The 60,267-nt window shown below is 41.0% G+C and overlaps 1 protein-coding gene across 4 annotated transcripts; it reads left to right on the top strand.

The window, feature by feature from the left end:
• Positions 1-233: 233 nt before the first annotated feature.
• Positions 234-59,300, top strand: LOC133505117 (neprilysin-like). 4 transcript variants are annotated; one of them, XR_009796152.1, is made up of 23 exons: positions 234-501; positions 18,338-18,514; positions 20,373-20,408; positions 24,523-24,684; positions 36,963-37,043; positions 39,081-39,176; positions 39,242-39,360; positions 39,483-39,551; positions 40,595-40,729; positions 42,528-42,629; positions 42,734-42,870; positions 42,953-43,046; positions 43,140-43,268; positions 44,712-44,810; positions 44,884-44,961; positions 45,102-45,205; positions 46,401-46,459; positions 49,145-49,264; positions 51,492-51,625; positions 51,926-51,991; positions 54,695-54,770; positions 54,925-55,020; positions 55,325-55,347. XR_009796152.1 is itself a non-coding variant. In XM_061828061.1 (23 exons), the coding sequence occupies exons 1-23, from the start codon at positions 312-314 to the stop codon at positions 55,628-55,630; spliced, it is 2,460 nt and encodes an 819-aa protein (XP_061684045.1). In that variant the 5' UTR covers positions 234-311; the 3' UTR covers positions 55,631-59,300. The 4 variants fall into 4 exon arrangements, 3 of the variants coding, with proteins under 3 accessions (XP_061684045.1, XP_061684046.1, XP_061684047.1); XM_061828061.1 differs by lacking the exon at positions 54,695-54,770 and adding an exon at positions 55,531-59,300 and having other exon boundaries at positions 55,325-55,401; XM_061828062.1 differs by lacking the exons at positions 234-501; positions 54,695-54,770 and adding exons at positions 4,800-5,137; positions 55,531-59,300 and having other exon boundaries at positions 55,325-55,401.
• The last annotated feature ends 967 nt before the right edge of the window (positions 59,301-60,267 follow it).

Raw genomic sequence — 60,267 nt, 5'->3', positions numbered from 1 at the left:
TTTCTTCTGAGAGCCTCAAGACCAACACAAGGCTCAATCTGAGAGTCTATCCGAGTGACAGAAGTGAGCTCATTAAAGTGTGTGTACGTGCCAACTTCAGAACCAGGCAGCCCGTCTGTTGCTGATAGCAGAACCTCTCCCCTGACGGTTTCCCAGTGAGAAGGGGCTGATAAAACAAACCACTGGAGTGAACCTGATCCAAGCAAACAAACTAACACCTCACCTCCAACACGCTCACATCACAAGGTTTCTCCTGTTGTGGAAAGGGAAGATAAGTTTTGTTTTGTGTTTTTTTTAAAGTCTAGACTAAAATGGTATTCTGGAGAGCACACACCAAGATTGAACTGTTAACAAAAGTGAAAAACTTTTCCAAGAACTATATTTGGGATTGGCCAACAGAATGGCAGAAGGCTGCTTCCTGCTGTACGGATGAAAGGAACATACCATGTTTGACTGCGGGGCGAGGATGCTTCCATTCTGAGTCACCAAATGCCAAAAAAGGTAAGATTGTCAAAATGTGACAAAAAATTACAACTCAGGTGTAAGAGAAACGCTTCCATTGTGACCCAGAAGTCAACCGTGAAACCAAATCATCGAGCGATGTCATTTAATTAATTTGTTATTATGTTAGTTAGCAGATGAACGACACGAGCTACTCGTAAAGGACTCTACTGGGGCAAGTGTACGTTGCCACTAAGCTACTCCTAACAGGAAAACAAACTATGATCAATAGAATAAAAAAAAGAACAATACCAAAAAGATTAATAAAAGATCATAAATTTCACGCTACAAAAGAAAGGAATGTTTCCCCTCAAATACTTTTGGCTGCCCAGGGCAAAACACAATTACAAGACGATAAAACCTGAGAGAACACGGCTCAAAATGTCAACTGTGAAGGGGAGCGAGGGATTTAATTTACGCCATGCCACAGGATAATGATGAAGACTTTGATCATAGCCTCTGCACGGCAGTCACATGTGAATACATTTCATGTGCTGACGCCCAACTACATTGAAAGCTGTCAGTTGTGGTTCACAGACTTTATCAAATGCTTTTCCCACACGGATTGGAATTCCTTCTGTGCGTGTGTGTGTGGAAGGGCGTGTATTTCCCATCACAGAAGCAAAGAAATAGAGACGGCAGTGACAGGGTGTCACAAGACGAGACTCGTGTAAGCATGCATTTTTTCTGAGGGATGATTGACAATGCAAAACCACCCATGTCTGGAATAATATACAATCAAACGTGTGACTACATGGATTGCCTGTCACAGTGTGACCTCACTTACTAATTTCCTCTTTTTTTTTTTTTTTTTTTTTTAAAAAGGCCTAGTCGGTAATGATTTTCAGTTAATTGCTCCCTTGTCCCCTGGATGACCTTGGTTAAAAAGACTGGTTGGGGGGCTTGGGGCGAAAACTTGTAAACGGAGCAAATGGAATGCAATATACTTTCCTTTTTTTTCTTAAATGGTACAGTCAATAAGTAATATAAAGTTCACGTCGTCATTCACGTCTCAAACTGTTCCCATCTTAAAACATAAATTGTGAAGGCATTATGGGTGGACGACTGGTTAGTGTATCTGCTTCATAGCTCTGAGGATCCGGGTTCAAATCCAGCCTCCCCTGTGTGCAGTTTACATGTTCGTGTGCTTGTGTGGGTTTTCTCAGGGTACTCCAGTTCCCTCCCACATCCCAAAAACATGCATGGTAGCTGAACTGACGACTCAAAATTACTTGTAGGTGTGAATGTGAGTGGAAATGGTTGTTTATTAATATGTGCTCAGTGACTGGCTGGTGACCAGTTCAGGGTGCCTCGCCCAAAAATAGCTCTCATAGGCTCCAGCATGCCCGCAACCCTAGTGAGGATAAGTGGCATGGAAAATGGATGGATTGCAGTAAAGAGGGTCCCAAAAGTCACGCTACAGTTCCATTTTTCTTCTTTGTTTCAGTTATCATTGGGACAGATGTGAGGCCATCAGAATTTGGCAGCTTATTATGATTTTATATTTTTGCAAGCCCATCATTCCCTTGCCAGCAGCTCACCAATTCACATTGAAGTGACATTGTAAAACTGCCACTAAACATGCCGTTTTTCTGTTAGCAACTGTATTTCAGCACCAGTTCAGTCCCATGGACCCCTTCCCATAAACTTTCCCCGGCTTTACGTCTACGCCCCATCTACAAGTTCTGGGTTTTCATCAGCGGTTATTGTGCCAAGCCTTATGCGGTTTGGTTTATCTACAAAAGATCCTGTTTTGAGAAGCTCGCCACGGTTAGCACTTTAGCTTTAAAACACTTTGCAGCAGTGTGATGGCATAAAGCTTCTCAAAGTCGAGTAAATTACAATAGGGAACAGAAAAAGGTTTTGCCAGCTGGTAATTTTGCAATATTATTCATATGTCAATTGGCGAGCTGTAGCCAAGGGAATAATATGCTTACAGAAAACTGCAAATCTATCAAATTTTAACGGCCACATGTCTGTTTGGATGATACCTGAGGTGAAAAATGAAAATAATGAAGTATATCATTACTTTTGAGACACTCTATTTAGACTTTTAGAACAAGGAGGAAAATGAAAGAAGTCTGTATTACATTTCTGTACAGTGAATATTATTTGTCTATACATTGACGCTATTGTGCTGAGCAGCCGGACCGGTCCTAATGTTGCAAAACGGTACCTGTACACACCTTTTTCTTTTGTCATCACTGGAAACCCTCACATGGTGACATCACAAAAACACAACACAGAAACACTGGAGACAAAGCTGAATTGCCAAGTGACAAGTGGTTATAGGTGCAGTCAACACAAGATGTCGACACACGTACGATAAAATGCTTGATCAACGGCAAAATAACAGCAGCAAAAAAGGTTTTCACAGCTATTATTCTGATGTGTCTGCAACCCCTGGAAAATCACAACACTCTTTTGACCATTTGTGAAATAATAATTAATAATGGCGATCATGCTGAAATTGCATATAATAATACAATGACATTATAAAGCTTTAGAATAATGAGATATGAGCTAAGGCAGTAATGAGCTTTTGTAGGTCGAAATATATATATATTTTTTTACCCTCATCTGTGTATCTAGGCAAACTTTATGAGTCTCAACCATCTCAACCATAAAAGTCATTTAAAAAGCATTAACAGATGCATTGAGACATGTTTAATTGTATTCAACTACTCTGGATTAAATCTCACTACTGTACTTCATTTGTTGCTATCAAAACAAGCAGATATGTATAGAAAATAACGAGCATTTAAAACTGCATACAAATCATTTAACAAAACTAAGTACAAGCTACTGTTCAACTAATACAGGACTATGCATATTATCAGGTCAGTAGCCTGTAAAATGCCTGCAAAGGCACAACAAGCATGGCACGGACCTGCAGTATACAGACGGCTGGCCAAGTGACTTGGCGCGAGTCAGTGTCAGACACAAGAATTACAATCCGCGCCCCACTGTGCTTTTTTATGCTCTCACGTTTGGACTTTCACTTGTGTGCCACCAACGATTTAAGGAGCAAACTGGCCACGAGTGCATCGCATCTCCCCCCTCCCCCCACCCCCACGCTTAAGCTCAGCTCAGGTGATAAAAGATAAAAAAAAAAGATGAAGGAAAAGAAAAATATTGTAGCAAGGTGCAGCCAAATGTACAAAGATGACAGATATTTTCAGTAAGAAAGGGGGACCAAAGTTTGTGCTCAGACAGGAGGTTACATTAAGCTTCTTGGACTTTGCCTCCTGAGCTCCTACTTACCTGCATTTTGTGTTGTTAAAAATAAAAAATAAAAGAATTAATGTTTTGGTATAGTAGTTGGAAGGATTTCCCATTTTGGTACAAAGTTAGAAGTAGTTGGTTTGATTGATTGCAGTGTGAATGTCACCTACGTGCTACATCTTGTTTGGATTCAGTGGCAGTGCAATGGTAACATGTTAGTGCCACATTTAATAAGGCAGGGGACTCGGGAGTCACCATGACGTTCTTGATCCTTGGAACATTTCTTAAAAATTGTCCCACAAAAGAGGTGACCCTGAACCCATCCGTGCATGTGAACAAGCGAGCCTTTCGGGGATGCTCCCTTCAAACCCAATCGTGACATGTAAGCTGTTCACCTGTGGAATGTTCCAAACAGGTGTTATTTGAGCCTTCCTTAACTTTACCACTCTTTTGTTGCCCCTGTCTGGGCTTTTGGGGAACATGTTACAGGCTTCAAATTCAAAATAAGTGAATATCTGCAAAACAACACACACACACACACACACACACACACACGCACACACACGTAATAAATCATAACACTGGATCAGTTTGAATTGGATTTTGAATATATGTAATTGAATTGAGATTGAAAATTATTGTCTAATCATTGTATTAGGTTTTTATTTACATTACACAACATTGAAACATGATTGGAATTGGGGTCCCAGGCTGAATTTGGGGTACAGTACCTCCCTGTTGGTTATCATCATTAGGGTCACGGGTGTTTTAATAATTCATTGCATAAATGAAGAGGATTGGTTTTGTAAGCGATAGCTGGTCACATTTTTATATTTCAGCGTATAGGACAATCAAAAATATGGATGGAGGCTAAAAATAATTGCCCCCCAAGAGACTGAGGTCTTGTCACAGTGACTGATGATTCTGTTTTTACTGCGCTTATAAAAGTTCCACATTTTGTCAATTCGTCTGAGCCTCGCCGTACTCGCCAGCCTTTGAGCGCTTCGTCGGCCTGGGGAGGGGGGGGGGGGGGCGCTTCAAAGTGGAGCAGGAGCCACGTGCACACCTCACACCTGACCGCTTGCATCGCATGCGCAGGAGTCCCGTGGATCATTTCCTCTCATTCGGAGATCCATCCGGTTCTCCCGTCCGGGCGCGTGACGTGAGCGTCAGGAGCAGGTAGCTTGGAGTTTGTGGGCGTGCGTGTCCATGCGTGTGCGCAGTAGCCGAGAAGGCAAGCGAGATCGAGAGGCGGGATTTTGCGCCCTCGTGGAGCTTTCCAGACGCAGACGAGCGAACCTGCACTTTACGCCTCCTCCTCCTCCTCCTCCTGAGCGGATTTGATGGATGTTTAAACGAGCGGATGGGATGCCAGTTTATAGCATCGTCGCAAAATTCCCCGACACGTCCGGTAAGTTGCGCCGCCGCCGATTCGAGTTAGCGTTTATTGTGCGTGAGCGCGTATGCACGCGTACGTGCGTGGGGTGTCAGCGTATACCCGAGCGGCTGTGTGACACGAGGCGGCGTGTGCACCAGTTGATTCATGCCCCCCTAAAAAATAAATCAAAAACAAATCAAATAAAGGCCACGGGAGTTGACGACGTGCAACAGGAGTGGGAGCATGTGTGCTGCAGCTGAGTCGGATTGAACCACCCCACTTTGCGTGTTCTTTTAATTTAATTATTTGAATAAGTCTCTCTGCCCACAAAGTTTTCACCTATGTCATTTCAGGCTTTGGGGAAAGGTCAAATTTAGTAAACTGATATTTTTCAAATGATATATTCTGTGATATTGGAAGTTAATTGAGATGCACATAAGCTTTTTCTAGAGGGAATTGCATGTACAATGGGGAATGGCAAAGTGGCATTTTTATTACAAAGAGTACTTAAATGTTTGTGTATAAATTTAGATGTTTTGCCACCGATCATCATTGGTTGATTAAAATGTAAAAAAGTTAAATTAAGTATTACTAAAATTAACAATTTTCCCTGTATGTTATTATTATTTTTTTTTAATATAAGAAACATTACCATTAAACCAGGTGTTCTCAGGTTGAGGGCTCAAATTTGGCCTTCCTGTATAGAATTTGCAATTTAAGTGCATTTTCTCTGGGTTCGCCAGCTTCATTCCCCAAAACATCCATCTAGCCGTCCATTTTCCAAGCTGCTTATCCTCGCAAGGGTCACAAGCGTGCTGGAGCCTATCCCAGCTATCACCAGACAGTAGGCGGAGTGCGGAGTGAACTGGTTGCCAGCCAATGGCAGGGCACATGGAGACAGACAACAGTCGCACTCACAATCACACTTAAGGGTGATTTAGAGTTCTCGATTAATGCATGTTTCTGTGATGTGGGAGGAAACCGGAGTTCACAAAGAAAACCCACGCAGGGACGGGGAGAACATGCAAACTCCACACAGGCGGGGTGGGGATTTGAACCCCGGTCCTCAGAACTGCGAGGCCAATGTTCTCACCAGGTGTTCCACTGTGCTGCCGCCCAAAAACATGCGCATATTAAATGAATAGAAAACTCTTAATTGTTCTGAGGTTTGAATGTGAGTGTGAAGGGTTGTTTAAAGGTGACCAGGACCGATCTTTCCCCAAAGTCAGCCGGGACCCTAGACCCGAATGAAGTCCTCTAGAAAATGGATGCATTTAAAATGAGATTACATTTTATTTGTATGACAAAATTTTAAGTATCGCTGGCATTGGGCCAAATTGTACATTTGGCCAATATAACATCCATCTATCCATCGATTTTCTTTGCCACTTATCCTCATGAAGGTCGCGGGGAGTGCTGGAGCCTATCCCAGCTGTCAACAGGCAGGATGCGGGTTACACCCTGAACTGGTTGCCAGCCAATCGCAGGGCACACCAAGACATACAGCCGCACTCACAATCAGACCTAGGGGCAATTTAGAGTGTCCAATTAATGTTACGTCTTTTTAGGATGTGAAAGGAAAATTGAGTCCCCGGAGAAAACCCACGCAGCCACAGGGAGAACATGCAAACTCCGCACAGGTGGGGCCAGGATCAAACCCGGGTCATCCGAACTGTGAGGCCAACGCTTTACCATCTGATCCACCGTGCCGCCCCAATTTAATATTTTTTCCGGAAATTGATACTATTGATCTGTCTCCAGGCGTTTCTGTTAATTTTACAATGTATTTACCCATCGCAAGTACTCTTTCGTATGATGTCATGTTAACGGCTCATCAAACATAGCAATGTTTTTGATTCCTGAAATGTGATGCGTTTCCTCCTAACGCCAAAGACATTTTACGTTTTTCTCATTGCCCTGACTTGTTTTACAACTCAAATTTGGCGCTTGAGCGCCAAAGTTTGTGCATACCTGCCGTACAAGTGCTGTGCACGCACACTTAAAGAGTTACATATTTTCCATCTTTACTGCTTAATGCCTTGTGGAGATGTCAAATTTAGTTAACAGTTCAATGTTTTAAACGAGATACTGGAAAGTGCGAGGAGACACTTAAAGTTCCGGCAGAGCTGCTGTTCCAGTAGAAAATACTTATCAAAAAGGGCAGTGGGCATACCCAAACTGAGGTCCATGCACACTCTTGGGGGTGTACCCGAGATTAAAAGTGTAATGGCAAAATTTAGGCAATTTATTTTTCCTGGAGTGTCTTTTTCCTCATAAAACTAACATTCCAGTGCCTTCATGGGGTGTGCAAGATTAAAAGCGTTAGAAGGTGCGAGGACATATTAAAGGTTTTTATAGGGTGGCAGAGCTGCTATTTTAGTGGAAAGCACTTGTAGATTGAGGCAGTGGGGATCCTCTCACGCCCACAGCATGGGTTCCCAGCGCACACATGCTTGGGGGTGCGCCAGTGCCTGGATGGGTGAGGGCGAGATTAAAAGTGCAATGACTGCTTCATATCATCATCATCATAATCATCGTAAATTGCAATAACGCAATTAGCAACCAAGTGAACGATTGATTAGGACATCCGCCTCACAATTCTGACGACCCGGGTTCAAATCCGGCCTCCGCTGCGTGAAGTTTGCATGTTCTGCGCAAATTGAATATTTACAAATGATAAGTCATCAGGTGGAACAGTGGTTTAGCTGGGAAAGTGTTGGCCTCATAGTTCTGAGGAACCGGGTTCGATCCCGGACCCGCATGTGTGGAGGTTGCATGTTCTCCCCGTGCCTGCGTGGGTTTCCTACGGGCACTCTGGTTTCCTCCTACATTCCAAAAAAATGCATGAATTGGATACTCTGAATTGACGGTAGGTGTGATTGTGAGTGCATGTGCAACCAGTTCAGGGTGTACCCGCCTCCTGCCCGTTGACAGCTGGGATAGGCTCCAGCACTCCCCACGACCCTTGTGAGGATAAGCGGCAAAGAAAATGGATGGATGTCATCAGGCAGCACAGTGTGTGACTGCCTCACAATTCTGAGGACCTGGGTTCAAATCCCAGCACACTGATTGTGAGTGCTACTGATGTCTGTCTCTATGCACCCTGAGATTGTCTGGCGACCAGTTGAGGGTGTACCCTGACTCCTGACATCAGCAGGGATAGGCTCCAACACTCCTGCGACCCATGTGAGGATAAGCAGCTCAGATAATGGATGGATGAGTCATGATAAATGCACACTCAATATATATATATAAAAAAAAATGCATATCTCACCCCATAGGCCTGGTCTGGCGAATTGGCAAATTTGTTCCTTGTGCTATCACAAAAATGAGAATCCTCTGGCATATATGCCCCGCCACAGATGCACTGTCTACAAAAACAGAGCTCCAGGTGTTTACTAACAGCAGTCCTTTTTTTCTCGGTTGACCAAAATAATTACCTCAGTTTTGTTGTGGTTTTATTGAAGGACATTTTGGTTCTTCCGGATATTTATTAATTTTAGACAGACCTAACATCTCAACTGAACCGTCGTCATCTGGCAGCGCTGCTAAATTTGTGTCATCTGCCCAACCATTACAGTCAACATTAAAGTTTTGAAGAATTTGACCGAATGGGGGCAACGAATGGGGTGGCTTGCTCATTTCCAGCCTCTCAAAATATCATCACTTTTCTTATGGTCCATTTTCTCATTTGTGTTTCATTAAAACACAATCTATATATGTATATATATATCCATCCATTTTCTTAGCCGCTTATCCTCACAAGGGTCGCGGGAGTGCTGGCACCTGTGAACGGGCAGGATTCAGGGTACACCCTGAACTGGTTCCCAGCCAATCGCAGGGCACATAAAGACAAACAGCCGCACTCACAATCACACATAGGGGGCAATTTACGGTGTCCAATTAATGCTGTGCATGTCTTGGGGATGTGGGAGGAACCTGGAGTTCCCAGAGAAAATCTACGCAGGCACGGGGAGAACATGCAAACTCCAGTACTTTGTACTAAATATACTCCTTAAGATATATTTTGTACATGGAGCCTCAAAACCTGATTCAAGGTTGCAGTGTGCTGGCAGATGTACAGTGTTCAGTCGCTTGGTGTCCAGCGAAGTCACCAACAGTCAGAATTTTGCCACGTTCCACTCCAATTACATTCGTTCAGTGTGCAACAGGCCTTAAGGGATGTGAGGATTGATAAAAAGTGTTATAGTGCTGCAGAGATGCTCTTGAAATGGGAATTTCTTGAAGGATTGGGGCAGTGGCCAACCCCAACACCAAACTGATGCATACACTATTGGGGGTGTGCCAGTGGACTGATACAAGTACACAAATATTTAAAAAAAAAATTAAAATTACAGTACATTCATAGGGGGGCACAGGTTAAAAGTGTTCAGTAGTTTGAACGGTTTTATAGAACTGCAAAGATGCTATTCAGGTACACTTTTGAGATCCCCTTGAGCATAGAAGCCCAAATTTCGGTATTCCGCTCTTGGGAGCGTGCCACCTCCCTGATGCTTGCAATTAAACATATAATGACAGCATTTATGCCCCCCCCCCTACTCTCATGTGATATTTTCCTCCACAAAATTCATGTAACAGTGCTGGCATGAGGGTGCCCAAGATTAAAAGCTTTATGGGGTGTGAAACTAAATTAAATGTTTTGGAGGGCCACAGAGTTGCTGATGCCGAACAAATTCAGATGGAGCATTCGGCAGGTGTCGTCTTGAGCATGGATTCCCACACTGTGATACTGCTTTAGATCTGATTCAGTCTGTAATAATTAATAGACTTTACATCGATTTCATCGGCCTGATCGGAGTCGGTGGACAAAAGGCATTTTTTTCCTGAATGTCTGATTGATTTTAATGTCATAATTCATAGAGCTGATCAATGACGTTATCGATTATGGCGTCAGGTAGCTATTAAAAAAAAAGAAGAGCTCAAACTACGCAGAAACGAGCGTAAAAATTGAAACAGAAGAGGTAAAAATAATATTGTGGCGCATAAAATTATTATTGTGGGCATCTAAAAAAAAAACAAGGGGGCCTAAAATTAAAATGCTCGTTCACCTCTCACTTTGTTATTTTTCTCCTTGCTCACAATTCTTCACCGAGCTGCACTTGCTTCCAGTTTTATTAGGGATGATGTCACAGATTAAGACTCGACTAGATGATCACCGACTGCTACCTACATGGGCGCTGGCTTTAACAGAGCATTTTAAGACAGACTTTGCGCTACGTGTATCCGTGTCATCTGGAAAAAATCTGAGGCTTTAATCTGTCAACGAGCAAATATTAATGCATTTGTACAATGAATGAGATGCAAGATTCTCCTCCTGGCATAAATAGGTGAACAAAGATACATTATTTATTTTTTGAACAGTTAAGCACACAAGTATATGGCGTAAACGAAGAGGTCGTTTACAGTGAAGAAAATGAGTATTTGAACACCCTGCTATATTGCAAGTTCTATAGATGATATATATAGAATATATGATTTTTTTAATGATTTATTTGTGCGATACAGCTGCAAATATGTATTTGAACACCTGAGAAAATGAATGTTAATATTTGGTACAGTAGCCTTGGTTTGCAATTATAGAGGTCAAATGTTTCCTGTAGTTGTTCACCAGGTTTGCACACACAGCAGGAGGGATTTTGGCCCACTCCTCCACACATACCTTCTGATCTTGATCAGACAGGTTTCTGGGCTGTTGCTGAGAAACACGGAGTTTCAGCTCCCGCCAAAGATTTTCTATTGGGTTTAGGTCTGGAGACTGGCTAGGCCATGGCAGAACGTTGATATGCTTCTTGCGGAGCCACTCCTTGGTTTTCCTGGCTGTGTGCTTCGGGTCATTGTCATGTTGAAAGACTCAGCCACGACTCATCTTCAATGCTCTGACTGAGGGAAAGAGGTTGATATTTTGCATGGGGCTCCACTCCGATTGAGATTAATCGTCATGTTTAGCTTTGTCCATTTTTTTTTTCATTTTTTTTTTCTTTAGGATAAGCACTTTGATGAAAATTTCAGACCTCTTCTTGATTTCTAAGTGGGAGAACTTGCAATATAGCAGGGTGTTCAAATACTTATTTTCTTCACTGTAAATACTCATTCCTTCAACTTCTGATTGGACCGATTATATATATATATATATTTTTTTTTTTTTAAAGTCCCTGATTCGTCCCAAAAATCCTGACCATGTAAAGCCTTATCCTGAATATGCATTTCCCCATTTTTCATTCATTTGTCATGTATACTTAACCTTTGTGAAAAAGTCAAATATAGAATGAAGTTATATTATTCAACTGAGATGTTCGATCAAGTGGTACAATAACATAAAAGTTTTATAGAGCTTCAGAGCAGCTATTGGAAATTGCTTGTAGAATTGAACAATGGGCATCATCAACACCTACAATATAGATTCCCAAACTTTTAGGTACTTTTATTTAAAGAGTATTGTCAGTCTGGTAAAATATTTGGATAGTTACTGTAGATTATTTTTCCCATGTGCGTTTCTCATTTTAAAAAGTATCATTTTATCCTTACATTAACCTAACATTGTCCTTGGCCTTTAGTGTGTACACATCACCAATCAGCTTGTTTCAGAGTAGATGCAGCGGTAAGTTGGAATCCGACTAATACGTCCTTTGAGATATGAGCCGTTGATAGGGCGATTTTTTTTTTTTTTGGCAGTTAGTGAAGAAACTCCCACTCCCAGTTGAAGCTCACTGTCAAAATAAACATAAAACAAAACATAAATTACAGATTTTTACAACAGCCACAGTGCAAAGTTTAGTTTCACAAACAAAAATACCCTAGACAGTCAGTCACGATCAAAAATGTAATTGCGTTGGAACCCTTGTTCACATATCACATTCGTGTTGGCAAAGGCTATTCGAAGTATGCCATTGCCACTTCCTGTCCTTGCATGCATGTTGAAGCATTTTCATTTATTTTGGCAGGTCAGGTTAAACGTGGATTGTTTTGACAAGGTCATCGTGTATGCGAAAGTATTAAAATGATAATAAATCACATTATTGCTTGTTGTTCCTGTATAAAACTTCTCGACGGCATGTCTTTTATTGAAATATGACCTCTGTGTGTAACCCATTACACAATCACATCCCTCATCTTTACGGCTAAGTGTCTTGCTCGCCTCAACCGTAAATGTGAGGAGCCATTTGTTGAAGAGCTCTCCTTGGGATTTGAACCTGTGGTTGTTCTTTTGGTCACAAGATGCACTCTTGGCCCCATTTCCACAACCTCGTCTGTTTCTGACCTCCCTGCTTTAATTTAACCTACATTGCACCATGGCGTTCTTGGAGTCGACCATATATAGTCGACTCTTCTAATGCGACAAACCTTCGAAAAATGTTCCCATTACCGTTCCTTGGAGGATGTGATTCATATTAGTCAGCAGGCGCTAAAAGCCACATGTGCCATAGAAGGTGTTATTTAAAGTTAAACTAGGCCACATTCCTGTGCTTATTAGAACTCCTCAATTAAGTGCATGACATGTTCACGGCTCGCAATGATTTAGCCTGTAAAATGTGTGCGTGCGTGTGTATGTTGGGAGGGGTGTATGGGTATTTTTTAGGTGTCGTAATGAATGATGGCTTTAATTATGAAGGGGTTGCCGAGGTCCCACGAGACAAGGGGAGTGATTATGTTTTGGGTATTTTGGGAGGCACGGCCACAGAAAGAGAAACAGAGGGAACGTGGAAACTTTGGGGCCTCCTTAGATAAAACCATCGGCGTGATAAAATATAAACTGTATTGCCGTAAACTTTGCTGACCGGTCCTCTGTGGACTCACTTTGTTTTGCTTTCCTCCTCATTGATTGGTTATCTTCACCCTCTGTGCCTCATTAACATGATTAATTTTACCTTATTGTGGTTCAGTCCAGGATTCGTATGGTTGTTTTCACACACCTCCCAATTGGTGAATATCCTAGTAAGTTACGTTTGCTAAAGGTTTTAACCAGGACAATTTACTGTACATAAGCCACATTAATTGGAGACTCTAAATTGCCCCTAGGCCTGATTGTGAGTGTGGCTGTTTGTCTTTATGTGCCCTGCGATTGAGCTGGCAACCAGTTCACGGTGTACTCCGCCTCCTGCCCGTTGACAGCTGGGACAGGCTCCAGCACTCCCCGCGTCCCTTGTGAAGATAAGCGGGAAAGAAAATGGATGGATGGATAAGTCATCAGGCGGCACGGTGGGTGACTGCCTCACAATTCTGAGGACGTGGGTTCAAATCAAATGGATGGATGGATGGGTGTACATAAGCCCAATTACATTTTAGCAAAGGTTTTTGTTCAAATTTATGCTCTTAAAGTGAACCGAATTCACCTTACAATTACAGTAGTATATATGTTATCTTGTTGAGGTCCGTGTAAAAAAACAAAGTGTTCCAAATGATGTGACTAATGTTTGACGCTTGCCCCGTACCACCCAATAATAGTTTCAAATGACACACTGGCCTGTACAAACTTGGAAGCCCCTGATTTGATTAGTTCAGTATTCCTACTTTAGTAGTCTGTAATATGTACAAGCCAGACAGGACTTGTGCGTTTACAGCATCATCACATGAGATGTCAGCAAATGATGTGAGACTTCTGCTGGGTGAGCATCTAAAGGATGATCGGTGTTATGTCCTACTGTTTTTTTTTTCTGATGCCACTGCATGAATGAATTTTCAATCACATATCTGAAATGATTTCACCGAGGAACTGTTAATATGTAGCCGCATGTATGTAAGTGACTACCAGTGAAGTGGACAAACAAACGGCACACTTTAAGTGTTACATTTATGCCTCACCACACACTGAGAAACATCACTGAGTGTGATCGAAGTGGATGATCGCGGAAATAAAAAAATTACAGTTGGTGACTCTCACCTGCTTACCAAGCAATTGAGCACCCCCATTGACTGATGTGCTGCAATGGCAAAAATACAACCATGTATTACTGTAATTTCTTGAAAACAATGCAGAAATTTTTCCCAAAATATTTTCAAAAAGTTAATATATTTAGGTATGCATGAAAAAGTAAATATTACAATCACATTGTATAGTCATATACAGGAAGATAGCATGGTAAAAAGGTATACATATACATTTCAATATGATATTCGATGTCATATCTTACACATTTATATATATTACGGTAATGTGCGCCCCCAACTTGAGCACTCAGAGCTCCTCCGGGGAGCTTGCATTTTACGATTGTTAGCATAGCATGCCTGTTGCTACTGCACCAAAGATCAGAAACAACTGCCCATGACTATGTTTGAACTTAAACTAAGACAACAAATGTCGACTACAATGGCTAGTTGTGCAGATGCTTTTCAAAGAAATGTGTCATCACTCGTGCCGATGATGCCGCAAACCCAGAAGTCGCGCCGCAGTCCGAAACAACAATAACTGGCCTCAATGGCTTCAGGTCTGTATAAAAACGTGAGCTCAAACTATGTAATACGAGCGTCATGGGGACATTACAAAAAACAAACAAAATAAAAAAACGGGAGCACGCACACAATTGAAATGCTTGCTTTTTTAAAAAAATGTGCCCATTATGCTCGTTTCAGTGTATTTTGAGCTCACGTTGTTTTTATACCCACCTGACGCCATTGTGAAAGATGCTACAGATTGGAACCGAACGGAGGGGGAGAGGTTGCCCTGCGCAACCCAAACTCTTGGGATTAAAAAAACATTTCAAGTCATCAATGATGAGTTACACAGCGATGCACCAAAGGTAGCTACTATGGATCTTTTTCAGAGTGGAGATGAGTCAGATGCTTCTTTTGAAGGCTTGGCCAAGGATGTGTAATGTAGTGGATAAACTGCACTATGCACAAACGTTTTATGGATAAATATTTAATGCAGTGCTTAATAAACAATGTTAAAGACTTTGTATTTTTAAGACTGAAATATGTGTCAACAGTATAAATAAAATGTTGTGCCATCATTGAGCATTGATTTTAGTTGGTTGACGGATTTGGTTCTGACAATTACAGGGACTAGGACAAGCGTGGCCTGTCCCGAGATTATATTACCGCTACATCAGCATATGCACATTATTGTTAATGTTGAAAAACAATACAAGTACAAACCTAACCAAATATGTAAGTAATGGCAAATTGTTGGTGCGCATTGTACATTGGTGGAAGGGTTTTCCTGATTTTTATAGGTCCATTTTGGGGGTGGGCATTTTACTTCAGGAGGCATTATACTCGAGAAATGACGGTAGGTTTTGGGCCGCCACATACAATATCCCGTACTGCATTGTTTTATTACTGAACCACAAAAACATGGGGTGATTGTCAAGGAAGAAGTGGATACCCTCAAAGAAAGTGTGGATATTTTTGTGAGGCTGCGGGTTTTAATCAGTCACTCCATTCAGTAACTGCTGTACACTGCATTTCAGTAACAGCTTTGGTTGCTAGCCACAGGTAAACATGAAAAAAAAAAAAAAAAAAAAAAATATATATATATATATATATATATATATATATACATACACACTCTTAACCGATAATTCATATTTGGATCAAAGCAAAAGTAGTGGCTGACAGTTTGTCCCTCGTCAAAACTAGTTGCTTGACCTCGCACATGGCTCAGTTGGGATCAGCCGTGTTGTTTGTTGTGCGTCAGGCATAAGCCGTCTACTTATGGTAAGGAGGTTTGCTTTATTTTGTTTGCTTTGATTCAGACTGAACCAAATTACTTCACAAACAACTCAGTATGGGGAAGAGTCTTTTCATGAAATTGCAACAATTCTACAAGTCTACAGCTCAGAGTTGATCAGATTGTTTTCGACTTTGGAGGTTCCGATGTGTGCAGTTCCTATGTAAAAATACATTGGTGAGTTTGGGTGATGGTGATGTTGTTGAATGAGCGACGTGTTCTGATTGGCCCCTAACACCCATACCGTGCATGCCTCAGCCCAGTGTGAAGCCGTCGCCTTTAAACATGATTTAGTGCCTGTCCGAGTCCCGCTTGGTCTGTACACCACCTCCATCGTTGTCTTTCTCTCTGCACATTCCCTCACTGTGTCTTCACTGTTCTGTTGGTATAAACTTAATTCCATCTGCATTTCATTTCTTGGCATGCAATGAATCAGGATGGAGAGGCGGGAACAATGCGCGCTGATGCTGACATGTACACGCACACACTGTTTCACTACAGCTGCGGGACGCCTTGCTGTCACCGTTATGTGTTTTGCCTCCAGACGAGAAAATAAAGTCAAAAAGATCCGACGTCCTCATCCTCTCCCTCCTCCTGCACAGCCAGGCAGATTGCACAGGATGTTTGAATTCATTTCCTTGTTTGTCTCTTATTGAACACGAGCGCTTTTGAAAAAGGACGACGAGCTTTGCATGAAAAGCCTCCACTCGGTTGTGTGTGGAATGATCAAAAAAGTGGCTTCAAACTGTTTGATGTCACTCCCAGTAGAAGTGTACTGTCAAAGTAAAAAATAAAACCGAATTGGATGTTTTGCATTTAAACCCATCCATCCCTTATCTACCGCTTTTGCGGGTCAGGTCGCGGGGGAAGTTGCTTCAGCAGGGATACCCGGACTTCCCTTTCCCCATGTAGCTTTACTTTAGGAAAGCCCGTTTTTCTTCAAGCAAAACACTATTGATGAGTTATTAATAATCCCACACGCTCCTGCACTAGGATTGGCTGCTGTGTCCTGGCAGAACATGCTTGACTGGTTGCCAAGAGTAAAAAAAAAAACTGACTGAAGTTTGGCATTATTCGTTTTAATCGACGAACCCCACCCTCACCCCAATCCTGACCTTAACCCATCCTAAACTGCCTGACAACAAATGTCTTGGTTTTTATTTCATACAATTAAAATACACATTTTCATAGGTCAATTATTTATTTGCATCTGTGCAGCCTGGGGTTGTCATTGGGAGGGTTTGTCCAAGAAATTTTGAGTCCATTTTATTTCATCAATAGGCGATGGGAGATTGGCGTTGTCCAAAATTTTTTTTTAGGGTTGTGGGGCAAGCCCAGTGTTGTGTGTGTGGGGGGTTCACTAGCATTCCGTAGAACTGGGTCTGGTTCCTGGAACTAAAATGCTGAAAGTATCAGGAGGTCCTTGGTAAACAAAGGAGTTCCGTTTCTATTTGTAAATTCAAATGGTAGCACAGTACAGTAAATATTTGTATGAAAAACAGAATTGAGCTATGAATATGAAACAGTCAAATAAAAACCAGAAAGCATGACAGTCACTAAGTATACTTTCTCATCCCGTGCAAAATAGTTCATTGTGTTCCGTTTGTATCCTTCAAACCCGGTTGGGACAGTTGTAAAACTGAGTTTGACCGATGAGACCAATTATCTACACGGACGACAATGCTGACTTTACACCAGTCTGTAGTATAGTCGCTGATACATACAAAATAGGATTTGAAATTCATCTTTTGTGTTTGATGTACTGGGTTATGGAATTATACCGTAGTAGTCTGCCTGTATGTGTTTGTGTGAGTCTTTCTATTTGTTCAAAGGAAGCCAGGAGGCTTTGTCCTCTGGTTGTGTGCTGCTCTCATCTCAGTCAACACATGGAAAGACCCACGGTGTGCTCGTGACAACAGTTCGTGTATGTGTGTGTGCGGGGCAGCAGGCATTGCGAGAGTATGTGCGAGGGGGATTACAGATTAATTGTCTGCAGCGATACTTTCCTGCTTGTTCCACAAACTTTGCAAAGTTCTTACTTTGGCCCAGAGAAGAAAACAAAGCTGTTTATTGAGCAGCAGGAGGAATCCGTTGTTTTTACACCGCTTTCTTCATTCTTTGTGCCACGCGCGGCCAACAGTTACTGTGCCATCTTTAAAAGATTATTTTCATTCACTGTGCGTCATCTTTGAGCTAACGATTTTTGTGAATAAAAATGAAAGACGAAACAAAAGAAACTCAGTACCGTATTTGAACATTGAATGGTTGTAACTCTGTTTAGTTTTACGCTGAACCTCAACTGGAGTGTATATAAACGACTTTAAATGAGCAACATTCACTAATAGTCCTGGCTTCTATGTTAGCATCTAAGCAACCTGTAATTGTGATCCTGGAGGCTCTGCACGCTGTTACGCCATCTTGTGTGTCATAGAGGTCAGAGAACATGACTCGTTAGGTCGGTGGATTGGTCAGTCCTCTCTGTTGATTGATCGGTCTATACGTCGGTGCTTCAGAGTCAATTGATTATATGTGGGTGTTTTCTTCAGGTGATTCCATCCAGCTCCCAGCAGAAGGCGAAGTTCTGACCATGACCGACAACAACGCCCCCAAATCGGCTAAAAAGCCCCGCTGGACCTCTCTGGAGGTCGGTCTCATCGCTGTCGTCTCCTTGCTCTTCATCATTGTCGTGGCCCTCATCATCGTCTTTGCCACTCTGCAGACAGGTGAGTTTTCCTCCAATCCTAAACCTCCCGCCAGGCTCCCATTAGAAAACACCAAACTCCGTGTGCACGAACCTTCCCTTCGATGCAGTGCTTGAAGGAGCACACTGAAGAGGGGCGACACATCCTGCTGGGCAGAGGTCACTGTTAAAGCAGAGAACAAAAGTACTAGCACTGGTGCAGAACGCGGGAAGTTCACTGTGCAAAAGTCTCATGTCCCACTTGACTTTGAATGAATACGTCTCCGTGACGTTTCTTCACTAGAGCACAACAAAATAAACTGCTTCAGATCAGTGAAGGCCCTTTTGCCAAGTTTTTCAACAACTCTAGTAGCGAGCTGCACTGTATAATGGCGCCCATATTTGGTAACATGAGATTTGGTCAAAGGACTATAGCTATCTTACTAGTATTAACTTTACTAGTATTGTTGGGGCATTACAGTCGGATCCAAAATCCAATCTATTAAAATATAATAATAATCACTTTTCATTATTCATGAAATAATCATTAATAGATAATTATTTAATTATTATCCATCCATCCATTTTCTTGCTGGAGCCTATCCCACCTGTCAACGGGCAGGAGGCGGGGTACTCCCTGAATTGTTTGCCAGCCAACCTCAGGGCACATAAAGACAAACAGCTGCACTCAAAATCACACCTAGGAGCAATTTAGAGTGTCCAATTAATGTTGCATGTTTTTGGGATGTGGGAGGAAACTGGAGTGCGAACATGCAAACTCCACACAGGCAGGTCCGGGATGGAACCAGGGACCTCAGAACTGTCAGGCCAACACTTTACCAGCTGAGCCCACCGTTTGCATTTAATTATCAATTAAAGTATAATATTCCTTTCATATTTTGAATTAGTTTCTAGAGCACTTGTCCTCATTAGGTGGGCTACTCCCAACTGACTTTGGAGTGGTTACTAGCTAATTGGAGTGTAGTGTCCATTTTATGTGTATTTAGTCGACTTTTCTTTCAGTACACAGGTGAGCCTTTGCATGCCTATAACAGCGGACCTTGGGTTCAAGGGAGGGTCCACCTTGGGCTGGTCGGCCGTCAATCACGGGGCGCACATAGATAAACAACCATTCCCACTCACAGTAATACCTAAGTATCAATGTTAGCCTCAATGACGCCAAGATGTAAACTGCATACAGGAAAGTCGGATTCAGACCCAGACGAGGCAGACATGCCAACCACTAGTCCACTGTGCATCTTGTTACGTTATTTAAAATTTAGTTGGTTATATATTGCAATGAAAAGTACTCTAACTTGAGCTGCAATCACCACAATGTACACACGCTTAGTGACAGTAATGGTGTTGTGATAATGACAAACAATGTTTTATTTGTAAATCTATATGAGGATTGCTGTCCTTAATTGGAATATTGAAAACAGTATTTATACACTATTATTAGCGCGAGAGAAGGATATACAATTTTCCAACATGTTAAAATTAAAAACACAAACAAAATGCTTAAACAATCCATAAGAATAAATAAGAATTATATAAAAATACATTTATTTTTAAATAAAACTCATTATGCTGTAAAATGGCAGTATTTCAAGTTCCCTCTCACCTTAAAAAGGGAAAATACTCCAATAATTGCAAAGTAGTGCAATGTTTAGATTTCCTGTATTTTTATGTACTGTATTTCAAACTGTTCATGTGAATACATATATTGTGCATAATCTTTCATGTTGGGCAAGCAAAAGATGTCTTGTTGAGTGTGCACATTTCGAGGTCATGAAAGTGTGTGAAATTACAGTCTCTGGAAGAGGAAAGGGATGTGAATTCATATTTTGACATCTTGACAGCAAATATTTACAATGAATTGTTTTTGTGTTTCCCCGCAGACGAAATCTGCACTACGGCTGACTGCACTCGTTCGGGTAAGTCATTTGTCTTAATTTTCTCTCATTTCTGGACTTTTATCCCTTCAATATCGTACATGAGGTGAGAAACCGAAACACAGCAGATGTCTGCTCATCTGAAATATACAACTTTATCTTGACAAATACACGACTGGTGCTTCAAATTGTGGAAGCGTTTCTGTGCATCAAAGTCCTACTTCTGCAACATTTGTTGGACACTCCTATGAAGCGGGAACTCCCGACTAAACAAATCCACATGCAACGCAGCCAACAACAAAATGATCTTCACCATGTGTGCGTGTTTTATTAGTTTATTTGTGTCTGATGGGCAAAAAAGGGTAGTTTGTTTTCAAGTGGACCTGTGTATATGTATGTTATTCACTGTACCAGCAGAGCGTGAAACATTGTGTTTGTGTGCCAGGCGGTAAAAAGAAAGGCTGGTGGTCCACATCCCTGAGTCCTCCGGTCTAACCCTCAAGACAAATATCGGGCAGCCCTGTTAGATGACGAGGAGGAAGGCTCCTTCCTCTTGTCTCCTTTTTGTCTTGCCCGCACACGACTCTTGCCAACAACAAAAGAGGCAAAAGCTTGACTGACTCCAGAAGAGAAAACAAATCCACCGTATTTACCCTGCTGAACGCTGTTTATTTAGCACGAACTCTTCAAATACATTCAAGTGCCTCACGTTTAGGGGAAAATGTTTAATCCTCAGCGCGAGCACAATTTGTGAAGATTCACATCCATCTGCTTTCGAAAAGACCTTCATCAGTGATGCGCATTAGCTTCATGATAATTTGGTGAAAGAGATATTTAATGTAGTTAAAGTCTTAACATGTGGGAATTAAAAATGCATGATGCTGAATTAGAACGTTTTTTCCCCCAAAAAGTTTTTTTTAGCACCATTGAAGACCTTGAGACACCAGAGAATTGATTAGGATCGGTAAGGATTTTCTGCCATATTTAAGGCATTTACTTTGAAAAGGAAAACCTTTACTTTTTGGGTTGAAAAATGCCTGCATGTTTCTCATTTGCAGAGATTTCTTCCTGAAATTTGACATGTTAGAATTAATGATTTCATCTGGTTGAGCCATCCCTTTCCTGATCATCCTGAGAGCAAATTAACCGTCAGATTTTCATCACACTTGGCCGTAGAAACATGGACATAGAAGAGTTTGAACTCTGTAGCTTACAAAAACAGTTGCAAGAAGGACCATCAACAGTCTTTCAAACTTAGTTTGTAGTCCCACAACATGTTGAAATGTAGTTACCTGCACAGTATGAAAGATACAGTAATCTTTACGATGAATGTACGTGTAACGATTCCTTTGACGAACGATTCTATTCATATCACGATTCATGATTGCTGATTAGATCCTTGGATGGCATTGGTTCATTTAGAATGATTCGATCTGAAACAATTCATTGGCTGGAAATGAATTCAATAAGTTTTTAACCCAAAATTAATCCAGTATGACCGTGAAATAAATACTTGAATACTGGACAGTCCAAGATCTTGGATGGTTGTTGTTTTTTTTGTTACAGAATTGGGTAAAAACTAATTATCATCATTAAATATGAGGAGTTTCCTGGTGTACTGTACTGCCATCCACCAGACAAACACACAAACACACACACACACACACACACACACACACACACACACACACACACACACATACACATGCACATACACATGCATTCACATACACTTGCACATACACATGCACATGCACATGCACATGCACACACACACATACACATGCACATACAGATTCACTTACACATATATACTGTGGAACCTCGTCCAACCACTTGGGGCACTACGGAAAGCAGTGACTAGATTTGGTCAGGAGAAAAGGAAACAAAAAAGAGACGAATTAGAAATTAGCCTTGAGATTGCTAACTGCTGTACACTAAGTGAAAAATACCCATCCATCCAGCTCCATAGGAAGCCTTCCATGCTTAAATCCAGTGTTATTTTCAGCTATTGATACAATCAAATGATTACCTTATAAAATTATTCAAATCAGTACATTTACCCAGTAAAGTTCAAGAAAATTGGGTCAAATTACTATTTGATTTAAGCAACTCAGAAGTCAAGTCATACAATCTTGCTCTGTAACAACATTTATGTACACATATAACGATTTATTCATAATGAAAAGAGTCACTCTAGTTATTCTCTACTTTATCTCAACTACATCCTCCTCGGCTGACACTGACAGAAGTGGTACTGCTGCTGACTCTTGTCATTGTCAGTCACACACGATCAGTATCATCTTGAAAAAGGTAAAAACGTTTTGTAGTTTTGATATAAATTGTTTGTTTTCCTCTCGCCTTCTCCTCTCCTCTCCTCCCACTCACAACCAAGTTTGTCTGCTGCAAGTTTGCACATGCAGGGAAGAAGATGGACTAGTCTTTTAAACGAGGAGAGAGGCGGTGGCAGCAGCAATCAATAATCACACTATATTAAGCATTTTGGTGTGATTTTAAGGAACAATTAGAAAGATGGAAAGATGGAGACACACACTGACAGGGAGAGAAATGAAGATTAGTCAAACAGAATATATGTACATGCATGTGAGGGGCGCAGGAGGAAGAGTGAAGCTCCAGGGAGAAGAGATAGCGAGGGTGGACGACTTCAAATATTTAGGGTCAACAATATAGAGCAATGGAGAGTGTGGTAAGGAAGTGAAGAAAGTCCAAGCGGGGTGGAACAGTTGGCGGAAGGTGTCTGGTGTTCTATGTGACAGAAGAGTCTCCGGTAGGATGAAGGGCAAAGTTTATAAAACAGTGGTGAGGCCGGCCATGATGTACGGTTTAGAGAAGCTGGCACTGAAGAAGCAACAGGAAGCAGAACTGGAGGTAGCAGAAATGTAGATGCTGAGGTCGGACCCAAATGCAGGAGTCAGGAGACACAGAGGTAAATCGGGAAAAACGTTGATTATTCCAAAGTCAGGGATCGGACAGACAGTCAGGTGCAGCAGCACTAGTCAGGACGTCGGGCGTAGAGAGCAGGTCAGCGGGCAGGCAGGAGTCGGTACACGGGAGATCGATCAAGGCAGGCATGAGTATCAAAGGAGTCAGGCTTACGGGGTCGGTCGGAGAACAGGCGGAGGTCGGTACACACAGGTTCACGATCGTAGATATGGGAGTGCAGGAACGGGGCATGAGTTGCAATTGATCTGGCGCTGGACCAGTCGTCCCCATGGTCCTATATACACCGGGCCAATCAGCCAGCATGAGGCGCAGGTCTGCGCCTCCCAATCAGCGCAGCCGCGCGGGAACCTGCACAGCCAGGGCTGGACCAGCAGGACCATGACAGGTTCTCGCTTGAAGTGAACAGCTTGGATTGGATTAGAAACGATCTTATTAGAGGGACAGCCAAAGTTGGATGTTTTGGAGACAAGGTTAGAGAGAGCAGACTTCGATGGTTTGGACATGTTCAGAGATGAGAGAGTGAGTATATTGGTAGAAGGGTGCTAAGGATGGAGCTGCCAGGCAAAAGAGCGAGAGGAAGACCAAAGAAAAGGTTGATGGATGTTGTGAGGGAGGACATGAGGACTGTGGGTGTTAGAGAGGAGGATGCACAAGATAGGCTTGGATGGAAAAAGATGTCACGCTGTGGCGACCCCTATCGGGACAAGCCGAAAGGAAAAGAAGAAAAAGCTCTGATTTTAAGGATGAAAATCAATATTGAAACAATAATATTTGCTTCAGATCAAAGAAAACTTTATCAATCGTTTATGAGCTATTTGAGCCCCTTGAAAATCTCACCGCCCCAGGCATTTGTCTGTGTTTGCCTAATCGTAAGTCCAGCCATATTTCTTGTCAAAATCAAGTGAAAACATAGTCAAGTAGATTTTCCGCCAAGTCTAAAGTCATAAAATTGGTCACCCATGTCCGACTCAAGTCAACTTGTGTGAGAGAAGTACCCGACCTCTTTTAGAACGAATTGTACATTTTATTTCCTCTTTCCTATAGCAAAACCACATTAGGGGCATTGGAAAGGAAACTGTCATTAGATTGTGCATATGCTGTGGCTGTTGAGGTTGTGTTCTGTCAAACTGAGTATTTTCTCTCATTTTCATGATTGACTGATTCATACATTTTCTCCCTGTCCTGGATGCAGCGGCTCGCCTGATTGAAAACATGGATGCCAGTCTGGATCCTTGTGACAACTTCTACCAATACGCCTGCGGAGGGTGGCTCAAAAAGAACATTATCCCAGAGACCAGCCCGAGATACAGTACCTTTGCTGTCCTGCGAGATGAACTGACAGTTGTCCTCAAAGGTCAGCATCTCGCACTGACGCGCACATTTTCCTAAACTTGGCTATAATATCAAATGGGATGCTTTTCTTGGCCATTTTATGCATGTTTTCTATAGAACTCTCCCCCACACAACATACAAGCCTTTGGAACCAACCGAAAAGCTTTGGTTTTGGAAATATTCATGTTTGTAACTTTTTTTAACAGCGAAAAACAGCCTTTCAGAGCATGCTGCGCATTTTTCGGTCATAAATGCCAGAATACAAATCATGAAGCTACCTAAGCTAAGTCACCAATTCCTTTAGAGAACATTCAGTTTGAAGCTTCACAAGGTATTTTTGATCCATTGCTAGGTGTAGGAACAGAATGATGAAGAGGACTCTTTCAATGCCAATTCCCAGTGAACAAGCAAATTCATTTTTCCATTCATTGGATCAAAAACTCGTTGCTGTTCTGTTCCTTGTTAGAGAACAACAACTGAAGAACTGACACATTAAGTTGGAAAGGTAGAGAGCTCAATCTTTGCGGCACAGTTTCATTTTTTCCTGAAATTATACCTGAAAGCTAAATATCCCTAACTTCTCGTGAGTACGGAGTGTCTGTCATGTGAAATGCACTTGGATATGGAAAATCAGACGTCAGCATTAAATTGAAATGGGGTACTTGGACCTGGAGTGTAAATCAAGCCTTTATCAACCAGTTCCAAAATGGTCTGCTGGTGGTGTCATATCATCAGGCTCCAAGCTAAGTCACATATGGCATTCTAACATAAATAAGGAAAAGTGGATGAGAGTCATTCTGTAACTAAAGTGGACGTTAATTCGGGTTTGACACTCCGGAGGTGTCACAGATGCCGGCAGATTTTGGCTGAGTGCGGTCGGAAGGCTCCACCACAGGCTGCATCAGCGCGTGCCTTTAGCAGCGCAACCGATACAAGCAAGCTTGTGTTACATTCTTTCTCACCTTATGACGTGCAGTACTTGTAAGTGAGATGGTCGTTCCAGCAGTATCGAGGTCACCGCTGTCAATTTGCAGTCGGTGTGGAGCCAAGTGTCTGAAGGACTATATTTTTCTTACTGAAGCTGGATGTACACTGCCAATCTGATTCCTTTCTCGCTGCGAAATTTGGACATAGATCAAAACACACACAATCAACAAAAGTGTTTTCCTTTGTCGCTACACTTGTTTTTAGTGATAACATTCCAAATCCACAAGTGGCGAAAATATCATTTAAAGTTAAGTTCAATTTCACTCTTATGTGACAATAAGTAATCAGTCTCAAGAGAAATGTCTCTTTTTCATTTCTGCTGACCCTCATACATAATCAAAGTCGAGTATACAATTTTTCATTTTTAGGCTTGAGTCCGAGCTTGTCGCAGCAACATGCAACGAGCCTTGTGCTTGCATGAAAATCAGGATACACCAGCGTTTGCACACCCACTGCAGATTCATCCATGAAAATAGAGCCCCTTGTCTTCATCTCGTTTGGTTTTGACAATCGTGCAGCGTGAGTGTTTCAGTTGTTAGCTTTGGCTTTCTGTCGTAGGCAATGAACTGGTGCTGGAGAACTTGTAATTTAAGACGATATAGTCTGCATAAGGCGAAAGGACAAGGCAAAACATGTCTCACTGCACTTAATCCGTGCAATCTGGACAGCCTTAAGTGAGATAGATTATTAAAAGCACAAATGTAGTATTGGCATATGAGTATTTTACAGATTGGATGATTAGATCTAAGAATAAACATCCTTATTAAAATTGTATGGTGGAGTTGGGGGTAATCACTTCTACAGACGTAATTCTCTCTATTTGTCAGTGAAGACTTCAGTAGAACCGAAAGTCGAACTAAATTTTCTAGAAAAGTACGACTCTAAACTCATGTGAAGGATAGGAATCTGTTGTCCAAGACTTCTAGTAACTAATGAAATCCAAAAGTGTGCTTTTCGGGCCATTTTAATTAGTATTTTTGGTGTTAAAATAGAAATTGAACTTGTTCCAACCTACGAAAGCATTAGAATACTGTAAGTGAGTCTAGCTGAAACCGATACATCACCGCAGATAGTTCGTCGATTCACCTGTCGATCTCCTGCTCCATTCGTCTTGCAATCATGAACTAAACCCTGATATAATTTAACTCCTCCACTTGAGGCGGGTTTTCGTCTGACCCAGAGAGGGCGTGCCATCCTTTTATGAGTGAGTACAATGACTTTAAATTTGGAAGTGCTCATTTTCGTCACAGCCGCTTCACACTCGGCTAGAAACAGCTCCAGTATTGAGTTGAAGATCATAACTTAATGAAGCCATCAGAACCACATCATCTGTAAAAAGGAGCAATGCGATACTGATGTCATCAAACTGGACCCCCTGAGGACCCCAGCTGTGGCTAGAAATTCTGCCCATAAAAGATACTGGATGTACAAAATCAGCATTGGCAATATGGTATCCCATACACCCAGAACACTTAGACCAGGTCTTCCCAAGGGACATGGTTGAACGCATTTTCCAAGTCCACAAAACACATGTAGACTGGTTGGGAGAATGGCAGTGCACTCTCGAGGACCCTGCTGAGGTTTTAGAGCTGGCTTACTGTTCCATGACTAGGATAAAATATACATGCCTGAATATGAGACTGGATTTTCTGAAAGACCCTCCTCTCCAGAACCGTTGAATAGACCTTATTTACAAGGGTGAGGAATGTGATCTCTCTTTGTAAAAAGGGAGACCAACACCTCAGTCTGAGCCCCTTTCCCCAATGTCCATGTGATGTCATAGAGGTGTTTCAAACAGGACAGGCACTCAATATACAGGCTTTAGGACATCAGGGCGGATCTCATAACACCCTGCCACAGAGGACCTCTGAAACCACCACGGTGACCTCAACCCCAGAGATAAAGAACCCACCCCCAGTCCCCAGACTCTATTTCCTCATAGGGAGGTGTGCCGGTGAAATTGATCTCTTCGAAGTATGTGGCCCACTGATCCACAATTTCTAGAATTGAGGTTACCAGTCCGCTGTCCACTATACATAGTGTTGACTGCTTCCCTATTCTGAGAAGCCAGATGGTGGAAAAAATTTCCTTGAGGCCGTCTGGAAGTCGTTCTCCATGGTCTCACTTAACTCCTCTAGCGTCCGAGTTTTTGCCTCAGCGACCACCAAATCTTCATTCCACTTGGGCAGCTGTTACCCACCAGCTGCCTCCTGTCCCCCACAGGCCAAAAAGCCTGATAGGGCTCCTTCTTCAGCTCAACGGTATTCCTTATCGCTCCAACGGGTTTGGGGATTGCTGCCATGACAGGCACCGCTAACATTACACCATTAATTAGTGAACATTAATTGGCATTTTCTTTTTTCTTTTTTTTTTGAGGAAAGATGATTAGAGACAGGAGTGCTTTGAGTTAAGAGTGTGGTTACAGAACAGATCAAATTCATATCCGAAGTGGCCTCTATTTTATTGTTATTACTTTCAAGTTTGCCATTTAGTTCTGCAGCTCAACGTAACATTTGTATGGAGTTCACAGACATTAATGCATAGAGTTTTAGTGCTCATAGTTTTTCCCCAAAGGGTGCTTTTAGAAGTAAGTGTCCATAATGATGATTTATAAAGTGTGTCATTACTAAAGTGCTCAATTGAAATTCTGGCTTCTCCGTCACTTATCTGCCGTTGGATAGGATGTAACAGCTCAAAAGGGCAGTCTGTCTAGTGTAGTAAAAGTGTACAAATGGTGTACATTAACTTGTTTCCCTTTTTTTTTTTCATAGCAAACGAACAATCTGTTGTCCTTTCCCGCATGGCTGCCTTAACACCCATAAAATCACACAAATACGGGGGGTGGCGAGTTGGAATGAAAATAAACATTGCTCAACACGGGTCTCATTCTAGCAATCTCTTTGTGTTGTGCATTCACGCACGTGGCCTGCCTTAAATTGCCGTCTTTTCATATTTGCATTCAGCTTTTACATAAATAATCCCATGGGGGTAAAAAAAGGAACCAGACCAGTGAACTGAAGTCCTTCCTGCACTTTCAATGTATTGTATTTCTAGCGTACATGGAGCTCACATCACAAGCATCATTCCGTCACGCTGTCAGCTTCACCAGATATGATCTATACACATTTTCATGATTAATTTTGTGTCAAAGTTGGCGAACTATTACTGTTTTGTCAAATTCTGCCATGTCCGTCAACAAATCCAGGATTCCCTGATGGAAGCTTTCACCAATGAATGATTTAAGAAGCCGTTGTTGCTAAATTCATCAGCAATTATGATGGTCACCCTTTTTGCTTTCCAAATAGTGGGCAGACTTTGTGCCACTGCTTTACTTGCCAAATAGAGAGCAGACTTTGTGCCACGGCTTTGTTCATTTAATGGGCGTAAATTATAAATTATTTATGCCTTACACTTTTTTGGCTGTAGGAATGGACATTTGACAGAATGGCTAACTGTAAACTGTCACACACAAGCAGTTACAAATAATTTATTATTGCTTTATGAATAATTCACTGCATAATTACTAACAGATTAATCATTAAAAGCTCATAATTAGTGTGCCTTTATTGTAGGATATAATCACCATAAAATTCCCAATGTAATTTGATCTTGCCAAATAGCATGAGTAAATTTACTGTTGAAAAATGTTTAGGATTAGAATATCATTATCAACAATAAATACACCATCATAAGTCTTATTGCCATAAGGACACATTTATTTTACAAGATAATAAATTGAAGTGTCAGTGTAGTTTGAGCTTGCCCACTAGTGAGACGATCCATCCATCAATTCACTCCTTGAAAGTTCATCCTCACCAGGGTTGTGGGTGTGCTGGCCTATCGCGGCTGATTTAGGGCGAGTGCTGGGGTACATCCACACCTGGGTATAATTTAGAGTCTTCGAGTAACCTACCATGCAGCTTTTAGGAAATGTGCGAGGAAACCAGAATAAAGAGAACCCATGCAGGCATGGGAAGAATGCTCTACACTTGAGGGGTGGTTTTAAACCCGGTGCCTCAGAATTGTGAGGATGTACTCACTAGTTGATTGAGACTTGATTCATTGTTGGAAAAAAATAATAATAAAAATGTAGATTTTTTTAAAAAAGGAAAGTATCATTATTTATATATTATTATTTCATAGTTCATAGTTGATAACATCATTATTAACAAATGTTTATTAGCTCACTCATTGGTACTAAAATAGTTTGTGCTTGCCAAATGTTGAGTCCACATACATTATTTACAAATTATTTATAAATGTTTTTTATTGATTTATAATTAATGATAACACCAAGATTAATAATAGAGTCTAATGCCATGGTGAATAATTTAGTTCCTAAGCAAGTAAGCTTCGATTGTAGACTAGATAAGCACAGTATCAAAGTAGTGTGCAGAATAGGGAAGCAGTCAAATACTGAGCCTGCATCCACTGTTGAATATGTTGGTAAATTAATAAATAATTTTTTTTATGTGTTATACTTAATCATACCATTGTTAAAAATAAACATTTTATTAGCACACCCTCATTCCATCATTATGTAGTGTAGTTTTTTTTGGGACAATAAGTAAGACACTAAGGCAAACCATCACACTAAGGCAAACCATCTGAGAACATAGGTCCAGTGTCTAAAGAGTTGGATCTTGCTAAATGGTTGCTGTTGAGTAGTTTGTGTGTATATATATATATATATATATATATATATATATATTTGACAATATTCAAATCGTTTAAAAAGCCCATTCCTATTAAACAAACAACCAGGTGTTTTTTAAATACTTGTGAATGGATTACAACATAATTTATTTCATTTACATCTCCGTTTTGAAGTCTGCCAGCGCACCATTTCCTATTAGTCAGATTCCCCCTTTGTGCAGTGGTTCTTAGAGGAACACCTGGACAGTTGAGACCTGGAGGCTGCACAACAATAAGGTGTTTTGCTTGTAAATGCTTGGCATTGTTATTCCCCGCATGTTAAAAGGCCAGCAATGACTTAGGCTGGAGGCACCGTGACAGTTAAACTAGCAGTGTGTGGCCATTAAGTAGAGAAGTGGAAAATGTAACAGGCGCTGTGATGGAGGGACACTTTCAAATTTGTCAGCTGAAAAACTCAGTCCTTTTCATCTTCGCTTTACGCCACAGTGGCATTGTGCAGCCTTTAAGGAGACACATTGTGGAAAATTAACTTTTTAATTGCTTGCAAAGGGACCCCTAAAAATCTTTAGAACTGCCTTTTAGTGAGTTTAAACAGTAAATATACCACAAACTATGTTCCCAAAATGCTTATTAATATCATTTCTAACGCATCTTGAAACATTACCCTAAAAAATAAATGGCTTGTAGATGTTTTTAGTTTAAAAAAAAAAAATGCATCAGAAGCACATGTACTACATTCAAATGGGGAAAAGACTAACATCTACTGTCAACCCAGATTATGAGCTCTATTTTGTAGATGGCACATCCGCGCTGGGGCGCCAATTCTGTTAGATTTTGACTTTAGCGTAAGTGCATGGCTTACGTACATGTTTGCTAATGTTGGTGACCAGTCTGCACCAAGTTGGGTGTTCCAGTGCAGCAAGAGTATATCCATACACATGCACCTGACAGTTTGACATTTGATGGCAGTCTAAACTTACATCTCAGACCATATCCATATTTTCCCAGAGCTGGTTTCACGCAATTTTGGTGAATTTGATCGGTGCACTGGCATGTCAGCGGACACATTGTTTTCAAGTCACCATCGGTTATCACCAGGTCGTTCTGTATTTAATAAACGTACATACGTTGTCTGCCAAGAGCAGTGACAATGCTCTACTCTTGCTTGGATCGCTCTGATGAAGCCTCATATTCATCATACACTATGTCCCTGTCGAGATTGTCATCCCGTCACATTTAAAGGGAAGGAGAGGAGCCACTTTAGTGGCAAATGAGGTAAACTGGCTGTAAACACACCCAGAGTGGTGCAGACTGTCTACTGTCACATCCGCCAGTCTGCGCAGTTCTACGAAATGACCAACACTAGTCAAACCCGCCCCTGGTGCACATTTGGCCTGCCTCCCATACCGGATTCACGCCTTTTACAAAAATAGGGCCCGATATGTTCCTAAGAGACCAACAAATCAATCAGTCAATCAAGACCTCAACCACAGAGATTCTCTTTACTATTTACATCTCTTTAAAATTGTTCCCTCATCCATGGAGGTTGAAAAAGTAAAAAGCCCATTTTGACAAAGAAAGTAATAAAGTGAAAAATGTTCAAGTAAATGACAGAAACATACAAAAAACAAGTTAGAGTACAACAATAACGTGCTTCCCACCATGGCAGACATACGGTATCATGAAGTTTGGAAACTGTCAAATTCTGGAAAAAAATGCATACTATGTTTGTTTTAGAGTGAGGTATGAAAGTGAACGTCATCCTTTGTTTATTCGATGTCAAGCTCAAGGCCTTGTGACTATCTCCGGACCGCCGCTTTATTGAACAAGGTCCGCCAAAGTCTGCAAATAATGTCATGTTGATGCTGAAAAATCATGCTTTTGCGGCATTTTTGGGTGGTCATATATAACCTTCCCCTGTGCTCGCATCCTTTCCGCCAACACTGTACTGGCGAGAATACAGGACATTTTATAACTCTACGAATACTCCCAAATCAATGTTTTCCTTTTCCCTGTGAATACAAAACAGCGACAGGCGAGTTGGAGAAAATGCACACTTCAGGCATCAGACACCATATCACCTTGACACCCAGGTAGACATTTTTCCCGACTCTACATACAATTTCTTCTGACAGTCACAACACACAACGTCGTAGGTTTACGGATGATGGAAAATTAGGGTTCAATGATAATTGCCTGGGACATAAACTATTCATGCTGTGATGCAGCTCATGCACTTTGATGAGCTGTTGCACTGACTTATTACAGACATTTTAAGTCAGGAAGAACAGCAACTACATTTTTCCCCCTCGTACAATTTAAAGCAACTGCTAGGTTTGTTAATAGCTTGTCTGCTTTTGACAAAATACCCCGAGGATCAAAAATTATATACTTCTTCAACGCGGTTGTGTATCAAATCATCTGTCCCCATTGAAACGAATGGAAATCTTTTCCATCCTCCAAGAAACAACTAAACATGTAGTTTTTAAATGAGAAAAATGTCACTATAATATTCCACTTTATAAAAACATACTGCTCTGAACACTCTGGTTTCCTCCCACACCCCAAAAACATGCATGGCAGGTTAAGTAAAGACTCTAAATTGCCCATAGGTGTGAATGTGAGTGCAAATGGTTGCTTGTTTATATTAGCCCCACGATTGGCTGGCAACCAGTTGTCAGGATGTACCCCGCTTCATGCTTGACGAAAGTTGGGATAGGCTCCAGCACGCCTGCAATCCTTTGTGAGGATAAGCAGTAAAGAAAATGGATGCACTGAAAACATGTACTGTGTATGTATTATAGATCTGAAAAGAAATCAACGTTTTATTGTCACAATTTCATTCAATGCACATTGCACTGCTCATTCTGGATAGGCTCTACATGGAGACAGTCTCCGGTTTTCACTACACAAGTAATAGTAGCCTTTCTTTGCAGATGATAAAGATTATATGCCTGGCGGTAATTTTATGTTGTCAGTCTGTACATGTTTTTTGTGTTCAAATAAGTTAAAACATGGCTATATGGATGCTAACCAGTAGCTCTTGTGGCTAATGTTTTAGCCTTTCGAGGTTATCTCGGTTATGTGGTTGTTTTAAATACGTGTCTAATTCTCTTTTTTATGTTTAGTTTGACAACAAAACTCTACTGTGAGGGGCATTGAAGAGTTTGGAACTTCTTTTTTGAAGAACTGTTCACCATCTTCTAAATTGCTACTTGATTTAAAGCGAGTTGAGCAACTGCCCCCATGCAGGGCTCGTACTTCCAGTTTGTGCTCCCAAGTCAAAGCTAGATATTGTCCGAACGACTGCTTGTAACTAAAAAAAAACCTTCGTCAAGTCATATCTCAGGGTACCACTGGATGTGAATCCAACAAAATTAAAGGCAGCTCCTCTTACCTTTTCACTTTGACATGACAGCACTGTGTCACATGCCCTCCTCCTTGTCATTTTCAAGTTTATTTCCCGTTTATTCATGCCGTAGTAAATTTGTCGCTCTAAAAGGGCAGCAAAACTCAGGTTTAAGTTTGAGGTTAATCCCAATAGTAAGCCATCCTTAAATGCTTTGCTTCAAGCAGACAGGATGGCTCAAATAAAAGCACGCACATAACGATGAGATGCATGTGTGTGTGTGTGTGTGTGTGTGTGTGCATGAGTTATAGCAGCCTTGCTGTATTTAATCACTTTCGCCAAGACACTCACTAATCCAATCACACACACGATGTGTGCCCTTTAGCTGCGAGCGCCCTGTGAAGGCCCCTCTTCATTAACATTTAATCAACACATAAATAGGGCAAATGAAAATGGAATGAATAGGCAAAGGCGGCACGGTGACGCAGCTGTAGAGCATTGACCTCAGAGTTCTGAGGACCGGGGTTCAATCCCGGCCCCGCCTATGTGGAGTTTTCATGTTCTCCCCATGCTTGAGTGTGTTCTCTCCGGACACTCCGTTTTCCTCCCATATCCCAAAAACATGCAACATTAAATGGAGACTCTAAATTGCCCCTAGGTGTGATTGTGAGTGTGACTGTTGTCTGTCTCCATTTGCCCTGCGATTGGCTGGCAACCAGTTCAGTTCAGTGTACCCCCCCTCCTCCTCGATGACTGCTGGGATTGGCTCTGACACTCCGCGACCCTTGTGGGGATAAGCGGCTCAGTAAATTGATGGATGGATGGGGAGGGGAAGTTCACCATAAACTGGCAGACAAAGCAAAAGAAACATTTTGATTGGATTTCTACGTACGTACATATCTAGAGTGGATAAATGATGGACTTTAAGAGACAATGTGTTGATCCACACTCAACTACTTTGTTGCCCAGCACAAGGTGGCCTCACAGTGACGTGAGTCATCTTTTGTTCTGTCCAGTCACTTGGCTGCATCATGGACAAGCTGTCTTCTCAAGTATTGTTCTTCAAAATGTCTTATTTCAAGAGAACTGTGGCCTCAACGTAACAGAACTCAGCCATCTTTCGGAGAACGTTTTTTTTTTTTTTTTTTTTTTTTTTTGCTTTGACTTGAGAAGTAACATTTGAGACACAGCACTGTTTCATTTTTTTTTTTATTTTTTCTCTATCTTTGCATTTTTTCGTAGCAAGAGTATCAGTGATGCTATAGTAGATGAGAAATGTTATGATAAACCTATAATCGAATATGAAATGTATGTACCCATACCTTTTGTTAACCAAGCAGGGTTCCAGGTTATCTGAAATTATGACCAGTTTTGCAAATACCAAGTCGGTAAACTGGAAAAGCGGCCCTAAAGTACCATGTGCAAAAATACAACATGGGTCAACAGAGGATTAAATGGACAAAAAAGAATTGAATTGATCCGTGAGACCCGCTCTGTGAAAATTAAACAACTCCACAAGGTTGTTTTTTCCTTTGGCATTTTTCAATTGTGTAACAGTAATTTGTAAAAATGAAAACAACCAATGAAACTGAGATTAAACTTGTGCCTTTCATAAATATGCAGCAATTCAATGGATTGGTGAGACCAGATAGCAAATAGCATGGCATCAGATGAGTAACGCAATTTGTATCGCCGCAGGGCTGACGTTGCCGCACTCAGTGGCGAGCGACGACAATGCCACAAAGCGGCCCAGCTCGGTGTCGCAATGATCCACCGCGGTGCCGCGATGACCCACCCCAGCTCGGCGCCACGATGAGCCACCCTGGCCGAAGCCGGAATCGGCTCGTCGCCCAGGCCACGGTGTTCATCGCTCGCGGCTGAGTCCACTACATACTGCCATATTTTCCCTCGAGTGTGTTGTTAGTTTGAAGTGATCCGCATATCATCTAAATGTGGCTCAAAATGATAGGGTAATATTGTAACGGTCACTTCACTCGATTGTGAGATGTTCTCTTCTTCCAAAAAAACGTCCGTGTCAGAAGGAGCGTTGGAAAAATCCGAAAATCCCTGTTGTTCCTCTCCCATAGCAGGTGCCCATTCGTGTGACATCTGCTGATGACCTTGCAGGCAATATGGCTACCACTTTGATGTCGAGTGAGACTTCTGCAACTTTGCGCATGGATGACACGCTCTCCGCTCATATTTATTTTTTTGTGTAGACATTGAAGTGAATAATGTTATATGTATTTTTCATTACAATATCTATTTTAGAATATTTATAGGCATGTCACTTGGGGTTTAAAACATGGAAACTATTTCATTTAGCCTCCTAAAATAAACTTCAGAAGTATTTAGAACCAGAATCCATTCAGGAATCATTCAAATTAAAAAAAGGGCCAACCCTAATCCTCACAAGGATCGCAGGTGTGCTGGAGGCTATCCCGGTGATCTTGACACTCTGAAGTGGTCGCCAACCAATCATAGGGCACTAATAAACAAACAACCATTCACACTGACATTCACACCTACAGGCAATTTAGAGTATTCAATCAACCTATCAAGTCACTGATGGAGTAGCAGTACACACGCCTAACTTTGGTGCGGGCACCGTGGGATCAGTAATGGTGTCAAATGTGCCCTGCGACTGACTGTCTACATGATCAGGTCAAGGTGAAAGTAGTCATTCACGTTTTTGAAATGTGGAAGAAAACCGGAGTACCCTGTTACAACCCTACCAGGCACGGTGAGAACATGCAAACTCCACACAGACGAGACTGGATTTGAATCGCGGTCTGCAGAACTGTGAGGCAGATGTGCTCACCAGTTGTCTTTCGCTTCTCTTTTGCAGCCCAATGGAAAAACAAGAGACCTTGTGTGCTATGAATTGTTGTCACTGAAAACGTCATTATTGATTTTACAGAAAAAGTTTTGCTCCGTTAAGTTAATATTGTTCTGGTCACAAAATTGTATTATATGACAAGTGCAAGGATACAAACCCAACTGGTTTTCAGAACCATGGCCAGTTTGCAAAATTGTTTGGAGAAGCGCCTGAAAAGTGTTAAAAGCAAGCAAGATTAACACAGGACATTAAAAATAAATACCCAATAAAACACAATATATTCTATGACCCATTTTTGGCTCATTGCCATTCCATAGTGTACGTTTGCCCAAATACAGCTGGAATAGGGTCCAGCTCAGCCGTGGCCCCAATGACAAACATTTTCCAGATTGTCACACATTGTCTAGTATATATGTGCTGCTTTGTGTTGTTCCTTTTTTTAATTCTCATTTTTTTATGTATTTAATAGGTGTTCTTGAAAAAAATGTGGAAGGCGAAGCAGAAGCTCTCAGCAAGGCTAAGACCCTGTACAAGTCCTGCACTAATGAGAGTGAGTATGCCACCAACTGCTATCATTAATTTAGTGCTTATTTATTTTTTTTACCATTACATTTTTAAATTTTGGGTGGCATCAGGACAAACCACTGTATGCAAACCAGTTCATGAACACCTAAATGAAAAGCTTACCATAATTTCTCGTGTATAATATCCAGAAGTATAATGCACACCCCCAAAGTTGACCTAAAAAAAATCTGGAAAACCCTTCTCCCAATGTACAATGCCTACCACCAATTTGCTGCTACCCATATGCATTTGTGCATAGTGCAGTTTATCCTCTACATTACACATCCTTGCCCAAGACTTCAAAAGGAACATTTGGCTCATCTCCAATCTGAAAAATATTCATCGTAGCTACTTTTGGTGACTTGGTCCAGTTCCTGAATTCATGAACAGTGATCCTATTTTGCTCCCACAGCATGTCCTCCTCTGTGCCATCCATGGCATTTGTGGGGAAACATCTTTTGAATCCCAAGAGTTTTGGTTCCGCAGCGCAGCCTCTCGCCCACCTGACGCCGTAGCTTTAAAACAATGTGAACTCAAACTACGAGGGTAATGGGCAGATTTATAAAAAAAAAAAAAAAAAAAAAAAAAGCAAGCATTTCAATTCTGTGTGCTCTCCCGTTTTTTTTTTTTTTTTTTTATGTGCCCATGATGCTCGTACTACATAGTTTGACCTCACATTGTTTTGAAACCCACCTGAAGCCATTGAGGCGAGCTATCGTTGTTTCGGGTTGGAGGCATCATCAGCACAAGTGATGATATATTTCTATATTTCTTTTAAAAGCAGCTGCACAACTCGCTGTTGTATTCGACATTTTTTGTCTTGGTTTAAGTTAAAACAAACTCATGGGCAGTTGTTTCTGATCTTTGGTGCAGTAACAACGAACATGCTATGCTAACGATCGTAAAATGCAAGCTCCTCGAGGATGTCATAATGTTCAGGTTGGGGGCGCACATGAGCGTAGTAAATATAAAATGTGTAACATAAGACATTGAATATCATATCGAAATGTGTATGTATACCTTTTTTATTAACACTCTATGTACCTGTACACAACAATACAATGTGATTCTATTTTTTATTTTTCATCCATACCTAAATATAATGCGGTCTATTAACTTATTGAAAATGTTTTGGGAAAAAATTGCGCATTATTTTCGAGAAATTAGGGTATGTCTCAGGAGTCCATTTGAAGTCCGATGTGACACAAAACAGTCGTACTTATTGAGTCAATAGTGTCACTAATGAATTAAGATGGTAATAACTCTAACTGGATGTTGTAAGCAAGTTGCCCAAGATGTATTTAAGATGATCTGACATCAGATCCAACGCCACCATACAATGTTTTATGAACTGCAGACAGAGGAGTAAGAACAGGTAGCCGTGGATAAAAGAGGATAGTTTATGAAATATCTGTAAATAAGTGAATTTGGAGTCATGTTCTTCAGCAAGTATTGTTCAGCCCCTTCTTCTAGCTTCATAGAAAACCTCCATTCTTCATGGGCATTAAATGCCAGAACCCACCGACCATAAGTCAAAATCTGCAATGGAAAGATCATATAAAAACATTTTGGTAATAACTTTACCCATCCCACACGCTTTAAACACATTTAAATCGATTTAACCACGCTTTTGAACATGTTGTGAATGTATATGAACACAATTTTAAAATATTGAGTGTGGATGTTAGATGGCAGCCTTTAAGAGGTGGGACTGCATGTGACATTTAGTCTGGGTGTCAAGTTCCTGTGTGAGTGTGCTCTGTGTGTGTGTTCTTTTTTGTTTTCTTTTGTTTTACTGTTCTCAGCTGTGCAATTAATGGCTGAAAATTGTGGATCTCCTCACCCACCTTTTAGGGCATTACAGTAAATAACCATACTGTATGAACCAATAAAAATGATTACTATAAACCTGCTCACGCTCCCAAAAAGTCTGTGATTTACTGGGTTCACAGTAGGTAAATCGCGTGATAGCACAGGATACCAAAGTAGACTCTTTTGATTGATTTAAGTGTTTTATGCAAAGGTTTAACTGAGCAAAAAGGGGGTACTCCTTTGCTCATGACACTGCCTGACGTGCTTGAGTGGCCCATGGCTGTGGACAACTGGGACACAGACTATGGTAAAGTACTCCTTGTGTTCTTTGCTTGTGTCAGCCAGATGTACGTATTGAGTCTCTTTCCACAGGTAAAAGGTGGCGGGTGGAGGATGTGATAGCCAAGTTGACCGTGAAATACCAAAATCCACTCTTGGTCTCCATGTACGTTGATGTCGATGAACAGGACTCCAAATCGCACATTATTCATGTAAGTGTGAAGAATTCAAGCAGATACTGGCTTTTGGCTGGTTTCCCTTCCCCTCATCTATATCCCACCTGAGATCTGATTGCTTTTACCTGTCATATAAATGGAGGCTTTGTTTTTGGCAGTTTGAGCAGCAGCACAGCCTCGACCTCTGGTCCAAAAGTTACTATACTTGTAATGGATCCTACGAGGAGGTGGGTTTTTTTCTGTAAACTTTTTTTAAATATGGTGTCCACTGATGCATTTAAAATTGACCTCCATTGGCTCATTTGTCTACTGAGACAATTTTATATATATATATATATATATATATATATATTATAAATACCCTTTTCTCTTCAGCTGCATGGCCTTACAAAATGGTGGATCTCCACGCCTTTGTCCGAGAACAGATTTGCTCTGCAACGGGAGTTTTGAAATACTACGAATAATAATAGAATTATTTTCATTTTTCTGATGTTTAATGAAAATGCATCCAGACAGGAAGGGGTTTTAGGGGGGAATCACTGATCACCCAGGACCCAAAGAGTTCCCAATCCCAACTGAAGTGCCCCGACCAGTCCCAAGGGGCAAGGCACTGGACGCGTCTACTGAGTCTGGCTTTCATGACTCCCTAAAACAGGATCAGCATTTCAGTTTAATTGGAATCAGCATGCGTGTCGATACCGGATATGCTCTGACATGCAGCAGTAAGTTTGTTGTGCTGATTTCAGGTTCTAATGCAGGATTGTGGTTCAGAAGCCAACCCACAAACATGCCGGGTTTTGACTTTGTTTTTGTATCAGATCCATAAGAGTGATGTAAATTGCCCGCTTGTAGGGATGAATCTGGCACTGATGACCCACGTAATTATCTGGATGTGTGAAACCATAATGGCTGTTGAGAGAACAAAGTCTGGCTTCAGTTAGTTCTGTCTAAAAGACAAAACAATGATGACATCAATTACACCAGGGGCTGTTGATTACATTTGGTTGGGACGCCATCCAGATCATGTGTGTGTGATTAGCACCGACACGTTTTACTCTGTTTGAGTTGTGGTTACTGTTTTTCTTTTCAAACTTGTCTGATGGCTTCTCAGACAGAAGCAATTGGCCAAGCTTACAGCTTGAATCTAGCCGTTTGTTTTGAATGCGCATTGCTCACGCAGTGCGATAGTCGTCCGGTCCATACCGGTTGAAGGTTAATCAATGAGAGCTCTCATTCACTTCTGCTTGTCATGAATGTGACCACTCATCAGGCCTGCCGGCTGTACGAGCTGTTCGTGATTGACCTGGTGAAGCTGATCCGCAAAGACCGAGGTCTGTCCTTCAACGAGACGCTGGTCAGAGAGGAAGTGACTCGGATTATGGAGTTGGAGAAAGGCATTGCCGAGGTAAGTACGCCCACTGCTCGTTACTGATGCTCCTGGCAGTGGGTCTAATGTAACAAGTGACAAACTCAAGGCCTCCTTGCCCTTTGGGTCATTTTATCTGGCCTGGAAAACCATGACAATTTTTCCTTTTTTCTTCTCAAAACCAGTTATCAGTCATGAAAATCATACTAGTCAAATGCAGGGACAACAATTGCCACATCAGACGATTGCCCTGAATGTTACAATGCACTCCATTTTTTCTTTTTTAACTCAAGTGCCACTGGGACGAACGTGAGAAATTCAGCATTTGACACCAAATGCTTTCCAGTTTTTGAAGTTGAGATTGAGGAGCATTGAAAAAATTGCCATTGGCAAGAAGTTTTTGGGTCACCAATTGTGATTCAGCGGCAGTTTCAGTAGCTTCAAAGCCATCGCCCTGCTGCAACGTGTAGCACAATTTACGCTACCAATGGCAGGTTTCTGAAACCAGACAAACCCAGAACTCAGCATCAACAAAATTGGAATTTAGTGGCTGCTTTGGAGGCTGACAAAGCTTTAGCGGTACCACAGTTCAAGCTGTTGAGCAGCATAATCTTTCGCTCATAGGCTTTTCATTCCATTGCATCCCTCCAGATAGACTTTCCCTGGCTTTGCATGAATGCCTGCTCTCAAAGTTTGTTTTTTCAATGAGTGGAGGTAGTGGGCCTTCAGCTGCGTCAAGAAAAGATCTTGTTTTCAGAAACTTGCCATTGGTAGCGCAAATTGTACTACGCGTTGGAGAAGTACGATGGCTTTGAATCTACCAAAACGTCTATATATCAAATAGGGGGGTGGGGTGGGTGGGGTAACCTGACAGCTGTAAAACCTGTCAAACGGGTCCTGAAATTCAATAGGGGACAGGAAAACCTATTGCCATACAGCAATTTTGCAAAGCTGGCCCAATGTCAATTGGGGAGCAAGGGGCAAGGGAATGATGTACTTACAAAAGCTGCAATGCCTAATCTGTTAAATGCTGATATCTTCAAGTCTGTCCGAATGATACCTGAAACAAAATTAAAGAGGGAAGGTGTATAATTACTTTTGGGACATGCAGTATTGCTTAAGACTTATACAGACTTATACACACACTCTGTCTTTAAACAAACATCTGGCTAGTGGATATCATGGCTACCCGCATGTGGGTTTTTTAATTGTTTTCTTTAAAGCAACATAACATGCAGCAGCTTTGAAACAACATCATAAGACAATTTAAATGTCATCAATGGGGTTATTCATTTTGCATGTTTCTTTACTGTACTAATGTGAAATTAACCATGAACATAAAACCAAAGGTACAAACTTTTAGTACTGTATAATGTTACACCCTTAGGGATCATACATTTATGTGGTTTCACCAGCATAACTACATAATAAATTTGACACCTTCGGCTAACATAATTTCTAAACCTCATGCAACAATGATCTTCCCCTTGTTTATTCTAACCCCAAGATGCTTCCTGAATCGCTGCCCATAGAATGAATGGCAAGTTTTTGACTCAGCTGATCCTCTGATCCTTGCTCATAGATTTGTTTTTCCATCAACATAATATTCTTATTTGCTGTTCCACTGTCAAACATATTTTACCTGCCTTCCACTACTACACCGCTGACATTCACAAAGGCATCACAATGACTCTGCAGCACTGACATTTACAGACCTCAAGGACGCCAGATATGTTTGTTGTTCCTGGCACTGCAGCTAAGCTCATGGTTCAAAGAGACCAAGGGGGATAAATAGAGGAATGAGTTGACTTTTAACCTTTTTCTTTTCTTCTCTAAGGCTAACGATCCCCCAAGTGTCTCGAGCGATCGAGAGTTGCGTTACAACAAGATGGAACTTGGTGATCTCAACGCTAATTTCACCCTTGAAGTTGACTCGAGGGTAAACTGTTTATCACATTAAGAATGTGTTTTCTCTTACACCTTTCCATCCTCCTGCTAATTAATTCCTCTCTCCTGGTTCGGACTGGCGAATTTGTCCTGAAGCTCTTCAACTGGAGCTATTTCACCGCCCAGATAATGAATACAGTCAACATCACTGTCACAGAAACAGAGGAGGTCATAAACCTAAACCCCAACTATTTCATAAGGCTCAACCAACTGTTGGGCAGATATACAAAGAGGTATGTACCTTAGAATAAACGGGCAAATTTGTGGTTACTGATTGATGGTAGCATTCTTTGAATGCCATCCTTATCCTCACAGGGATGTGCAGAACTACTTGATGTGGCGTTTTGCTTCGCAGATGGTGGTGCACCTGAGTAAGGCATACAGGGACACAGCCAAAGCCTTCAAAAAGGTATGACATGATTGGATCTTTATATGTATTTTAATCTGCTCAGTGGTTGGTTCTACATGTCAAAGTGTCGTATTGTGTTGTATTTCTCCACAGGCAATGAATGGTGCAACAGCAGAGGAACCGGTGTGGCGTCATTGTGCAGGTTTTGTCAATGTTGCCATGTATAATGCCGTGGGGCGACTGTATGTGCAGGAGGCGTTCTCCGACAACAGCAAAAAACTGGTCTGTGCTTTTAATTTGTTTGAGTTCACTTGTAATCTCAACAGGGGATGTTCCATTTGAATTTGTGTCATCAAAGTAAGACCCCACATTGACTGATTCAAAAGCCAAGTTTGCTATGAATGCTTGGCCACCGACTATTACCAATGACTTAGCAGAGCGAAGCTATTTTCCATATATAAATTGAGAAGATCAGCGATCCAATCAGCGCAAAGCTATTTACATGTTGAATATTAATCATAAATCTGACCGTCTCAACTACTAGATGTAGACTGATTAGCAGAGCTTGAAAAAGGGCATCCTGGGCATTTTCAACCTAGAATATCTTGCAAACATGTTAAAAGGTCATCAAAGATTACTTTTAAAAAGGTTAGGACTTCAAGTCGGGGTTTTAAACAAGGGTTAGGGTTTCACATGAGGGTTTAGAGCCTGGGATGGGCTTTCAACTTCGAGTTTCAAATTAGGCTCAGGCAGTCAGACTAGAGTTTCAAGACTGGTTTAGGGTTTGAAATTGGGGTTTTAAGATGACATTAACATTGTAAAAGAGCTTTTCAACCCAAAAATACGATTTCAAAGTGCGGTTTCAAACATAGGTTAGGATTTCAAATTATGGTTTCAAGACAGTGTTTCTAAGATGTCAAACGTGACTTAAGATTTTAAGTTGGGTTTTCAAGGGTATCTTAAACGACAACAAACATGTTAAAAAATTATGAGGAATTCATGGCAAATACACATGAAGGACAATTTATACCCCATGCGATATATTGGACTGTTTCCGTGTTGTTGATGTCGTAAAATAGCGGAGCTCTTAAATGACACTTACCACTACTGTATGCTGAGTTTAACGTCACCGTGAATCTCTAGAGAAATAAATGTTTGTCAGCCATTGCGTACTAAAACTGTATTCGATTTACCAACATGCAGTCGTACAATTCAAGAAATTGCGCAGGCACACACAGCCAGTGATCAGCATGCAATAATGGGATATGGTATACATGACAGAGATGTATGGTATGTATCATTGTTGACAAATGCTCAAGCACACACCAACCAGAAAACTCAGAGTAAAATAAATATTTGCAATGTTGGTGCTGTTTGACCACGATGACACGCTTTCAGTCAGTTTCACATTACTCTTAGCTGTCGCCTTTCAGCGCCAATTGTAGCAATTACAGTTTTAGTACATCTGTCTGTATTTTATGGCCTTTTCATGCAGATTGCCATGTTTTTGATATTGCTCCATTTTAATCGTAAACTTGACTCCGCTTTGCAGCCCCAATAGTGTAATTATGTATGCAGCTTAAATTAGGGAGATTGTTCTGACTTTGTTGCTCAATATCTTGCAAATTGTGGCCCGAGTGAGAACATTTACATTTATAATGTACCTTTGAAATAAACATGTTAATAATACAATATCTATCTGCTTTGTGTGTCTTGCGGCCTAAGATGGAAGAGATGATTAAAGAGATCCGAGATGTCTTTATCAGTAACCTCAAGGAACTGACATGGATGGATGAAGTCACGAAAAAAGCAGCGGAGGAAAAGGTATCAGAAATAGTTCTTTTTTTTTTTTAATTACATGAGAATGATTATTTAAAAAATGAATTCCTCTCCTCAGGTTAGAGCTATCCGGGAACAAATTGGCTACGCTGACAACATCATGGACGACAAATACCTCAATGACGAGTACAAAGATGTGCGTGTCAGCCAAATTTGTCAGATAGCTATCATGTGACACACAATGGCTTGATTGTGGCTGTGCATGCATCTTGTGAAGCGTGGGCTTTTTACAAGAGGCTGATGATAGCTGTGCTCTGGCTTGTGTGTTCGTGATAGCTGAACTACAGCGCGGAGGAGTTCTTTGAAAATATTGTGCAAACGGCGACCTTCAACAACAAGAAAATCCTGCAAAAACTAAGAGTGGACGTCAACAAAGATGAGTAAGAATTTTTTTTTCCATTACGCAATGCAGTGTTCAATACACAAAAAAAATAGACTACTACTACTACCACCACAACTGAGACAATTTTGGGGAGACATGGATTGGATTGGACATGAAAGCACTCAAAATGTTAAGTCATTAAGCCCGAGAAAAACAATGACTGATAAAGTAATTGCAATTTCTAGATGATCCAAATATTTACTGTAATTATGGCTTGACAACTGTGTTACCGCTGGTTGGTGACATGGTCGACGACTTTTTCTAAAGCATACATCTTATTCATCATCGTCTTCTTCTTATTATTATTATTAATCTTCTTTTATTGGGCAGCATGGTGGATGACTGCCTCACAGTTCTGAGGTCTGTGTGACGTTTGCATATTCTCCTTGTGTCGACCTGGGTTTTCTCTTTTACTCTGGTTTCTTCTCACATATTAAAGATATGCATTATGGTACCTTGATTGATGACTCTAAATTAGGGGTCACCAAGGCGGTGCCCGTGAGCGTATCGTTGCCCTTGAAGACCACTTAAAGGACCCACGAGCTTTTTTCTATTTTATTTTTTTATGTATAATGAACTTTGAGTCACTGATGGTGTAGTTGTACACGTCTGACTTTGGTGTGGGCAACGTGGGATCAATTCCCGCTCGGTGATGGTGGTGATGTCTGCTCTGTGACTGGTGAGCAATTAAGGGTGTTGTTCACCTTTCATCCAAATCTAGCTGGAATAGGCTCCGGCTCTCCCGTGACCCTTGTGAGGATAAGTGGTTTGGATAATAAATAGATAGATGGATGGATGGATGGATTAACTCCGACTCTGAAGTTTGCCGCAAACAGGTCATGTAGCCCTTACATATGATCGGTGTTCACGGAGTAGCCCTAAGCCTCAAAAAGGTTAGTGACCCATGCTCTAAATTGTCCGTAGGTGTGAATGTGAACGCGAATGGTTGTTTCTACAAGCCCTGTGATTGGCTGGCAACCATTTCAGGGTGTATTTCCCCCAGCCCCTAATCTGAAGATAGAAGTCAGTACAGCTGTTGCTCTAGAGTGGATACACGGTTGAGAGAATGGACGGCAGGAATATTATTATTACTGTGATTATGTACATACTAACATTGAAAGGAAATGTAAACCATACTGCTTTAATGTGTGTCATTAAACTTGAGATTGTTCTTTATTTGTGTTCTTCTCCAGGTGGGTGTCAGGAGCAGCAATCATTAACGCCTTCTACTCATGGCGAAAAAACATCATAAGTATTCTCACTTGCTATGTCACTTTCACACATAAAGTACTATGGATATGAAAAGCCTGCATACTCCTGTCAAATGCCAGGATTGTGTCACCAAATGAGAAAAAAATGTGTCCATGATAAATCATTGAATATCTTTTTCCACAATGAATGATACCTACTGTAATTTCTCGAAAATAATATGCAATTTTTTTCCAAATATTTTCAAAATGTCAATAGAGTGCATTATATTTATGTATGGATGAAAAATAAAAAATACAATCACATTGTATAGTCGTATACAGGGACATAGAGGAGTAAAAAAAAAGAAAAACGGGTGTACATATAAATTTCGATATGATATTCAATGTCTATTTATATATATATTATGGTAATGTGTGCGATCAACCTGACTGTGAACTCCTCGGGGGGAAGCTTTGCATTTAACGATCGTTAGCGTTTTATATATATATATATATATTATATATATATATATATATATATATAAGATATATTATATATATTATATTTGCTGCTACTTTACCAAGCATCAGAAATGACTGCCCATGGGTTTGTTTTAACTTAAACAAAGACAAAAAAGAGCGAGTTGTGCAGCCGCTTTTAAAAGAAATCTTTCACCACTCCATCCGATGACACGGCCAAACCGGAAGCAAAACAACGTGAGCTGAAACTACGGAGTATGATCGTACGATCATTTGGAGAAAAAAAAACGAAATAGCACACACAATTGAAATGGTCACTTTTTAAGAGTCACCATTATGGTAATTTGTATGGAGTATCAGTTCTCGTTTTGATAGCGACCTAATGTAATGAAGATCTGCCACAGATTGTAGCCGAACGGGGGCAAGAAGCTCCAGTTTTAGCACGGTGGACCTTCCACTCAAAGCGCTGACAATAAATGAGGAATAAAGGGAACCAAGACCCTTGGGATTCAAAAAAAATTTTCCCTCAGAAACGCCATGGATGGCACACAGGATGCCAGTCAGATGCTTCTTTTGAAGTCTTGGCCAAGGATGTGTAATGTAGTGGATAAACTGCACTGTGCACAAATGTTTTATGTACAAATAAAGTTAAACAGTGTTAAATAATTTACTGTAATATGTGTTCTCAACAGTATTAATAAAATGTTATGCCTTCGTTGAGCATTTATTTTAGTTGATTGAAGGATTCTTTTCTGACACTCAAAATTGCCCCTTGGTGTGATTGTGAGTGCGGCTGTTTGTCTCGATGTGCCCTGCAATTGGCGAGCGACCAGTTAAGGGTGCACCCTGCCTCTTGCCCTTTGACAGCTGGGATAGGCCCCAGCACTGCTCGTGACCCTTGTGAGGATAAGCAGCAAAAAAAATGGATGGATGGATATTAGGCGGGAGGAAAAAATTACCAACTGTGATAATGTAGTTCAAACTCCTCTTAAATGCGAGTCAACACAACTATATCACTATTTAAAGTGAACGCCGAATGAATTTCCACCGTTCTAGTAGACTTTTCCTGACATTGCAATAGCTTTTTTGTATAAACCTACAGGCTTTGTGCTAGCACTGAGAAGCATTTTCAAGTGTTCCCTTTCCCTTCCCTTTCACCTTGCAAAGGTCCCAGTTTCAGCTGAAGTAAAAGAGCCCCAAAACCTGATTCTGCCAATACCATGTTTCACTATAGGTTTGGTGTTGTTGTAGTGATGAGCAGTGTTGTCCTGTGTTTATGTCAAACATACATTTTTTTAACTTTGGCAAAAAAAAATAAAAGTTAAAGCAGGGTTTCATCAGACCATAACGCATTTTGCCACACACAATTGGGAGATTTCAAAAGAGATTTTTGAAAAAGCTAGCCTGTCTTATTATGATATATATATTTTTTGGTTTGTTTCTTTGTTTTTAGAAGATGAGGCTTCCATCTAGCCCCCCTACCCGATTCCCCAGACACATAAAGACAGATGTGACATTGTTGTTACATGTACAAAACAATAGCACTTGCAATAAATTTCTGGTACTTATTCAATACTGCTGTCGGTGTCTTGGCAGCCTCCCTGACCACTTTTCTCTCGTCTTTCCATCAATTTTGGAGGGACATCCAGTTCTTGGTTATGTCACTGTTGCGTGATAATTTCTCATAACTTGATGATGACTGTCTTCGCTTCGTCCAATGGTATAATTAATGCCTTGGAAATTCTTTTCTACCTTTTCCCAGACTGATATGCTTGTAGAAAGCGATCCCTCTGATGCAGTGGATCTCGGCTGACCACAGCTTGCACCGGAAGTTGTGACTCCCAAAATGTCGGGAAAAGCATAGTAAAACAGCCGAACTTTAGTTAGGGTAAAAGAGAGGCTTTTTAAATAGTGGCAGGTGTGTGTTGACTCCCATTTAACATAAATCGGAACATAAGTGCTTAATTCCAAACAGCCACTTCCCTGATTATCCGGATATTTGTGCAACCGTGTTATCTCAGTTGTTTAATTTTACTCTTGATTTTTTTTGCCCCCTTCAAAGGAGTTGTGCAAGTAATATTTTACATTCATAATGGAAAAGGTTTTGAAATGACCTATCTTGGTCACATTTTTTTAAAATCACAGAAACCCAGCATTTGAACAGGGGGTGTGTTCACTTTTTATATCCATTGTCCCATGATTCACATTGTCTATGTTGTAGTTTGCACTGGGTCTGCAAGACTCTCTGTCAATGTCTCTGCCATTAGTATTCCCCGCTGGTATCCTGCAGCCGCCGTTCTTCAGTAAAGGGCAGGCCAAATCTCTCAATTACGGAGGAATCGGCATGGTCATTGGCCACGAGGTCATGCACGGCTTTGACAACATCGGTAGGTTGTTGACATTGATTTCTCGCTTGCTTTGTTACTGTTGCTGGAAGTGGAAGACAAATTTGCTGTTGATGCTTTGACCAAAACACCAGTGATTGTTTGTGGTGTGTATTGATAAAACACACTACTAGTCTGGGATCAAATGTGACTGGAAGAGTCTCAGAAAGGCATAGATGTGGCTCTCCTTGGAGATGTATCGGTCAAAGGTCAATTGGACTTCACCTAGAAAGGTCATAGTGCGTCATTGGTTCATCCTGAAATTTCACCCGAAAGATAAATATCCCTTACTTTTTGTTAGTGTATCATGATAGATAACCCTGTGTATCGCTATCAATTTATTGACATGTTTCTCCATCACTACCGTGAAGTATTTAGATTTTATTTTGTTTTATAATGGCTGACAATTGGCCCTTGAGATTGGTGGTGGGATTTCTGAAATGGACAGACAATTATATGCATTTTCTTAACTTTAGGATCCAAGCAAACTTTTAAACTTCAATTGTAATTGATCTCCAGCGTCAGACCCAGACTTGCATCCCAAGTGATGACGAACCCTACAGAAAATGACTAGACAGAGGGTTTTGACTGTGAGTCATAGTTTAAGCTACATCTGCCCTTCCAATTTCCCAATCCCTTCCCTCAAAGCTATTTGTTGCATTAACAACCATGCACCTCGCGATGCGGCCTTGTGGGTCTTCAGGCCACAACACAGGACACCTTCGTGTCTGTCTGACCTTGTGCACCTCAAATTAACAATACTACAATTCAAATCATAAAAGGAAAATCAATGCAATGAATGCAAAAATGAATTTTCAAAGGATCCTGACGGATACAATGTTACAACTGACTTCCGTAGCAATGGCGACGACGGAAACTGAATGCTAACACAGTACTTAAGTCAGTATATATTTGCATGACAAACACGGGGCTATTTAAAAAAAAAAAATGTACCGAACCCCCCGATACGACCTGTTTGGTCCCTGTACGACCGCTGTCAGAGTTTGGTCCGCATTGCCGGCAATAAGTCGAACTCGTTGCCTGTGAGAGTTGGACTTCTCCAAAGCTGCCCTTTATCACCGATTTTGTTCATAACTTTTATGGACAGAATTTCTAGGCGCAGCTGAGGCATAGAGGGTGTCCGGTTTGGTGGCCTCAGCATCACATCTCTGCTCTTTGCAGATGATGTGGTTCTATTGGCTTCATCAAGCTGTGATCTCCAGCTCTCACTGGAGCGATTCGCAGCAGATTGTTAAGCGGCTGGGATGAGAATCAGCAACTCCAAACCTGAAACTATGGTCTTGAGTCAGAAAAGGGTGGCATGGCCTCTCTAGGTCAGGGATGAGATTCTTCCCCAGATGGAGAAGTCCTAGTATCTTGGGTCTTGTTCACGACAGACGGATCGGTGCAGCATTTGCAGTGATGCAGAATTTGTATCGGTCCGTTGTGGTAAAGAGGGAGCTAAGTCGAAAGGTGAAGCACTCAATTTACCAGTTGATCTACGTTCCTACCCTCACCTATGGGCATGAGCTGTGGGTCATGACCGAAAGAACAAGATCCCGGATACAAGCGACCGAAATGAATTTCCTCCGCAGGGTTTCCGGGCTCTCCCTTACAGAAAGGTTGAGAAGCTCGGTAATCCGGGAGGGGATCAGTGTAGAGCCGCTACTCCTCTGCATTGAGAGGAGCCAGATGAGGTGGCTGGGGCATCTGATTCGGATTCTAGTGAGGTGTTCCGGGCATGTCCCACCGTAAAGAGACCCCGAGGACGACCCAAGACATGCTAGAGAGACTATGTCTCTCGGCTGGCTTGGGAATGCCTCGGGAGCTGGAAGTGGCTGGGGAAAGGGAAGTCTGGGTATCCCTGCTGAAGCTACTCAACCCATGACCCGACCCAGAAAAGCAGTAGATAATGGATGGATGAAAAAAAAGAAACAACAGTAAATACAAAAGTAATTGAGGGTGCGGTGTTGTGGCGCATTGCAATGTTTTCTTACACCGCTCCGCATTCTGGTTCATTGGATTCCTCATCTCAAAACCATGTTTGTCAGCAATGCCGTGAACCACAGACCACCTGTAGTATCACAGTAAATTATAAGTGATAATCAATTGAAAATGACAAGAGACCGTAATTATTTTGACATGCGTTAAGCAGACTTTTTCGATTTTCGTCAGGGCTTGAGAACTTTCCATTTATTTTCACCGAGGCGTATTTGGTCTGGTTTTCTAGGTCGTAAATATGACAAGAATGGCGACCTGAAGGACTGGTGGACGGAGGACTCGGCTCAAAGGTTTTTGGAGCTGTCTGCGTGCATTGTCGATCAGTACGCCAACTTCTCTTGGGACCTGGCCAACGGACTTAATGTAATCCGCCCCAAAAACCTCGACTTCTCCCTTTTACTTCCATCAGACATTCCATTTCACATTTCATGTTACTTCACAATTCTGCAGCTCATCTCCTCAACTGCCTCACAAGTCTTTCATATTTTCCTGTTGACAGATTGCTCACTCCCCCGCGGTAGTTTTTTATTTTCCCCAGGCAATGTTTCTTTTTTTAAAACATTTCTTCCATCCCAAAGAGTGAAAGCTGTTTACAGCGTGAGCTGAAATAAGGAAAGACTCCACTGTTTTCAAACTGCCATCTTTGTGTTGTCCCTCCTCTAGCTAAAAGGTAACAACACCCTCGGGGAGAACATTGCTGATAACGGAGGAGTTCGCCAGGCTTATCAGGTAATGAGCCTGAATGTATAATATTTGGGTCCTGTTTGAAACAACTGTTCATGTCTTCTTCCCGATATTAACTGGAAACGTCAGGCAATTTAATGACTGATATTGGATAGTTTGAATTACTACTTGAACTGTCCAGACCCCAGAGTCAGATTCACACAAATAAATAACCTGAAGAACTGTCTATCCATTGGAAGGCCTTTATTTGTTCATTTCTCGTACAATTTGGTTTATGCTGATTTTTTTCCCCCCGATTTTCTGTTTCTGTACAACTTGTCACTTTCCATACGTTGAAAAGGCCCACAAGATTCAGCCACTTAATACCTGGAATCATCCCGCAAGTTTATTTGTGCTTATTTATTGAGTGTGACTGTTCATCCGCTGGCAGCAAAGTAATTGACTGGTTAGCACGTCTGCCTCTCAGTTCTGAGGTCCTGGGTTCAAAGCCAGCCTCGGGCCTTATGTGTGGACTCTTTATGTTCTCCCTCCACCTGCATGGGTTTTCTTCAGATAATCCGGTTCTCATATTCTAAAAACATGGATGGTAGGTGAATTGAGAACTCTAAATTGTCCATGGGTCTGAATGTGACAGTGAATGGTTTTTAGTTTATATGTTCCCTACGTTTGGCTGGGGACCGGTTCAGGGTATGCCTCTTTGGTCAAAGTCATCTGGGGTAGACACCAGCATCCCAGCACACTCGCTATCCTAGTGGGGATAAGTGTTTCAGAAAATGTTCAGGATGCCACCCTGGGGCCAAAAAAAACTCCCAGTATTAGAACGTTTTACACTTCAGATTATGCAATTTGTAGGATGCACGTGGCATTGAAACAATGAGGCCCAGCCCTAAAAGAATGAGTCCCCGCGACTTATCATCATGGAATACAGATACTGTAACCCTCTGCTACATCGTGGTTCATGGTCCCACTATATTTCAGATTTTTATTGCAGTTGTTACTCTTTAATCTTTTATACTCTTTGTACAATATTTAGTATTATCCATTGCTCTTTTGCTCTCAATATATTGTATTCAAGCCTCCCATGATGGCAATTTTTTTAGACCAATGTATTTTCCCCAAAATCTTCAAAATAAATAATACCATAAATGTTTGTTTTTCCCCAAATGCCACTTACATAATGATCTGAGAGCATAAATAGGATAGAGCATAAAAAATTCTACACATATTGCTAATTCTGCCTAGTTGTCAATATATATGAGCACAACTTTTTAATGTTCTCTCATTTACCAAGTATAAGAAGGGCTGCATTTCACAATAAGAGCCTGTAAATTGAGAAAGATATTGGTGTTCAAATCAAGTGCTGAACACAAGAAAAATAAAGCTTCAGTTTCCTGTTTACTTTTGGCATCTTGACACAACAGTGAAGTCTCGAACTATTTTTGATTTAACAAATCTTAACTGAACTGTTTTAGAGGTTATGTTTGTTCAAAACCTTTGTTTTGGTACGTAATAGCCTTCCGCATGTTGTATACACTTTGCATAGGACTTTCCAGTGGGGACTTTCCACACAAACAAAAATGACTCTGCCTGTTCAACTTTAAGCACCATTTTTTCCAATGTTCTCTTCCTCTGTTGGTCATTTTCTGATCTTTCTCCATTTTTAACTCAACTTACACACTGTCTTTCTCACTCCTTGTCTCTGTCTGGTCTGTGCACAGTCGGTGATTCCAATGATTGTCACTTCTGATTCAGATTTGTTGGACTGAATGTGTGGCGGAACTTGCATGTGATCGGTCGGTACATGTCATCACTACCGTAAAGACTAAAATATGCCGGCTGGTTAAAATATACGGTGCCCATATGTCTTGAATCATATCCTTTCTTTTCTGGCTATGGCGTAGTGGTCTACGTTTCAGACTGCTTCTTGGTCCGCAAGCAGATCAGTGTTCTCGCTTTCAAACGATGTTGCAAAAATCGAGCGAGCCAGAATGAGCTGTTTAGCTCCATAGCGCACTAGCTAGTCAGCTCACAGGATAGTGAATGTAACATTCCCTAAAATGTCCCAGTTGTTTGAATCTACAGAGTCAAAAACATTCCATATATCAAACCTGCGGGGGAAAAAAAGTCTTTTGTGCATTATATTTATGAGATAACCCGTCCCAACTGAAAATTCTATCAAATACCTGATTATTTGGCTACACTATATTTGTTCTTGATTAATGAGGATAATTGTTATAGAAAGTTAATGAATGAATAAAGAGCAACTTTGAATATGAAAGTGCAGGATGCTTAGTAATAATATTATCTAAAAATATGACCATGAAAGACCTTTCACTTAATAACTTACGACCAGTGTTCCCACTGTTACCTTGAAAAAGTAACTTAGTTACTTGACTGATTATTTGATTTCAAAAGTGACTTACGTTGGAAAAAAGTTTGTGTTACTTTTAAGAGCTTCCAAGTGGCAGAAAATGCACTTATTCAGAGTACAAAAAAAGGATGAGCTTAACCAAACCCATTACTTGGTACACAAGTTACAGAATAATGGCATCAATGTGAAGCAATAACGTAACCAAAGCAAAGCATAGCAAATGTATTTGTATCACGCAATTCATATACAAGGTAACTCAAATGCACTTTACATGATTAAAATAATCCAAATACATAAATAAAAACATTTGAAAAAAAGTACAGTTAAAACAGCTGCTCTGTTGGCGCCTTATTCCATTTTTTTTTTTTTTTTTGCAGCAGCAGCATAACAGCTAAACGCTGTTTCACCATGTTTGCTTTGGACTCTGCACACCATTATTGCCTGAAAGTCTATGTAAGGGAGTAGTTTACAGAATTTGTTTTACGTGGATGACGCACCTGCCGACTATTTCCTCCGATCATTGGGGGGGACGTTTATTACATGATGTGGGATGTGTGATATTTAGCGTAGTATGAGATACACTACATGTCTTGTGTGTTGTGTGCAGGCCTATAAGAACTATGTGAAGAAACACGGTGAGGAGGCACTGCTGCCAGGTCTCAACCTTAACCACGATCAGCTCTTCTTCCTCAACTTTGCTCAGGTAGTGGGCAATGCATGATTTGGTGGATGCTTGGATTTGATTGATTTGATGATTTCGTCACATATGTGGAGAATTCTGTCCATTCGATGAAATTGTTGATTACATTGCACTCTTGAGAACAGCAACTTGTGTATTTCAAATATAAATAAATATTAGAAGAAATTACAAAATCAAAATTAAATGAAAATGAATAATTGATCCCCAAATCGAAAAATATCGACAGCTTGTATACTCAAAAAAAATTTTGAGCCAGGTCACTCATATCTCAAGGCACCACTGAATTCTTATTGTACGTCTGTATCAGGTGTGGTGTGGAACACGACGGCCAGAAGATGCTTTGAATTCCATCCAAGTCGATCAACATAGTCCAGGAAAATTCAGGTACTTGCATCCATTTCAATCACGTCATTGAGTAGAGTAGAGTAGAGTAGAGGTTATGTTACACAACCAACAACGGAATCCATAAACATTTATTCGTTTTATATGTGTGTATCTGTGTGTATGTCTCAGGGTGCTGGGCTCCCTTCAGAACTTTCCAGAGTTTGCCAAAGTGTACGGCTGCAATAGAAGCAGCTACATGGTCTCGGACAATGTGTGCCGCGTGTGGTGATCCGCAAAGCTCTGTGGGCCTGTGTGGACTGCCTCATAAGTCCTAGGACCTAATATGGCAAGTGGGAGCCGACCCATCCTGACGGAGTAGGGCTGCCATGAGTGCACTTCCTCGGAGATGAGCGGCGCTGGCTATGAAGCTCCACAAATAAACAGAAGTGAGCATCACTCCTGCCCTTACTAGACTCAACCAACAATCAGTCTTTGTCTTATTGTTTTTTTTTTCTTTTCTTTGTATTCTGTACTGCACAGGGGTTAATGTAATCCAACCCACTGTCTTATAAATACACCAAAAGCCCACTCAGACTCATAAAAGAGGGCTGAACCACTTTGTCGTTACATAGAACGGTCATCAGCCTTCATTTCATGTTCTCTCTCTGCTAATACATACTGTAGGTGAGATCAATATTTACAGAAAATATGAGTATACTTTGCCAAATAGCGCAGTATATATGTAACCTACCATTCCACCTTTTACAAGTGCTCTCGTACTGAGTTTGTCCCACATTTAATACCAATACAGTACTGTACTGTATGTGAAACAAATACAACGACAGACACTTAAGATCCTCTCATTGTCATTGAGATGACAGTCGACACTCTGTTTAGGCCGTTCCATTCGTTGCTTTGTCACAACAACGGCTGCCTGCTCGATCTCGCGCAAATCGCCATGCCTTACATAACCTGTGGTGCCACAGTTAGGGTATGATCAGGGTTTAAGGTAAATTTTATTCAAGAGTCAACAGAATTTAGTGTCAATTCTGGAGTAATGTACCAAATATACAGAGAATGTTTCTCTGAAATGTTAGAATTAGAGTTAAACCTTGGTTATGTTTGGATACGGGGTTAGGAATACCGTTAAGTTACGGTTTTGTTGAGTTATGCTTGGGCCATTGAATTGATAACAACTGGACTATACTGATTTCGCCTCTTCTCCAAGCAGGCTTCATCAATTCATGTACCAAGGCTTGACAGAACAACTCTTGTCTGAGTGTTGATATGGAAAATCAAGTATTTATACTTAAAAACTAGAGGCATGCTCCAGCCAAGAGTGTTTTCAGTCTTTTGGGGCGAACTCCTATTGTTAAAGTACACTGGATACTTGGGTTTCCACATCAACTTTTAGGTTAGTGTTTTGAAGTTTCGTTGTTACTAATGAAGGTGAGTCCACGCAAATAAGTTGTTGGTGGACAGAGGTCTCTCTGTAACACATCTTTTACGAGGGTAGTTTTGGATCCAAAGACAATGAAACCATTCTTGGTTTGGGCGTGCCTCTAATTTAGAAAATACTTTGGTTTCCGCACCAACAGCTGTCCCATGGACCCTTAGTGCATGAATTCATAAAGCCTTCACAGATAAGAAGCAAAATGGCTTCTAAGACAACAAGAACATGACAGTTACGATCAATTCAATACCCTAAAGAGCCAATGACCTGGATGAATGAAAATATTCACAGTATGGTTAATGAATTATGGTTTAGGTTTAGGGGTTACAGTTGCAACTAAGGTTAATGGATGGGTTACCGTTTGGATTTCAGCGAATAGGGTTAATTGTTAAAAGGTGACCTTTAAGCCACCTCAACAAGGGGAGTTGTTATATTTCTATGCTGCTGCTTACAGGACACAAAGACACACACACTAGTTTTGTTTTTTTTTTTTTGTTAAAACTGACCACGTTGTTATGAATACACACACGCACCACAGACGTGCTGATATAATTCAGGCTGAGACCAGGTGAGAGCTGGTTTGTTAAGGGTCCACTAAGTGAAGGGATTGTTATCTGAAAAGGGGAGTCACTCGGTTTCTGAATCCCACGAGAGAAGGAAGAAAGATCAGTGCTCGCTGAATGCTTCAAACTCAATCATATGTTTGAAAAACTTTAGTGTATCAGGATTCTAATTTGGAAAAAAATGCACCGCAAAGAACTTGGAATAAGGTATTCCATCAAGCCTGGGCAACCCAGGCCTTGTTTGGAATTCCTTACAGGAGGTTTGCAGTTAGGGTTAGGTGGTTACTGTTAAAACCTAGTTTGAGCTTGGGGTTTGCAATTAGGGTTAGTTCTTAAGGGGTGGGTTTTGAGTTAGTGGTTAGGGTATAGATTATGGGTATGGATTATGGTTAGGGTAATTAGGTTTGAGGTTAGATGGTAGTTAAGGGCATCGGGTTAGTGAGTTAGTGAGTTAGAGCAGTGATTCCTAACCAGAATGTATGGTATGCGGTGAGAGATTATCATAAATGCTGGGGGAAACAATCCAGTTTTACTTAAAGTGGCTAAATAGAATGATTACACTATTTTTATTATTACTTGTTCATTAAAAAAATCTTTGTTGATCTATGTATGCCAGGAACATTTAGTGACAGGCAACAATGACATGAATGCCAGAAAATACGGTAAATCTGTCTTGACATTCATTCAAAAGAATAAATCATGGCTTCCTGCATGTTTAGCAAATCAAATTTCACCCAAAGTACATACATTTTATATAACACGAGACAAGATCATCATTATTTCAGTGTTCATACTTTTTGTGATTTTTAACTTTAGCAGTGTGCTGTGAGATTTTCATGCAAAATGGGTGCCTTGTTAGAGCGTGTGTGGTTAGGGCACAGGTTAGGGTTTAGTGTCGGGACAGTTGTGGTTAGGGATTGGGTTTGGGGTTCAGGTTTGGGATTGAGGTTTGGCAGTTAGAGTTAGTGAGGTGGTTCATTATTAAGCATTCGCAGTAGTGGTTGAGGGTATAGTTAGTGGTGAGGCGTATTACAGAGGTCCTACAAAAAAATTCAGGTTTTGATGTTTGGTGCAACAGAGAAAGTGGTTTTGTGAGTGGAGAACAGTGTGAGGGAATTCACATCCCAGAGGCTCAATACCTCTTTCATCAAATGGCTATGGTATAATATTATTATTATGATTGAGCTGTGAGCAAAGAGGAGGACGTTAACAGTGTTGTAACACATGCTGTTTTTCAAGTTGAAAAACAAATGATATTTTCTTTCATGAACTTTGTGCCAGTTTTGGGGGGTCTTTGTGGCCTCAGGAGCACTTGGGTTTAAAAGACTTCATTTCAGGAAATTTTTCCTCTTGCTGGTCACAACATTAGGTACACCCGCACATCATAAGAGAATCCTATAAAAGCTGACTGTCGAAATAAAGCATTGTAATCTTATTAAAAGAAAATACTGGGTACAAATCTTGTATCGTGCCTGTGCTGGAGTATCTATGATATGAACATCTGCAAAAGTCATGGAAATAATGCCACAATGACCCTAATTTAAGGGTTAAAGGCACCTAACAAACAAAATATTAGTTTATTTTTTTGGGGGGGAGGAATCATAATCTCATATTTGATGGCTTTTCTACTGGAACCTGTGTGTCTGTTGGTGTCTCAAGGTTGTGCTCTTTTGGGACTTTTCTGATTCACATGGAACTGCACGCTGCAATAAAAAAGTCCTTTGCCTTTTTTAAAAAGATCATTCCAAACAGTTCAATGTTTCTCTGTTATCCATCCACACATTTGTGTCAATCATTCGCTCAGGCTTTCTGTCTCCCAGCTTCATTTCACCTGTAAAAAGACAGATATACCTCAGTTGCCTGTATTTTTTTTTTTGTAATATAATAATCATGTTGAAGAGCATCTTTTCCCCCTTTCAAAATAAAACATTTCAATGACTTAATGTGAGTGCTATTATTACTACTGTGCACAGTGAGCATGCCAATGTCTGAAGTTGGCCTCCTTTCACAAGGAAATAACCCAAAAGGCATGAAAATGAATATTCTTGAACTGCATGCCAGAGTGATATCCAGCAGATGTTTCATTTTGGTCACCACCAAAAAAGATGATGAATATACACTCACTGCTAACTTTAATGGGCATACATGCAATAGCAGATTAAAGTGTTAGACCAACATTTTTTGCTGCATTTAATACATTTTTCCCAGTGAAAAATAGCCACACTTCTTTGCACCCTCAACTGATATATCTGAGCAGGGCGCCTAAACCCCGCCGACTTAGATATTGTTTTCATGCACCCCAAACTGAAGCAAGCAAAATGGCGGACGAAGTGCGGCCAAAGTATGTTATGAGCGATTCATTAGAGGGAATTCCCGATAGTATTTCTGTTTCCTTTCTGCCCATGGTATCAGAAATATCGACAAAGAGTGTACAGAAAGGAATTTCTTTCAACAGGAATATATTCATAATGTCAGGGTTTCCCAAACGGTAACGCCAGTTAAAGTTTCTGTAGTGTGTTGGCCATCCATGCAATAGAATCAACCACCTCATAAACTAATGTTGGACATTGAATGCGATAAGATTTCTGATGCCTATTGTTCATGCAAAGCAGGGTAAGTTTGCATTTTTACGCTACATAAACAATATATTTGTTAAATTAAATTAAATTATGTCTACGTTCATAGTGGATAATTAATTTACATAAATTATGGCAGTATGTCTCCTCTATCGGCCTGACCGTATGTACTGTACAAGTAAATGTAGGCCCAAAATATGTGTATTCACGTGATGTCTTTAATCATGGATAAGAACGCTTGAGAGCAGAGCCGAGGTGTGGCTAGAAGCTTTGAGTTTCGTCCGGCTCAGGTAGAGCTTCCTCCTTCCTTTATAGGTGTTACACCGACTACTTG

The sequence above is a fragment of the Syngnathoides biaculeatus genome, chromosome 8 (genome assembly GCF_019802595.1).
Source record: "Syngnathoides biaculeatus isolate LvHL_M chromosome 8, ASM1980259v1, whole genome shotgun sequence".
In the NCBI taxonomy this organism is placed as follows: Eukaryota; Metazoa; Chordata; class Actinopteri; order Syngnathiformes; family Syngnathidae; genus Syngnathoides; species Syngnathoides biaculeatus.
Note: the sequence above shows the minus strand (reverse complement) of the source record. Positions and strands in the feature narration are given on the sequence as shown.

Excerpts from the sequence above, each read along its gene's own strand:
- LOC133505117 (XM_061828061.1), top strand. The coding sequence starts at position 312 with ATGGTATTCTGGAGAGCACACACCAAGATTGAACTGTTAACAAAAGTG. Across the intron at positions 502-18,337 it reads GTCACCAAATGCCAAAAAAG|GTGATTCCATCCAGCTCCCA; the intron begins GTAAGATTGTCA and ends TGTTTTCTTCAG. Across the intron at positions 49,265-51,491 it reads GCACGGCTTTGACAACATCG|GTCGTAAATATGACAAGAAT; the intron begins GTAGGTTGTTGA and ends CTGGTTTTCTAG.